General features: G+C 42.5%; 1 protein-coding gene across 1 annotated transcript; it reads left to right on the top strand.

Moving 5' to 3' along the window:
• Positions 1-27,207: 27,207 nt before the first annotated feature.
• On the top strand, positions 27,208-60,646 carry Slamf1 (signaling lymphocytic activation molecule family member 1). Its single transcript, XM_028865640.2, has 7 exons — positions 27,208-27,599; positions 35,753-36,091; positions 37,925-38,215; positions 47,968-48,060; positions 52,001-52,074; positions 58,228-58,323; positions 59,588-60,646. The coding sequence occupies exons 1-7, from the start codon at positions 27,524-27,526 to the stop codon at positions 59,636-59,638; spliced, it is 1,020 nt and encodes a 339-aa protein (XP_028721473.1). The 5' UTR covers positions 27,208-27,523; the 3' UTR covers positions 59,639-60,646.
• The last annotated feature ends 11,443 nt before the right edge of the window (positions 60,647-72,089 follow it).

The raw sequence follows: 72,089 nt of genomic DNA, 5'->3' as shown, positions 1-72,089 counted from the left end.
AGTCCCATCCCCATTAACAACCACTTGAGGACATTCTCCGTGTCCAGATTTTAAAAATCCTACATTCTAGGAATCTCAAAAGAAGCCACATTTATAAGAACAGGGCATGTCCTGACCCCCCCCCACACACACACACACACCCTGTGCAAATCTAGTGTCTCCAGGTTTTACCTTATCCAGTTATAATCCCATCCAAGGCCCATCCAGACCATCCTATAATCTCACTTACTAAAAAGAGAGCGAGCCAGTTATGGTGGTGCATGGCTTTAATCTAGGACTTAGGGGGTGGGGGCAGGAGGATCTCTGTGAGTTCAAGGCCAGCCTGACCTACAAAGTGAGTTCCAGGATGGCTAAGACTACTACACAGAGAAACTCTTTCTCAAAAAAACAATAATAAAAAAAAAGTGAGAGAGAGAATGAGGGAGGAAAAGGTTTCTTAGCAACCTTTAGTGATATAACTTGAGAGCCACCGTGATGATCTATGTGGCCAAGGCTAAGACAATTAACTATGATTGTCACCTTGAGGAGCCCATAACTACATTTAAGAATGTCTTACTTTCAGCAACTCTTCTCTGGGTAGTCCACATCCCTGCCCTCGGGTGTGCTTTTATTCTTTTCATGGTGCTTTTTTATTAAAATATCTTTAAGGAAAACATCCAGTTCTGCTTTATGATGGCTAGTTCTGAAATTCTTTTATGCATTGAAGCCACAAGTCCCAGTTTGGCCTGAATCAAGGTCCCTAAAAGATTAAGGGAACTTCTTGGATGTTGAGGATCTGCTCCTTCACCACAGACACTCTGGATGAGCAAACGGTAAATGTCTACCGTGGGGAACAGCCACAGTGGAACAGCACAGGCAGATAACTAAAAATGGTCTGGTCCTCACCTCCTGCCCTGCATCATGTGAGAAGCTTCAGGAAGATGAGGTAAGGAGAGGGTTTGGGGGAGACCAAATCACACCCTCTTCCCTATTACAGATATTAGGCCATGAGGCAAGCTTCAACAGAAGTGACAGGAAGAGGCATGGGGGAGTTTTACATTGAACTGTTAGATTACTGGAAGTGATAAAAGTGAAACTGAGGGATTTGCCCCAACATCCTTAAGCAATGAACGCAGATGTGACAGGGTCCTCCTGTGCATGGAGAACAAAAAGCTCTCTGATGTTAACTTCCAACCAACCAAATTCACTAATTTAGTTGTTCAAAAACCTGGTTGGATGCAGTTACTGAGCATCTGCTATGAGTCGAACTTCCATCTGCATTTAACACAGAGAGAGTTCTTGTCTTCATGCAGATTTCCCTCTAGCTGGGGAAGATTCCTATGAGGAACATCACTAATTTAATTTCCACTACGAGAAAAGCTGCACGTGTCAACTTTGACAGCTTCTACACAGACAAGCTACTGAGGACTGAGAACAGGGAAACAAGGATTGAATCTGACTTTAACGTCAGAGAGAGCCTTCCTTTGAAACTAGAGACTGAAAACTGAAAGGTGATGGGCAGGTCAGGGGACTGTGAGGAGGAGTCTTCAAGGAAAAGGAAGATGATGCAAGGGGCGCCCTCCCCGCTAGATGCTCTTCCCATTGCTGTGCCAGAATGCCCGACAGAAGCAATTCAACCAAGGAAAGGTGCATTCTGGCTCCGAGTTTCATGGTGATGTAGTGACAGCATCAAGAGCATCCCTCGTTGTTATGATCAGAGTGAGGCAGCTAGTCACATGATGTTCCCTCTCAGGACAGAGAAAGGCTGGGAGTGTAGCTCTGGTGAAAGAGTGCTGTCGTGTGACAAAACTTGCCCTGAAGAGATGCAGTACACATGTCTACTCACCCCAGGGAGGGAGCCCACACCAGACGGAAGTACAGACACCATCAAAGTTCTTATTTAGCTACTTATGGTGCTACTTATGGGAATATGGGGGAGGGGTTCCTTATAGAAGCAGAAATGACTCAAAGACAGCTGCATCACCAAAGTCCACCCCAGCATGTGGGATGGCTCGCCAAAGCTGGGAACCTGGAGCACACTGCACAGTCTACAGGCAGCTCAACAGGTTGGAGCGTGTCCTTTCCAAGTGACTCAGTTGGTCTAAACCTCTTGCAGGCAGCTCATTTAGGTTGTTTCTTCCAGTCAGGTGGTTTGATCTCAAGGGCCTTCTTTGCAGGTTGGCCTGTGAACTGGCTGTTTTTGTGCTCCAGCTTAATATGAGCTGGAGTCATTAGAGAGGAAGGAGCCTCAGCTGAGGAAAGGCCTCAATGAGATCCAGCTCTAAGGTATTTTCTCCATTAGTGATCAATGGGGGAGGGCCAAGCCCACTGTGGGTGGTGCCATCCCTGGACTGGTGGTCCTGGGTTCTATAAGAAAGCTAGCTGAGCAAACCATAGGAAGCAAGCCAATAAGCAACTTCCCTCCATGGCCTCTGCATCAGCTCCTGCCTCTAGGTGTAGCCCTGCTTGAGGAAGTCCTGTTCTGACTTCCTCCAGTGACAGACTATGGCCTGGAAGTGTAAGCTAAATAAACCCTTTCCTCCCCAACTTGCTTTTTGGTCATGGTGTTTTGTCGCAATAGAAACCTTAACCAGGTCAGTTTGTCTGAGTCCTTTTGGTTTTTCCCCCTGCTCAGCTCCATTCCTCCGAGAGAGACTCTTAGCTGTTACTGCTTACTCTAGTAAGCAGGGGCCTAGTGAATCTGGCCAGTTTCAGGGACTTCCTGAAGCTATTCTGAGTTGTTTACCTTCCTGTTTAAGGAGTCTTCCTGTAGAATGGAATGTTTTAATCCCAGAGGAAACTGTCACACAACAAGCACTTGCCCAGCATGCACAAAGCCCGGCATTCAGTCCACAGCACCACCTAAAAACTGGACAGGCATGGTGATGGATGCTGGCATTCCCAGCATTTGCTGCTTGCTGGCTAACTCTGTGGCTCATGCTTAGCTAGCTTTCTTACACAAACCAGAAGTTCTTATCAGCTAATGCAAACAGATGCAGGCCATGTTTTAATTTCTTCTTTCTTTCTTTCTTCCTTCCTTCCTTCCTTCCTTCCTTCCTTCCTTTCTTTCTTTCTTTCCTTCCTTCCTCCCTCCCTCCCTCCCTCCCTCCCTCCCTCCCTCCCTCCCTCCTTTCTTTCTTTCTTTCTTTCTTTCTTTCTTTCTTTCTTTCTTTCTTACAGGGTTTCTCTGTAAAACAGTCCTGGCTGTCCTGGAACTCACTCTGTAGACCAGACTGGCCTCAGACTCAAAGAGATCCACCTGCCTCTACCTCTCCAGTGTTGGGATTAAAGGAATGCACCACCACCACCTGGCTAATTCTTTATTTTATTTTATTTTATTTTATTTTAACTTTATGTGCATTAGTGTTTCACCTGCATGCATGTTTATGTGAGGGTGTCAGATTTTACAGTTACAGACAGTTGTGAGCTGCCTGGGAATTGAACCCAGATCCTTTCAGACCAGGTTTTACATGCAGGACTGACAAAATGATGGGATTCTTTTTTTTTTTTAAAACCTTAATTGTACCAATTACAATGATAGAAATGTGAAGGGAATTTTAAGAATCACTTTATGTATTTAAGGTACAGATGCAATATGCATTGTATAAAAGACAACATTTTGCTTTGCATGCATTAATCCTGTACGCTGCTGTGGGATATTTGTTTATGCTATGTGAAGATGTGTTGCTATGATTGGTTTAATAAAAAGCTGACCAGCCTTAGCTAGGCAGGAGAGGTTAGGCAGGACTTCCAGACAGAGAGAGGAACCAGGGATGAATCTAGGCATGGGAGAGAGATACCAGGGACCAAGCAACAAGTCAGATGTACAGAATGGGAGAGAGGTAAAAGCCACATGGCAGAATGTAGATTAATAAAAAGGCTAATTTAAATTATAAGAGCTTAATTAGGAACAAGCCTAAGCTAAAGGCCAAGCTTTCACAATTAATAATAAGTCTCTGCATCATTATTTGGGGGCTGGTGAGACAAAGAAAATTCAACAAGAAAGACTCATTACAAGACACTTGTAATTCTACAAATTTCTAGATAGCATTTAGACAAAGCTCAGATCCACAGGATATTAAGCCCTCATGTGCGTGCATCTCTAATTGCAGATGTATATGTATATATTATAAAAGGCAAGAACCCCAAATAATAGATATTTATTTAACCAGAATTACTAAGCGATAATGAAGAGAAAATGTTAAAACAGATAAAATATTCTTGTTTTAAAATTGATGCTTGATTCAGGGCTTCCCTATTTATCCCAAGCTGGCTTTGAACTCACTGTGTAGCCACTATGAGCAATATTGAATGGACTCAGCAAGTTGTATTCATATATACATAGTGTTTATACAAATATACATGCTAAACACATATGTGACAACAATGATTAAGGAATAGGTGATGAATTTGAGAGGGGGTGGAGGAGACTAGGGAGGAATTGAGAGGGGTGAAATGAGGTGGAAATGAGGCAAAAGAGTACTTGTGTACAAAATTTTAAAAAAATTTTTAATAAAAAAACTTATCATGTGAACTCCTTTCTCACCCCCAAAGTATTTCCCTTCCTATTTAGACTTCTTCAAAAATTTGTTTTCATCTGTGTAGCTTTTCATTATCTTCCTTCTACTTGGTGGCTCCTTTTTACTTCTTTTCTTTAAATTTATAATATGAAATAACTTATGAAATTCCTGAGTTTAGATAAAATTACCCATATTCTTGATAAGACAAAATAGTTCTTAGCAATCTTATATTTTAATGAAGGCTCAGAAAGCTGCATTTGAAATATAGGAAGTGATAGGCCTTTTATCTTAAATATCTCACAGACATAAATAGAAACACGGGTAAAATATGCTAATAGTCCTGGAGACATTTTTACTTTAGCTCAACAATGTTGACATTCTGGCCTGCCCTTGGGGACCAGCCCTGCATCCTGATGTAAAGCCCACTTTAAGGAAAAACTCCTTTTCCTCCCCCTCTCTTTTTCTCTCTATTCCCACAAATTCTCTCTATCCTACTCTCTCTCTCTCTCTCTCTCTCTCTCTGTCTCTCTCTCTCTCCCCTTCCCTTCATTCCCCCCAAAATAAACCCTCCATGTGGACATGTGTCTATATGGTGTGAGTGACTTTACACCACTCCACGCCCCAGCCTGCCGCTGCATCTGCATGGTGTATCTCTGTCACCCACCATGGCACCTTGGACCAAACCACCAAGGTCTTCTCCTGAGCACCATATCATTACAACCAACAAATTTAATTATTTGTCACAGATTTACCTAAGTCATTTAAACTAAAAAATATTTTGGATGATTTAACAGTTTCAGTTTGCATGAACATTTATCTATAAGCCAACTTGGTAGCATACAAACAATATACACGCATGAACACAGGTACACATAATATACACCATACACAAAGTCAAATCCCGGCCCCCAAATAGACAAAAAAAAAAAAACAAGATTTTATAGTTTTCATTTAGATTCACCATTCACCCAGGTTTTTTAAAGTTAGACTAATGATCTGATTACTTCCTCCATAGTGTTGCTAAACAACCTTTGATCCCAAATCTGCACTTCTGAAGGCATGACACAGAAAATTTACCTCCCAAAGACCTATACATTGAGAATGACTTAAGGAACAGCCCAGTGAAAACAGAAAGGCAAAAGGATGACAGTGGCTCTGCAGACTTAATGCCTTGCCCTATTTTGAGGTAATCAATACAGAGGGAGCTGCCCTTACAAATGAACATTTCTTCTACAACGAGTTTTTAAATGTTGTTAACTGGGGGCCTTGTAAGATAGACCCGAGTGTAAAGATGCTTGACATCAAGTCTAATGACTTGTGTTTGATTCCTGGGACCCACGTGGCAAAAGGCAAGAACTGATTCCCACAAGTTGTTCTCTGACTACCATGTACACCAGGGCTAGTGCACACATGAATAAATAAATTCTTTTTTTTTTAAATTATCAACTGAAATGGCAGAAAGTCAGCTTAGAGCCTTACTTGGGTAAAGTCTTTCTAGCTAACTTTTCTAATCAGAGATATCCCTTTGATGGGAAAACAAAGGTCATTCTCTATGAATAAACCATTTTTGACCTTTCTAAAGCTTTCCTGTTTTAGTCCATAAACTCAGTCTGCCCTGATCCATCAAGGAGGTCCCCAGTGACATGACACACACATTCTTTAGCCTGAGTATCTATTAAGAGCTTCTAAGCTGCAGATACCCACTCTCTGACACTCTTCATCTCCACTTCTTCATCAGAAAGGAATCAAAGTGAAGAGTGTGGAGAACCTTCTGTCAAGAGTACAAAGGAGGAAATGATAAGAGAGTTTTCCTGGGACAAGTGAAAACATAGACATAGACAGGATGTCTTAGATAGGGTTTCTATTGCTGTGAAAGGACACCATGACCATGGCAACTCTTACAAAGGAAAACATTTAATTGAGGCTTACATTTTCAGAGGTTCATTCCATTATCATCATGGTGAAACATGACGACATGTAGGCAGACACGGTGCTGGAGCAGGAGCTGAGAGTTAACACATCTTGATTTGTGGGCAACAGGAAGTGGTCTGTCTCACTGGGAGTAGCTTGAGCATAGGAGACCTCAAATCTCACCCCCAAAGTGACACACTTTTTCTTATGAGGCCACACCTACTCCAACAAAGCCACACCTCCTAGTAGTGCCACTCCCTATGAGCTTACGGGGGCCAGTTATATTCAAACTACCACATAGGACATGCAAATAAACATACTAATGGGACCTATATGCTATCAAGTCCAGACTCTTCTGGTACCAGAAAAATTCCACAAAGGTCCTCACAGGGCCACTGGCTTCCAGGACACTTTTAGGAGCCCCAGGTTTATAGCAGTGATTTCTCTCTATCTTCCAGAAGCCATCAGCTATTGGTTGTGGAAAAGGTCTCTCACAATAGAAGCATCTTTCATTTTCCCAGATGCAAGTTTCCTTTGGGGCCTTCACAGGAAAGTGTCCTTCTTACACACAGTTAATGCCAGAAACCAAAAAGCCACTCTTCTGAACACTCCTAAGTGATGACTGAAACGTTCTTATTTCCAAGAGGTGGTTCTCAAATGATCAAGTCATACCTCACCCTAGGTACCAAACCTGTAATCAGTCTCACCTCAAAACTGCAATCTTTTTCTTTATTAGAATGATGAGGCCAATAACAAGACTGAGCACTAATTGGACAGTGAAAAGGATGAAAGGAAAAGTATCGGCTCAGGACTGCCAAGGTCAAGTTCTCAGCACAAAGGAGATTTATTTGCCCCAGAGGGACAGAGGGCAGGGATAAGGGACAAAGACAGGGGACAGAGGATGAAGGAGAAGGGGATGGGAACAAGGGAGAGGGGGGCAGGGGAATTTGTCCTGGAGGACAGAGGACCATCTCTGGATAGAGGGGAGACAGACATAGCACATAGGAAAATGGCAGTTTATAAAGGAACAATAGGAAACCCCATGCTAGGATGAGGTGTTTAATTTTAATTGGACTTGCTAATTAGGTGAGACAAATGGAGGTTTTGATGGCTGGACTTCAGTACTTTGATAACTATACCTTGGTCGTTGGCCTCAGGAGGAGGAAGTGTCCAAATAAGGGAATAGACCTAATGGTTTTTAGCAAGGCAGAGGGAATGGGAGAGAAGGGCAAGGCCTGCCAGAGCCACATGCTAGTGGGCTAGTGTCCCTTCAGAAGATGTTTATTCCTAGACAAGAACAGATGTCTAAGGCAAACTTATAAGTCAGCTTCTCCATGACTGTCATTCTTCATTGAAATATTATATACTGCAATAGTGACAGAAAACTCCATTTTGTGCTAGGCACCCATTCTAAATTCCTAAAAGACAATCTCCTAGCAGCTCTGACTCCTTGCCCTCCCCCAGGACTGTAAAACCATCATGAAATGATTAGCCAGAAGGACTTACACAAACAAAGCCTTATGACTAGTTTCGGGGGTTGAGAGGACAGTTGGTAAAGAGAAGAGCAACATGGACTAAATGTGTCGGTGACACTGGTTCAGGTGTAGAAGCATCCAGAGTGTCTGAAGGTGACCTGCAGCTTATTACAATACTGAAATGCACACCTTTACCAACTTGACACTGCCTGCTTTTCTTCTTTCAATTTAGAGACTGTCCTAAGTATTCACCCCAAAGTTATGGATAAAGGGCCATGATATACATAAAGTTCAATAGTTTAGGAAAAAATATGCATATGCCTTAGAATGATCAATCTTGATGATCAACTCTGTGGTATTGAGACAAAACCACTGTGTCCATGAGGGATTTACCGGAAAAGCTTAACTGAAGAAGGAACACCTATCCATTTACCGGAAAAGCTTAACTGAAGAAGGAACACCTGTCCTGAAAGTGGGCAGCACCAGTGGGATCCTGGACTAACCCAGAAAGAGACAGCGAGTGCAGCTTCAATATTCATCTCTGTGTTTCCTGACTGTGGATACAATGTAACCAGCTCCTTCATGCTACAGCTTCCCTAGCTGAAGCTCTCCTGCCACCATGCTGCCCAGGATGACGGACTGCACCCTAAACTGGAAGCCCAAGTAAGTCCTTCTTTCAGATTGTTTTGACAAGCATTTTCTCATAGCAAAGGGAAAAGTATATGTATAAACATATACACATCCACATACATGCATATTATAAAACAGAGAGAGAGAGAGAGAGAGAGAGAGAGAGAGAGAGAGAGAGAGAGAGAGAGAATTAAAATGGAGCAAAGCATTGAAGAACAGGTATTCAGTCATAGCCAACTCACAGATTTGTAGATAGGTTATAAAGTGGATTGTTGCTGTTGTTGATTTCTTTTGTTGTTTTTGTTATTATTTAAAATGGGGTATTTAAATAAGGTCTTATGTAGCTCCAGCTATCTTTGAATTTACTTTAGCTGAAGCTGGCCTTGAACTTCTGATCCTCCTGTCTTTACCTCTTAAGTGCTGGGATTACATGTGTGTGCCACCATGTCTTGGTGTAAGGGTGTTCTCTATATAACTTTCTTAATATTCTCAAAGTCTGACATTATTTTTAAGTCAAAAGGTAGAAAGGCGAACTCATGAATGATCTGCCTTGATCATTTCTCACTGATGAGCCTTTGAAATGAGGTTGCATTCCCATGTACCGTGTCCTCCTCTTTACCCATATAGGACTCTCCTTTTATAGACCCTTGGGCTCTCAGGACACATAATCATTTCCAACTGAACACCCACTAAACCATCAACTAGGAGATGACAGGTTAGCTTTCTGTTAATTCAGTCAAGCAAAGTCCGGGCATGGTGGCATGAGTCTGTACCCTCTGCTGTCCAAGAGGTGCAAGCAGAAGAATTACAGGCATGTGCCACCTGGATAACATAGGGAGAGTCTTCCTCTGTGGAGGGAGGAGGTTAGGCTGGAATGAGGAGAGAAAGGGGAAAGGAGGGAAATGGAACAAAGCATCCACCAGTAGGAAGCTAGCAGGGTTGTCTGGAATGTGTGTATGTTATAGAAAGACTTCAAAATAGGGACTGGGATGTTCAACAATGGCTATCTGCATGCTGGAGAGGCTGAGAACCCAGGAGGTGCTCAGCCCGTGAGTCTGGACTCCCCAGCAGTCCCAAACTGTTACTGAAGATTCCTGGATTGTCCTATATTCTGCCTATATTGGAAGGCTGAGGAAGCTGGAGTCAGGTATTAGTTGGAGGGTGGTGGCAGCAACAAGGAGAATAGACACACCACCAAGGAGCAACGCCAGGCAAGCCAGCATGCATCGGGAGGTTTTTGTTGGACTTTTAAATATTCGAACCACTCACTGGAAGGTCCACCCATTCAAGGGAAGAGTCCTTTTTTTTTTTCAGTTATTTCGTTCCTGGAAATGCCTCGGAGATCGGTCCAGAGGGTTGGTTGATTCCAGATCTCAAGCTGACCGTCAAGATTAACCACCAGAAGTAGCAAATAGACAAGGTTCTGCCCCATATCTTTCCCTTCTAAAGAGCAAGAGCTCCTCTCTCAGCCTTGCCATCTCTGGCAGAGAGCAGGAACAGAGCAGAAGGACCTTTTTAAAGCACAGGTTCACTTTACCACACCGTCATGCTTGAAACCTTGAGACATAAGCTCTTTAGAGAGAGCCTAAGCTTCCGACAGCTCCTTGCATGACTAGGCTTCTGTGGGTTTCTCCTTTCTCATTTCTAGCTTAGACCCTCCCTTTCACCAAATGCTGCAACTTTCCTGTGTTCACAATTCCTTAGAACTCACATGTGCCTTTGTTCAAGCTTTTGCACTTCCTGGAATCCCCTCCTCCTCATCACCAATCTGATAAACTCTTACTCATTTGTTAAGACTCAAAGTAATTATTCTCCAAAACCGAGAAACATTTCTTAGGAGAAAGAGACTCACTTTCCCCAATACATCAACTTTTTATACCTATTATATGATAAAGATGACTATTGAAGACAAGACTTGGAAATCAATAGGGAAACCCACAAAATTTACATTTCTCTATATTTCCTTCAATCTTGGAAAACCATGACAGAGAAGTGGCTTGCCCAAGGCCATTAAGCTAGTTACCAGCAGAGCTGAGGATAGAGGTCATGGATAATTCCTCCTTTTACTGACACCCACTGGGCATCCCCTGAATAACAAGAGTACCCTGGATTCTCTTAAATCCTAGAACTTTATGGGGCTTGCTAGGATGACAAGATTGTCAAGTTCATTGACTTCTAGAGAAAGCTCCAGAATAGGCACGTTGGTCTCCAGACTTATACCTAACACTTGGAATGGTACCAGAAACCTATAGGAGGTTGCATAATATAGATAGACTCAATGGCATAGAGGAGTCAGACAATTTGGGCTTTATTCTCCAAAACTGCCGTTTACCAATTGTAAAACTCTAGGGGAAAAAAAACTTTCCTTGTGTGGAAAACATGTGAATGATCTTTTTATGGATCTTAAATGGGAAGACCCCACTAAATCATGCAATGCAAGGACTAGCCTACAGCAAATGCTTAACTAGTATGTTGCCTTCTTCTATCCCAGACAGCTACTGCCTTTCTTCCTGGTTCAGGACTTCAATGTGACTAACTTAAGACGAGCTCCAAGTGAAAAATAAGACAGAATTGTTTGCGTGATTTCTGTACCCCAAATCATTTCTTTCAATATTTTTGCTTTGATCAATCTTCCCAATCATATCAGAGGACTTAGCACAAAGCCCATGGTCGTGATCTGAACAACAGAGACTTTGCTCTTAGAGGAAGTGGAGAGAGGTAAGATGCAAATTTGGTGGCTAAATTGGATTTCCCTGGGTCTGATGACTTCCAAGATGCCTCTAAAATATAATTCCAGTGATGATGTTTATAGAAGGTACCAGTCTTACCCACAAAGAATAGGTATAATTATTGCATCCATTTAACAAACACATTTAACAATATTCTGTGTCAAACATTGTTACACTGGCAAGCATAAAGATAAGTAGAAGAAAGGAGATAAAGAAAAGGGAACTTAACCAGGAGCTGGCTTAAACCCAAGAGATCTGGTTTCTGGTCACGTCTTTGCAAAAAACAGACCTCGTGGTAAGTCCCTTAAAGGTGTTAGCGTCGAAGTCTTAGTTTTTTCAGAGTGAGATGGAAGAACTAAAAAAAAGTGAATTTTATGATTGTTATATATTTGGGGTTTGCTTCTAGATTATTCTTTTCCTCTTAAAGTCAGTCTATATATGCAAATTTTTCTTGGAACCTTCCATCTAGACAAATTGTAAATACTTCCACTAAATATATCTCAAACTAACAACTGACCTTGTAGTCCCTGCTCCCAATTTTGCCCCAAACTTTTCTCTACTTCTACATTTCCTTTCTCAGAGAAGGGCATCATCATTTGTCAGGAGACTAAACCTCACATCTAAAGATCATAGTGTTCAGGTTATCATCCTTCATGTCCAATATCCAAATAGACTTCAAATCCTGCTGCCAGATCCACAGGAATCTCAAATCCCCCAAACTCTAAGAGGCAGTTCAAATGTGCAGAAATGAGCCCAACCTGGATTATAGGAGGATTTCTGGTGGTTAGATGAAAGCAAGCATTCCTCAGGAACTGGTAAAGCTGCTTCCCATCAACCAAAAGGAATCGTTTCCCTTAGCTCTGGCAAAAAGGGGCATATGGCTCTCCAATTAACATATACCTGTAGTATCTATTAGAATATCGAGGTCCATGCTGGCTTCCAGACTCCCCAAGTCCCTACTCATAAGTTCTTGTCATACATTTCTAAGCTCCCACACCAGTCTCCTGGACTTTTGCTCCCTGAAGCTACTCATTCTTCTTATAACCCTGCTATTCTCACTATGGTTTCTCTACGTTCTGCCCCTGCCTCTCTCACTATGCTCTCTATTCTCTGTATCCTACTCATCTTCCCTCTCTCATAGAGAGCCCTGGCCATGCCCAGTCTGCTGGCCATGTTCATTCTATTTCATTCACTCTCTGCTCTGGGCTCTTCTAAATGCCACTGGATATTTTCTCCCTCTTAGACACAATAAAAGCTCTCACCTTAACTGTACCATGGAGTGGTCATGCCTGTAGTTTCCTTTCTGTGCTCCATTGCATACAGCTGCCAGGTCTACATACCAAATAACTCTCTTGTGGACAGCTTCTCCCACCCAATGGCCACTTTTTGAGTTAGGTCAATAATTCTTCCAGTGTAGATAGCATTATTTCTCCCGGACTTTAGTTCTATGTAAGTCTCTATCACTGTGGCCAAAGTAATTTCCCTAAAGCAAAGTCAGATCCAAAGGAAACTCTACTCCCCAAAATTCTGGTTTTTATACAAAAGCCAGCACTGCTCAGGAACTCATGGAGCTCATTCCCCTCTATCAAAGGAGCCAGTTCCCTGATCACTGGCAGAAGGGACAAATGGCTGTCCGTGGTGCCTATTAGCGCATCAATGCTCATGCTGGCCTCTGGTCTCCTGTGGTATCTATCACAAGTACTTAGCTCTTCTCATCTCCTTCCCAGCTGTAAACTTCTCCAGCTCAGGAGCTCCTCTCCCCCACAGCTACTCCTTATAACCCTGCTAACCCTAATAATCTTCTCTCTTTTGCTCCTCTCTCTTTGTCATTTTCTCTCTTTGTCTCCCTCTCTCATTCTCTCCCTCTCTCTTTCCTCTCTTGGCCAGGCACAATCTGCTGGCCATGTACAGTCTACTACCTTCTCTCTCTGCTCTGGACTTTTCCAGATAGCTCTGGCTGTTCTCTCCTTCATATTTACAATAAAAAACAAACAAAAAAAAAGTTCTGCTTAACCATACCTTGGGGCAGTCATATTGTCAGTTTATACATCTGGTTCTGAAACTTTCAGCTAATACAAAAATATGAACAAGTCACTCACCTGCTTAACCTTTTTGGTGGCTCCCACCAAGCAAGGAATGGATTTTTACTAAGAATGTGTTGAACTATTTGTAAACCAAAGAGAGTTTTGATCTGGTGTGAGAAAAAGACACTACTTGCCATGAGAAGGCCTCTATCAAAACAGAAACAAGGAAACTAGCAATAAAATGATGTATTTTATACACTGTTGGTTTAATACTTCTTCCCCCAAACTATGTGAGATATCTTAGGCCAGATTCTCAAACAATAGACTCGGGAATGAAGATTTGTTCATGAATGATACGAGAACACAACTGCTCCAAGGTGTGGTTGAGGAGATTTTTGTTGTAGATAAGAGGGACATCTGGACAGCCAGAGGCATCTGGAAGAGTTCAGAGCAGGGAGAAAAAGTAGTACACTGAACACGGCTTGCAGACTGAACTGGGCCACATGAGGAGAGAGGGCAAGAGAGACGGGGACAGGAGAGATGGGGGCAAGAAAGACGGGAGCAGGAGAGACAGGGCAGGAGAAATGGGGGCAGGAGCAATGGGGGGGGGAAGCAGACCAAGAGAGCAAAGAGAACCAAGAGCCGAGAGAGCTCTTGGCTGAAATAGAAGGGTTGTGTAGGAATGAGAAGCGGACGGAAGGGAAGCGCCTGGGCTGGGGAGGTTTAGGGTCATGGGTGGGTGAGAAAGGCTAAGAGGAGACAGGATGTCAGCAGCTTGAGCTCTGTATCAGGTACTTGCTATGCTGAGAAAGCCTGAGGCCAGTGTGAGTGTTAGTATGTTAGCACCATTTGTCCCAAACGTGACAGTTTGCAGGAAGTTTGTTGAGGGATTGCTGGAAATCCAGCCACTGCCTGTGGTGTAAGAAGGAAGGCCTGAGCAGAAGTGGGATTTTGGATTCAGTTGCAATAAAGGCTTCTGTTCACTCCCACATGTCTGCTTCAAATGGAGAGGACTAGACTTGTTTTATCTGCCAACTGACTAGTTTCTAGATGTGGGTTGGTCTCAGTAAAGAACTGCTTGAAGGCATCCCTGGAGAAGGACTCAGCTGAGAACTGTCAATCACGAGGACTGCAGCATTGGGGAACACTTGCTTTGGTCCTGAGTGGGGTTCTGAGCAGCACATCCACTAGATGAGCTGATGTGTGACACCGTTTCATAGATAAGAAAACAGTCTCACACCAGCACTGTGACTTAACCTAGCTCACACAAGCTCCCTGGGCTCCTAATTTGTAGACATCTGCATGCTTTGGTGGCCACACTTACCTCTAAAATTGAAACTTTAGTAGTGTAAATTTTTTATTACAAGGAGCACAAACTTAGACCTTCGGGTGCTTTGAGTGGCAATGTACGTTTTCACATATGTTGATCACTCGAGGAACAATTAAAGCTCTATCAAAGATCTCAAGTGGGGACTTTGATGTTTTTCTGTTGGCTTAGCACATGAATCTACTGGTATCTTAGTTATCATCTGTGGCCCCACGGTCCCTCAGTCAGTGCCCTGCCAGCCATTCAGGCTGCGGTCTGGCGGGACTCTGGCCATGATATGTAGGTTTAAATTAAGTCTCTATCATTCACTCAGGAGTCAAAGACTGGGATAAAAACCGCTAGCTCAGAGAGGCTGAGTAGCAACTAGCTGACCTTGCTTTGACCAAAGACATCACAAGAGACACATCTCTTCCCTTATCCTAGAACCAAGAGGAAGCCTAAACTCTAGTCTCTGCCCTTTCCTTCCTGTGTATCTTCTCTATCCAAATTGCTGGCTTCTCTTATGGCCAATTCCAGTCAGCTAGTCACTGGCTCTGCCCTCTGATTCAAGGTATAACTAACTTTATTAGGCAGTCTCAGGAGTGTCAGAGTGCAACCAAAATATCCCACAACAGGACTTTGGAAAACAGACAGTGGATGTAGCAGGGTCTGTGGGGCCTTGACTTGTAACCCAGGGCAAAGAGAGCAGGGTTATGTGAATGGCCCAAGATGTCTTTTTAGAAGACTATGAAATAGGCATCAATTTCAGTCTTTGGCCAGTGACAAAACATGGCCTGAGAGGTTTTGCAAAGGACTTGGTGAGGCAAAGAAGGAAGAAGTGAGAGACAGCCTAAAGTCAGTGTTATGTACTTCCTACAAAGACAGGGAAGACTAAAAGAAATTGAGAGTCAAAAGATCCCCAGTGATAAGTAGATTAGGACACAAGGCTCAGAGTCCAGAAAGGGCTGTGCTCGAACAAGAGCATAGTTACAGCTCTTCTCTTACTCAGGGCTCCTAGCTGACCTTCTTGTCCCTAAACATCGAAGACCCTGATACTTCTCCTTGCAGCATGTAGTCCAGGCCAGTTTGATAGGAAGTGGTAGAGTTTGTATCAAATTGCTGATACTGATATTAATTTACTATATGATGTCAGGCAAGTTATTGAACACTGTAAGCCTCAGTTTGCTCGGCTATGAATTGGAGGTAATAAGAGTTAGACCCAGAGCAAGGCTCTGGGAAACATAGACCTAATGATGGCAGAGTTCTCATAGTCTTTTAACTCTAGCACACCCGTGTGAGCAAAGACCCAGGATCTTATAATATTCTTGTATTTTTCAGGACTCCATAAATAATACAGGAACCAATGTGATTGCCTGTCTTTTTTCCAGCCCTGTGTACCAGCATATGGCTTTCCTCGTGTTTGATTCTACCTTCCAGGAGAAGTCAATGGTTTGAGGTGTAGAAGGAATATCAGTGCAGAAGTCTCCACAGGAGGGAAAGCCAAAAGACAGCTGGATCTCTAGGTGCCACCTGAGCACTTGGTATTTAATATCCCAGACCAGGGCCTACGTAAGAGGGCTCAACATTCCAGATGCCTTTATCCACATTCTGTCATCAGACTTCAGGCCAGTGGGACATCCTTCTTAACAACAATAAAACAGAAGAGATTTTGTTTTTCACCTGGAAGGGAGGTCATGATTGAAACAGTTCACACTATGAAGCTCTAACTGTCTGGGTACTTTCTATGTAGACCAGCTTAATCTAGAAATTGAAGTTATTCTCCTACCTCTGCTCTGACCCCCCACCCCAAGTGCTGGGATTATACAGACATGTGTTACAATTCCAGGCTTGAGGCTTCTTAATTGATTCACTCCTAGAAACAGTTTTTGAGATAAGACCTCTCTCTGGTTACTTTGATTTTATTATTTTTCTCAGTAAAACAAGGCTTAGGAAAGTGTTTGAGTGTGATCTTTATTTTTAAAAAAAAAAAACTATAGTGAGTGTCTTCTATCACTTCATATTTACACAATCCCACGATCTTCATTTAATTCTTTTTCCAAAAGGATAATGAACATAGTATGTTTTTCCTTATTGAGGTGGGGTCTCATAAACTCACGACAGCCTTTATTTACACATCCAAGAATGACCTTGCACTTCTGATCCTCCAGCCTCTACCTCCAGCGTGCTGGGTTACAGGTGTGGGTGTGCTCCACCACCTCAAGTTTGTGGGGTGCTGAGGATCAAACCCAGAGCTTTGTGAATGCTAGACAAGCACTTGCCAACTAGCTACACCTCCCATCCTGCACGTAATCCTCTTTGAGATTTTTTTTCATAAAACTAAGTAACGGCATGTAATACATTTTTGTGTGTGTTCTGCTACATAAAATGAACATAAAAGTGTGTGTGCACAAGTTACAAATTGTATAAACTGACAACGTGGCCACTCCATGGTATGTTTGAGAAGGTTTTTATTGTAGATATGAGAGAGAGAGAGAGAGAGAGAGAGAGAGAGAGAGAGAGAGAGAGAGAGAGAGAGAGAGAGCAGCCAGAGGTATCTAGAAGAGTCCAGGAAAGAGAGAGAAAGAAGCAGAGTGGATATGGCCAGGGCTGTCTGTGAGAGAGGGGAGAACAGCAGGACATGGAGAACAGAGAGCAAACATACTAAGAGAAGCAGAGCAGAGAGAGAATGTAGTGAGAATAGCAGGGTTATGAGGAGAGTGAGTAGCGACGAAGAGGGCAGCCTGTGAGCTGGAGGAAGTTTAGGGGAGGGGAGGTTGGACTTCCTTTTGGAGTTTGGGGAATTGGAATTTCCATTGGACCTAACTCAACTCTGTTTCTGGAATGAGTAGTACAGTGAGGTCTCCATACCCTCAAGTGCTCCCCAGCAAGGGGTACTTCTTGCAAAGCCTTTTACCCTAGCACTGGTATCTTGACTATAAATATTATTTAATGATAGAATAACTACCAGACATCTAATTATGATGATACATGTCACATCCAAAAGGTACCCCATCTCCCCTCAAAAAGGGAAGGCCACTGACTCCATCCAAAATTGAGTCTAGGTCCAGCTCACCTTAGACTATAGGAAGATGGCTGGTGGTTAGATAAAAGCCAGCATTCCTCAGGAACTTGTGAAACTGGTTCTCATCTGCCAAAAGGAGTCATCTCACTTACCTCTGGCAGAAAGGACATACGGCTCCATTGACATATACCTGTGGCTACACATCAAAGCCCATGGTGGTCTCTAGGCTCCCTCAATTCCTACCCACAAGTGCTCGTTACATGCTTCAGAGTTCATGCTAGCTTCCTCAGGCTTCCTTCACCCCAGATACCCATCTGTCCCCACCTGTCTGTTCCCATCTATCTGTTCTCTTCATGATGTCAAGGTTTCTTTCCCTCCCACTGCTATTCTCTCTGATATCTCCTCCCCACCTCTCTTGCTATCCCATACTCTCTGGCTAGTCTCCCTTTTCCCGCAGATAGCCCTGGCCATATCCAATCTGCTTTTTATGGAAAATCTTTGCTCTAGATATTTTCTCTTTAGCTACAATAAAAACCTTCCCTTTAGCTGTACTACGGATCAGCCATTTCTGCTTCTTACTCCACCTCTCACATACAATATTCAGAATCCTTTACTGACTTGAAAGTTCACGGTACTGCAAGAGGATAAATCGAAGTGAACAAACCTCTTACAGGTGGTTTACAGTTAACTATCCTTGCAATTTATACCCTTGTGATTTTGGTGTTGACTCCAAATCCCTCCCCATGTGAATTTTGTGAAATTGAGCCGAGTATGACTAAAATTAAGTTCATATTTTTTACTCTACTTTCAGTTTTCAGCTATGATTTATATTTCTTCTGTTCCTGTTCTGTACTGATTTTTTTTAAAGAAATATGATAATCTTTTAGAAAAGTTTGAGTTCTTTATAACTGGAGTTTTAAACACGTAATCCATAAAATCTGTCTCCCTATGTTCCCCATTAAAAGTTCTTGAGCCAGGCAGCACCTTTATTTTTCTTTTCTGTGTCATTAGAATTCAGTGTTAAACTGGGCAGCAGTGGGACACACCTTTAATCCCAGCACTCGGGAGGCAGAGCCAGGCAGATCTCTGTGAGTTTGAGGCCAGCCTGGTCTACAGAGTGAGATCCAGGACAGGCACAAAAACTACATGGAGAAATCCTGTCTTGAAAAACCAAAAAGAAAAAAAAGAAAAGAAAAAAAATTCTTCAGGATCCTTAGTGTACTTTTATTTCAGATTTCTGCTGCAAGTTTGTTGTGCCTTCTTATAGAGAAGCCCAGGAATGACGTTCATATGAAAGATACCTGAAGCATTTTGCCATGTCTCTGAGACTGTCCCCTAGCTTGACCTCAGAGAAGTACTTCCTTTCCATCGCTAATTGCTGCTACTTAGGATTTTCACTTTCTCCCTTGTGTCCTCTTCTCAGAAACAATAGATTTAATGACTGCCAAATGAAAATGATTCCTGCCTGCAAAACACTAGGTCTGACATCTTGCTTGCATGAATGTTCTTGTGTTTTCCTAACAGTTCTGATGTGATTCTGCAGTTTTAACTCTGCTGCTCATGAGGAAAGTGTGGCTGAGAATGACGAAACAGTTTTCTGGAAGGTGGCATGATTTCTAAATGTAAGAGTAGAGATTCCAATCCAAGCCTGTCTGGCTATGGAGCCAGATGCTGGACCAGTAAAGTGGATTTAGAAGATGTTCGAAAACTTGGAAACAAGTCACAACAAAGCTAGGAAATTATGGAGGATGATATTTTCATTTAAAAAAAAAGTTCTTCTAAGCCAAATTGTATGATAGTATCCCTCAGGGCTCTCCAGTGCCAAACAACACTCTATAGAAATATTTACAATAGAAATATACACTGACTTTTGTGGTTTACGAAGCTGAGAACTGCTATGGTCTCGGTCAATAAGGTGGTGACCCAGCAAAGCCATTAGTGTAGTTCAGTTCCAACCTGAACAATCAAAGAATCTGGTGGTAGAAATCCAGTCTGAGAGCTTGCGAGGAGAATGAGTGTCCCAACTCAAGCAGTCAGTCAGGGAGCTACAGGGCTAAATCCTTTAGTCCTCTATAAGCCTTCAAAGGATGATGGCAGTCACTCTGTGGGGTGTCATGCACTTTGCTGACTCCACAGACTCCAATGCTGATCTCATCCAGGGACCCTCAAAACACATTGGAGGGGGGAGGGAAATCCATGCTCCCCATGTCATCAAAATGAGATAAAATGAAACATCCTAGGATGGAATTCTAATCTTTCAAACCCCTAAAATCTCACCCGCTGAAATGGGTCAGCATGTAAGGGTACCCAACATCAAGGCTGACTATCTGAATTCAGTTCCTGGAACTCACATTGTAGATGGAGAGAACCAACTCCAGCAAGTTATCCTTTGACCTCCACATACATGGCATCACACACACACACACACACACACACACACACACACACACACACACACGACACACACACCTAAAACTTCAACTCCTGAATATTTTCTTTTAACTGGAAATGTTCTCTGATAGTCATTCAAGCTGATGATAAATTACTTCAGAGTGCTATTTTTAAAACATTTTATAGATAAAGCATTGTATTTTAAACCAATTTTAAGCTCCCCCTACCCCACAGTTAATGCTGGAGCATGCCAATGGATGGAAGGGAGGAAGGAGGTTATTGGGTTTCCACCATTACGCTTTATCTGTGCTTACTTCCCACAGTTCGTCGTGCTCTGTACAGAGAGACCCCACTTAGAATTCCTCATTGAAACTTTGTAGACTACAGCTAAGCTTGCCAAACTACTGATGTGTACAAATTTTCACTCCTTGCCTGGACTCACTTCAGGTCGGACCACCTTACCAGCATGCAGTAGTCCCTACTTCGGATTATATAAATGACCTACAAGCATCTCAGGGGGGCACTGAATGACCCCACAGAGCACACAACCACCACTTCCCCTGCTGTCCCTCTCAGGAAGTAGCGGGGTGAGTAAAGACCTGAACTTTTCAGAGACAAAGGGATGAGTTCTGCTCCTCACTAGCATTTGCCAGAAGAACACTCAGCGGGGTTGTTCAAGAAAAGGAAACAGAAGTTTGAACTCTGTGTAGAGGGAGGAACAAGACTGGCAGTAGTTATCCAGGTTTCTAGACTACTTTGCAAATATCATCCTGTCCACCAACAGTGTGGGGGATGGTCGTAGGAGGCAGTTTGGGGTGTTCAGAAATGATCTGAGGCTGGTGACTCAGCATCCACTGTCCCTGGTTCCTGAATTCCGTTCTTTCCTAGAAGGTGTAGCATGACATAGGCATTTCCCTTTCTCTAAGGACTGTTGCCAGTAACAAGCAGGCCAGAAAACTATGTGGTAAGGAGCACTAGGAAGCACCGTAACCCTAACAAGAACGATTCCCAAAGTGCCGTGTGGGGAGTCTGCCAGTCAAGTACTCTTGGATGAACAGGGAGAGGTCAGTCAGGCCATTTGCCCCGCAGAGGGGAGGATCTCCACACCACATTGGCTCTGATGGCAGGAGTATCAGTGAAAAAGAAAGATGCTTGGAGAGGAAGTCCACAGTGTCTCTCGATCCCCAAATGTTATTGTTCAGAAGTTCTGATTCTGAAGCTCTGGGGGAGGTACTGGTGTGAAAGACTCTGTGGTGAAGAACTTGGAGTGGGTCACCTCAGCCCCGATGGATGATATAAGGGCTGGATAAAGCCTGGGCCTGGATCTGAGCCACAGCCCCTCTCAGCTCTCTCTTTATCACAACTCCCTGGGCCCCACCAAACACACACACACACACACCAAACACACACACACACACACACACACACACACACACAGGCCAACAAGAAGGCTTTCTGGTTGACTGATGTGCTCAGTCCCTGTGTCAGATACCTGCCCCCTCTACTCCCATCACTTGAGGGCTTCCTCATCTTACCCAGCAGGGCATGCACAGGGGTATTTTTTCCCAGTGTTTTCCCCGGGCCAGTTTTAGACTCTGCAATTACGTCTCCCAGGAGATGCTCAGAATTTGGGGAAATTTTGTACTTTCATTTTGTTTTTGTGGGTTTTTTTCTTATCCAAATAAATGTGCTCATCATGAGCCCCATTTGGCTTGGCGATCTAGCCTGCCCCTCAGTGACTCTCATCTGCCAGGATAGCTTGTGTAATAGAGGACTTTTAGTTAGAGATCATGTGAAGATGGTCATTGACTGGGAAACCAGGATGGTCAGAGGAATCAGCCTCAGATACTGGCAGGCAGGCAACTTTGCCACTGGTAGCCATGAAGTGTCAAGAGAAAGAGAGAGGGGGTAGCAAGTCTTAGAAGACAGTCTATCTTTGCCTTCAAAAGATGGAGATCAGGAAGATGGCTCAGACAACAAGGGGCTTGTCATGCAAGCTTGAGAGCCTGAGTTTGGATCTCTGGCACCCACATTAAAGTGAGGTGCAGTGTGCCAGTAACCCCAGTACAGGGAGCAGGGGAACAGAGACAGGCAGATCCCAGGGCCTTGCCAACCTGCCAGTCTAACTGAAACAATTAGCTCCTGGTCCAGTGAGAGACCCTATCTAAAAATATAAGGTATACAGCTATAGAGGAATATACCTGACACTGATCTCTGGACTCCACTTGTATACACATGTGTGAGTGCACCTTCACACACATGCATGTACATACAACACACACACAACTAATTAAAAATAAATAATTGGAGATGACCTCATTGCAAAGCCCATTTGAAGTGTGGGAAAAGCTGTTTTCTGTACAGTCCTGATTGCTCTCAGGGTGAGGCATTATGTAGCCAAAGGGAAGGAAGTGATGCCTTGCCACAGATGATGGAGGCTAGGAACGGGAAACCATACCTATCCAAGATTCTCCCACTGCTCAACTAGAAGATATATTAGATAATAAGTTATTGACCATCAAAGATTGATGAGCATTCTTGCCTAGCATACTCTACTGGAAATGGTATGGTGAATAGAGAAAGCATAGTTGTAGAGTTAGATGATCCAGGAATTCTCTCTCTCTCTCTCTCTCTCTCTCTCTCTCTCTCTCTCTCTCTCTCTCTCTCTCTCTCTGTGTGTGTGTGTGTGTGTGTGTGTGTGTGTGTGTGTTTGTGTGTGTGTGTGTGTGTAGAAACTCTTATACCTCTATCTATAAAATAGAAAATTCATATATGCTTCTTACTGTTTCAAAGATTTATGGAACAACATATATGGAGACCCTGGACCTGCAGGGACTTCAGTTAATGGCATTCCCTTCCTTTATGCCTTCTGGAGTCTTCAAGGAATATTAAGTATACTCTAGAAAAAGAGAAAACATCCTTTCTTTACTTAGAGTCTGGATACTTGGGTTTGACTTAGATCCAACTTTATACCCCAACTAGCTGTTTGCTCCCAGAACTGCTATGAAGATAAAATACCAGTAAATGTTTTAGCTTCAGAAAAATGACTTTGTGAATACAGGGTGTCCTCAACTGTGTATCTTTCCTCTCCTCGTTGGTCTGATCTGTCAACATGAGCTCTCTACCACTGAAAGGAGCAGCTCTGTGCAGAGCTGCATAAATTCTGAAAACTTTGAATTAGCCATGTTGCCTATCTGAATCAGGATTTCTATTGCTGTGAAGAGACACCATGACCATGGCAACCCTTATAAAGGAAAAACATTTAATTGGGGCTGGTTTATAGGTTAAGAAGTTTAGTCTATTATCATGGAAATAGTCCGTGGCAGAAAGCATGGTGGCATGCAGACAGACATGGTACCGGAGAAGGAGCTGAGAGTTCTTCCAGATTAGCCGGTAGCAGGAAGACAGAGTGAGCCACCGGGCCTTGAGCTTCTAAAACCTCAAAGCCACCCCCAGTGACACACTTCCTCCAACAAGGCCACATGTCCTAATCCCTTCAAATAATGTCACTCCCTATGAGTCTATGGGGGCCATTTCTACTACCACATCATCCAAGGCCTTATTAGCTTCCTGAAGCTGTTGTAAATTATCACAAGATCATAAGTTAAAAACAACAGAAATCCATCCCATCACAGTTATGGAGGACAAAAAAAAGTATGAAAATAAGGCATCAAGAAGAACAGGCTCCCCCCTTAAAAGTTCTCCAAGAGATCCTGCCTCGTCTCTCCCAGCTTCTGGTGTTCTTGTGTGTTCCTTGGGTGTAGTTGCATGAATCCAATATCTGCTATGTCTTGGTCTTGTATTTTTTTCTCTCTTCTGAAGATACTCTCATTAAATTTAGGGACCACTCTAATTGAGTTATTGGGATTTTATATTTACACTGAAAATCCCTATTCCAAGTAAGACCATATTCTTACTGATATTTCAAGGAAACAAGAATTTGACTTGGGACACTATTCATTTCACTTACATCTACACCATCTGTGACTCAGTGTACATTGATGGACTTTAAAGATTGCCCTGAATAATCAACCGCTTTGTACTAAAACCCTGAATTACCTTGATGCCTGTCTGAAGAGAGAATCATGGGGCTATAACAGGACTCCAGACCATAGTAGGCCCCCAGACTCCACGATGGAAGTACCATTCAGGCCATAAAACTCAGCGTGTAGACAGCACCACCTGCCAAAAAACTAAAACAAAAATCCACCACAGTCCTATTCTGGAAAAGTCACTAAATGTACTAACCTTGCTTTTTTTTTTTTTTTTTTGCTTCTGTAGATTCAATTCTGGCTAACTGTTCTAAGTATGTCAACCCAGAACATGGTTTTTGTGCTCAGAAGCTCACCGTGAGAAAGGCTCAGTGTTACCCTGGGATCCTGAACACATAGTATAGTCACCAACTGGCTAATAAAGACTTTCTATTGGCGTAAACCCATGTCTGAGCAGTCTTTTATTTTGGTGAATACCATACAACAGGGCATGAAGTAGAAATGTCTCAAGGTGAGACTATAGGAGGGTTAATTTCTAAAGTTATCATTGTACACATAGATTAATGTGTCTCTCAACCCTTGTCTTAGTCTATGTTCTATTGCTGTGAAAAGACACCATGACCTTGACAGCTCTCATGGGAAAGCATTTAATGGGGACTTGCTTACAGTTTTAGAGGTTTAGTTCATTATCAACATGGCAGGAAGCATGGCAATGTGCTGGCAGACATGATGATGGAGAAGGAGCTGAGAATTCAACATCTGGATTCACAGGCAGAAGGAAGAGAAAGCTACTGGGCCTGGCTTGGGCTTTTGAAACCTTAAAGCTCACCACCAGTGACATGCCTTCTCCAATAAGACCACACCTCCTAATCCCTCTAAAGTAGTGCCACCCCTTGATGACTAAGCATTTAAACTTAACAAGCCTATGGGACCATTCTTATTTAACCTCAACTATTGTCAGAGAAATCTTTATACACAGTGGATGACTAACACAGAGATCCCACAACTGGCCAAGGTCCAGAGGGTAAGAGTTTGTAAAATGCTCATCTGTAGATGGAACATCTATACTGCACTCCCTCTTCCTAAAAGTGGGGGTGGAGAGTGTTGCAGGATATTTGATCTCGCTGTGAACCCCGAGATAGTGTTATTTACTGGAAAAACCTGTTTCTAGTTGTGGTATGGCTCAGCCCCAGCATTCACCTTAATACAAGAGCTTTCTGCTTGAATATTGTAAACAGGATTCAATAAAGTCAAGCATAGGTCAAGAGGCGGGGCAGGCAACCAGCTGACAGGAAGTGAACATAGGATTATTAAGAAAAAAAACATAGAGAGTAAGGGGAGTCAGAAGGATGGAAAGAGAGATGCACAGGAAGTAGAAAGGAGGAACATTCAGTTTGAGGAGTCTGTTTTAAGATGGCAGGTAGAAGGAGGGAGGCTTCTGAGCCATAGGTTAAGGAGGAAGGTCAGCTGGGTACTTTCTCTGTCTTTCTGAGCTCTGACCCTCTCACTAAAAATTGAACAATTGAGATTTTGTTAAAAACAACTGGAAAGAGTGTACGAGCCAGAGGTGGTAGACAGCTGCAAGGAAACTGTCTTCAAGACGCAGCAGAGCAGCTGCACCTATATGAACTCATAGGGATTGTAATGTCATCTATAGAACCTGGACAAGCTCAAGGGAAACCAAATCTCAGCTTGGAGATGAGAGGAGGGGACAAAATCCCACCCCTGGCCATGGAAGTATTCATAGTTGTCAGCTTCTGGCAGAGTGAGGGACCCTTTTCTCTGAGAGTGTAGTCGCTGGTAAGGCAACTGTGCTCCAGGGAAGACCACACATCCAAGGGTATTAGGTCAGCCCAAAATGGTTTTGATGGGTTGAAAAAAAAAAAGGGCACAGAGTTGGGTGAATGTCCTTGGAAGACTTGGGGGACATCAATATGATAAAAAAAATTTAAATTTTTAGTGAGAGGAGGGTTCATTCTGGAAGGATGAAGTAAGCATTTGGAAGAAAGGGTAGGGACGGCAGAAGCACACTGGATGGAGCACACATTCCAGTAGCTTTGTAACTCAAAGATATGCATCATTTTTGAAAACTCCGATTTCATGGCCAGATGTGGTGATGCACACACCTTTAATCTCAGCCCTTGGGAAGCAGAACCAGGTGAGTTTGAGACCAGCCTGGTCTACATAGTAAGTACCAGGTCAGACAGAACTACATAGTGAGAGTCTATCTCAAGAAAAAAAAAATGGCAGGGGGAGAATGAAAGGAAGGAAAGAAGAAACTCTAATTTACATCATTTGCCAATTTCTGTGGTATCGACTCCAGATGTGGCAGATTTCTAGCTCCCACGGTGATGACACCAAGTGTAGAGCTGGGAACATGCCATACCTAAGTCACCTCTATGAAGGTGGATACTGGAGGAAGGAGGAAGGAGGAAGGCAAACAAGAGGACAAAGGACCAGTTTTCCTCCATCATCAGCTCTTTGCACCCTAAGGCCTTTGGGGAGACCAAGAGAAGAGCACCTGTGATTGCAGCAATGGATTCTAAAAGCATTAGCCTGGGGACCGGCAAGATGGCTCAGTGGATAAGGGTACTTGCTATACAGGCCTGGCAAATTCAGTTTAACAACTGGAGCCCGCATAATGGAAGGAGAGAAGTGATTCCAGAGGGTTCTTCTTTGACCTCCACATGCACAACTGTGGCAGACACACACACACACACACACACACACACACACACACACACACACACATCTGGCCTCATCTTTCAAAATCTCCTTGTGAGCCCTGATCATAGATAGCATTTTCTAGTGTTCTGTTCATACAGTAAGGTCTTTCCATAGCGAAAACTTAAACACAAGCCCTAAATTGAAGGCAGCACAGAACTAGTTTGATTCTGCCACACTGTGCCCGTCAGGGAAATGGGCTGTTGGTCAGTGGTCCATTCTTGCTCACCCCATCTGTCTGTGACTGTAGCTCTGGATCTGACTTACAGAGGTGTTCAATGAGATCATGGAACAGGTAAAATGTAGACATCCTATCATCTCCCTGAAGGTTAGTTACAGAACTTGAGCTCTGAATGATCTCGTTTGTAGGTGGTCTGTCCAAGGTCCGTGGTTTCTGAAGACCCAAGAAGAGTTACCAGACAGATCTACTCAGAGAACTTGTGACACCCATTTCCTGGAAACAGCTTAGAAAAAAAAGGGTTGGGGAGGGATCGCATTTCTGCCCCAAACCAGAGTTTAACAGAAGTGACTACACAGATCCTTTCCTGGCTCCCATGGGTCCAAACACCTGACTTAGGCTTCTCAAGAACTACGAAGTGATTAAAGCCTGATCAGATATGAGCAATCCTTGAGACTCAAGCAGAGAAAGAAAAAAAAAAAAACCCTGTTGAGACAGGAAGCTGGTTCAGGAACTCAGTGGTTCCTGGTGTGTAAACTTGACGGCAGAGGCAGCAGTATCTGATCAGAGCCTCTCCGGGGGACAACCGTGAGCGGCTGACCGGCTTCCAGCCAGGCACCGTGTCCCCTTCTCCGCTGGCTAATGGATCCCAACAGGTCCCTTTCCTTGGGCGTGCTTCTGTTTCTTTCTCTGACTTTGGAATTGAGCTACGGAACAGGTGAGTGTCCGTTTGTTTAAGGGTTTGAGTCCAGAGTTCAGAAGTTTGGAATCAGCAGAGCCTCGGAGATAGTGAAGAGATGGGTGGGCTGGGGCTGTGGTTCAGTTACCTCTTCCTTGAGGAGTGCCTCTGGGTTTCTACAGTGTCTTTCAAAGGGGAAGAAACTTATGTATTCCTTGAGGCTCGCGTTCCAGGGATTCGCCCCATCGACACTAGTTTCTAAGGAAACCAGAAGCCAAATCCACCTGCTACATCCACAATCAGCCTCTTGGTGTAAGGGACTCAGGCTGAAGTTCTGAGTGGTTGGTTTGGGGTGGGTACCCTCTGGCAAAAACCCAGGCTATGGAACAGAGCTCTAGGAGACTTGTCCTGCATCCCTGTTATTGAAAGTGACTTTCACACATACACCAGCAGACAAAAAAGAACATGGTCCAGTGTAGAGCAGAGATGGCAGAGGGAAACAGGTAGAAGTGAGAAACCTCAGACCTTTGGCCAACAACAGATGGTGGCTAAAGTGAGGTCACGCTTTCTTATAAGAGATGATTCCAAAGCAGTAAGAAGGGGAGAGGTTGGGAGTTTTGGAACCCAGGGCTGGTTATAGAATGTGGAAAATGCAAATCGAAAAACTTAAGGTCAAAGAAGCGGCTACAGTGGGACCCAACTGTGGCAAAATTAAAGGAGCCCGAATTCTCTCCCATCCCGCTGATTCTTCTTCTTTCCAAAGCAAGCTATTGCTTTCTGCTTAGTGGGTTAGAGGTATAGGGAAAGATATTTGAGAGCAACAGCGCTAAGTGGTGATACGGGGCTGACCATGGAAGTGGAATGGGCAACTCCACCTTAAGATTTGATTCGATTGTGGGAGACAGCCTGGCGTGGAGAAGGCTTAGAAGGGGGATGGGGAAATCCTGAGGGCTAGAGCGTTTTGGTCTTGGAGTTTCCATAACTGCAAATCCATTGTGGACTATTTTAAGAAAAGCCCTGGAGTGTGCCAGGGATGTGGGGATGCTGTAAATGGAATCTCTTGTTCAAGTCTCAGATGAGGAGACCCTTGCTTAGCCCCACTTTGAGAGCTTAGATCACCAAACCAAGCATCTTTGTAGGTAGAGCTTGGCCTTCCTCACTGAATCCTGTCTGACCCCCCACCATTGCTGGGCTCCTTGGTGGCTAAAAACTATGAGATGAATTCCTGTTTTTCTCCCTGGCTAGCCTTGCCTGGGGCAGCTCAGGTGTAGCTAGCAAATGTTCTGCTTAAGGGTGAGAGGTCATTTGTTAGCTAATGACAGCCCAGCCCCAGAACACTTACATGTCACCCCACTTGGCAACTATTCTTTCCTTGCATTCCTTCTTCTAATATTGGCTCAATTTTTGTCAGTGTTCTATTTTTAATTGTGTACTCTTTTGTGAAACCCCAATAAAACCCAAATAGAAGTGCTTTGCAAATGAGACAGATCAGTCGTGTCAGAGCGACTCAACAAAGAAGCTTGATTCTTGTAAAAATCAGCACCTTCCCATTTCAGCTCAATTTTCAGTTCCCAGTCAGAACTGTAAAAAGCAAAAAAAAGTCCACATGTCTTTACCAACTAAAACAAATTCTCCTAAATGACAGTTGATTTATGTATTTACCTTGAACATTACTTGCTTATTTTATACAACTTCTATATAACATCTTGACTTAAACCCAAGAGCCATAGTGAAGAGTTACTATCTTTGGGTAAATAACTGCAAGGTAAATTTTATGCCTTTTTCTTCTCTGTTTTACTGGGAGTCGTCTTTAATCTCTTGCCCTTAAAGAAGGCAGACATATTGTGCTTATGCCACAATGTTAATATTTATTAGACTCTCAGGAAGCTTCATATTCTTTACAATGGATACAACCTAGGCTGCTGTTTCTGCTGTGATTATTGTGTGTATTAATTTGTGCAACAATATCATTTTGTTCGTTTCTGATACTGCTCTCCCCGTCACCATTCCTGCCAGAACATTATGATCCTCATCTGTATAGACCATTAACTCCAGTTCACAAATATTTTCCTAACAAGTGCCTGAGGTTTCCATGAATGCTTGAGTTAGATGTAAAATGCCAAGTTCACGTTCTGAAGAATACACACCGAAGACCAAATATATTATCATATTACATCTAGAAATCAGTTGGTTCAGATCATTCAATGTGTCAATAATCTTTTAAATTAGGCTTTATTTGAAGAACAATTTTAGGGCCACATGTGAGTAGAGATTGCTCACATCCCCTTACCCTATATTTGCATAGCCTCATTATTAATATTGGTGCTACAAGGATATATGTGTTATGATGGATGACTCTCCAAAAATGAGGTGCTTTATTCTTCCATGTAGGTCCTTCCCACCTCCTCCATACATGTTGAGTAAGAGAGAAGAGACAAAGCCTGGGTTCTAGGCTTGAGCCAACCTAATGCAGCTATTGGCCCATTCTATGCCAATATATTGATCCAGATACTTCTTCAAAAAAAATTAACCTCATGATCTAAAGCCTCACCTTTCTTTATCTGCAGCATTGGAATAGAGTTCAAAGCATCAGGGATTTGATTATTTATACACTGCCTTTCAAAGATTCCATTCAGTACTCATCTACTGAGTGTATCTGACATGGCCAGGCAAGGTGTATGGGTAGGGAGCAAAATGAGAAATCATAGCCTCTGAAAAGCACCTGATATACTGTCTGGTGGGTGAAAGCCATTTAAAAATTGTTGTTGAATAAATAATAGTAGAAAATAATATATATTTGCTTTATACAAGACATTATGCTAAGTGTTTTATCATTTAATTATCACACCAACCCTATGACATTATTGTCACCATCATTAGTACTATTACAACTTTGTAAATGAGGAAAGATAAGTAGAGTAGATTAACAGTCTCTGTACACTCTAGACATGTCAGTGAATGAAACTGGATAAGCTTCTGTTTGAGAAATGGGAAGAATGAATCAGTGTATCTAGGTCCTATGAGGAAAACTATAGACTACAATATCTGTAATCAAAATATATATGTTGAGTTGAATTGGAACTAATTGAAGTATAGACTATTTCAAAAGGTGAGAAGAATTGATAAATTATAGGAGAATGTAGAAAGTACATACGGAGTGAAATTTAGAAAGTAGATAGAAACTTTATTTAGCATACAGGTTTTGTTTTAATCTTTTTGTTTAGTAGAGGAGAGGTGCAGTTGCATGTGTGCCTCTAAAACTTCAACAGAACAAAGGACATTAGAATGAAGATAGCTTCTTTCTATAACCCTTGCTGTAGACAACATTGCTAACTGTTGTTGTGTGTCTTTCAAATACATAGGTTGGATTCTGCTAGGGTTGGGAAAGAATATTTTAGATGGAGATACAAATACAGACCTAAAGTGATGTAAGTGGAATGGCAAAGGGTCTGTTGTAGCCAAAAACCAAGGGTTTGTGACTGAAGAACTTCTAAATACTCACCTGGAAAATGGGGACAAATACTGTCTCTCATCCCACGTAGGAATGCTACAGACATAAAATGGAATTCATTTTGATTGTGGAAAGAGAAGAACTTAGACTTATCTCATCATTCATTCATTCATTCTTTCATTCACTCAGCCCATTTCATTTCATTCATTTGCTTTGACAACAAGGATTTCCTGGGCTCCCATTGTGTCCCAGGTACCTGTTAGAATAACACAATGAGTAAAAGATACAATCCCTCTTCTTGAAAGCTTATAACTGTATGAGAATGACAAGTACTAAATGAGTTGAAACTGTGATGAGTGGTGTAATGGAGTGATGCAAAGTAAGATGGAAGCATGCAGCCGGAAAGCTAACTGGAGCCCTGAGGCCAGGAAGTCTTCCCTCATAAGAACAAGTCAAGGTGAAGACCTGAAGAGCAGAAGGAATTGGCCAAACAAAGGGTGGTCCAAGCTTTTAGGCTGAGAAATTCTGGGTGCAAACAGACTGAGCAACAAAGACCCAGCACTCTGAGCTCTGTGGAATAGGGATTTAACTGATATTTAGGTTAAAAATAAACCTTAGACAAGCTATTTTTCCTTCCTGAGTCTGCATTTACAACTAGAACTTTGAAGCCTGTGAAACCTGTCTCTTTTCTACAAAAAAAGAAAAGAAAGAAGGAAGGAAGGAAGGAAGGAAGGAAGGAAGGAAGAAAGAAAGAAAGAAAGAAAGAAAGAAAGAAAGAAAGAAAGAAGAGATTAACAAGATGCTAAAAGCATCTATAAAATATCAGAATAAAGCCAAAAATAAAGTTCTGACATAGAATCCCACCTTGTGAAAGGGTTAACTAAATCCTGCAAATTTGTTCACTTGCCTATATGAATCACTCCACCTTCAAAGTAGAGTTACCCGTGAAGGAAAGTGAGTCGGTGTGAAGAGCATAAATGTTTCCTCCCAGCCTCTTCTAGTAAACAGGGCTGGCTGAATCACAGGCTCGCTGGAAAACCCTCATCAGGCGGCAGGATGTTTCAGGAACAGAGAGTCTGCTTGAAGGGCTTTACAGCCCCACTTGTGTTTCCATCTGTGCTTGAGGTGGAGATGACTTCAAGCACCCCTCCAGACTCAGCGGTCATGGGAGCAATTACATCATCGTCCTCTGTGTGCTTGGGTGTTAGGGTCTCTCCTCCTGGTCAAGTTCTGGTTCCATTCCTTGTGCTTGGAAGCTGTGAAGTCTGTCTCCATCTGCCCCATTTCTATCCGTTCACCCTTTCTCCTCTTACCCACTATCATTGATTGATTTGTTTATTTGGCTGCTTCCTACTACGGCCTTACCCTACTCTGCTCTTCCTTCTACCAATTCTGTACTCTGAAAGTACAAAACAGCCTACCGGGTCATGTGGTAGGAAAGGTTGTATGGTAGGCATTTGGAGAGTGAGGTGTTAGCAGTCTTGGAGTGGGTAAATTTCCCCATTTCCCCCTTCTTCTCCATATCAAAATTAGTTTAAAATGTCAACAGTAGCAATTCGGTTTCGAAAATCTCATATCTCTTTCAGAAATGGCATTTAGAGAGGTGTTCCCCAAAATGTACATACATTCAAAGGTCCATGTACGGCTCTCAGTCTTCCTTCCTTCATTTACGTATATTTAGAACTCAAGAGGTCACTATCTTGGGTACATTTTTACAATTCAGGTGTGAAGCCATCAGAGGAACTGTGTTATCTGGAATTGTCAGGCATTCGTGAATGTGACTGGAAGAAAGTCCAATGTGCTTCCCAATGTACCCATGTAAAAATAGTACTAAACAACCACAGTAAAAATAAGAGTCTTCTTCCAACTGAGCAACAGGGTGAACAATCTGTCTTAAGAGGAAATATTAGCATTGCCCAAAAGACCAACTTCCTTGTCACCTACCCCACTTTCCTGTAACAACCATGCCTCAAACACACTCATCCTGACTTTAGCCCATGGAGACTGCATCTTCTTTCCCCGCCCCCCCCCCGACATTATTAGTATTTAATTAATTTGGACTGGGTCATTTAGTAGATAGTGTAGGAATTTGGGGGCACATTAATGTCAAGAATATTTTGGGCAGTTTACCTGATTTTCCAGTAGCTCAGCTTTACCACAATGGAGAAGGGGGTCTCTTCTAGACAGGCCCATCACAGAAGCAGGTGTTTTCATTTTACCCTTTTGAATCTCTTATCAGCTAGAACAATCTATGCTCATCGAGTCATGTGCTCCTACCATGAACATTAACTTAGGGTTAAATTCAGTTATAGACATGCTAGGCTAAGCTAAATAAAAGGTTTGCCAAGGTCTAATGGCTTTCAGCACTTGTCAACTGAACAGGTATTTATTTCAGAGTCTCTCTGTGCCAAACACTGTTGCAGGCTGTCAGACATAAGCAGTGGTGTAAGGTTCTCTCTCTGGAAAAGTCTGTCTTCAAGTGGGGCAGACAGCAATAGAATGAATAAATGTGCACTGCGCCACCTGCCAGCCACAGCAAGAGCAATGGGCAGAGGGACTGTCCTAGATACTCTGTCAGAGGAGGGAGTTCTCTGAGCAGGTGCCTAAAATAAAGTGAGGAACTGGGCAGTTAAGGATATAAGGGAAGAGATTCCCAGAGAGGAACAGCACATGCAAAGGCCCAGAGGCAGGAGAGTTCTTGATGAGGCTAAGGAACAGGAAGCCACCTGACCGTAGTTCTGTGATAGTCCAAGAGTGGGCGGGGAGTGGATTCGGAGCAAAGCCAGGTTTTCAGGGAGCAGAGTCAGGGACTGTGAACGTTGTGAGTGCTTGAAAGCTCTGGAAGACTAAAAGTGATAGGAGAAGAAAAAACAATGAATTAGACATGGTTTTAAAGGATCTCTCTGTCCATGGTACAAATGCCGGGAGATTAGTTGGAGACGGTGGTAGCAGGGGTGTGGGTGGTAGGAAGGAATGGCATAGAAAGTGCTTCTACGTCAGACCCTCATGGAAATTAGAGCCAGCAGGATTTCCTGTCAACCAAATGTGGAGTGTGAGAAAGGACAGACTCAAGGATGCTCCCATGTTGTGGCCTGAGGAACTGGACAAGTGGTCATGTTGGAACAGAAAGTTCTTTGTTAAAGTCAGAAGCCATGTAAACCTCCAAGTGCTCCTCTACGGAGACAGTAGAGGATTAGGCAGTGAAAGGATTAGCTGTAATACATAACCGTAAATACTGCAGAGATGTGTCAAACTGTTCAGCTAAATGAGAAATTGAATAGGTGTAAATAAGGAAGAGAAGGAAGTCTGAGCCTAGGCATAATCTGATATTTAGATATCTGAAAAAAAAAAACAGAAGTTTCCCCCAAGGAAACTAAGAACGATAAAAAGAAAAAAAATAGCAAGTCATGGAAGTGTAGTATCTTAGGGACCAAATGCAGACAGTGTTTGAAGGAGAGATGATGAACTATGTCAAGTGTGTCTGAGAAACATTCAAGGCAATAATGGAGAATTGATTGACTTGGCTCTGTATAACAGACTGATCTTAGCAAGTGTGATCCAATGAGAATTTGGGAAGAATACTTGGATGGGCACAGGGGAATTGTGTCAAGAAGTAAAAGCAGAAAACATAAACAGACATGCAAGAAGCTTCCGAAAAGAAAATGAAAATGGCCAAGTGGCAGAGGATTGACCTGAGATCAGAGGAGAGGGTTTTTGTTTTTTGTTTTTGTTTTTGTTGTTGTTGTTTGTTTGTTTGTTTTTTAGATGAGGACAATTAAGTGCTTGTATGTATATGTTAGTGAAAGAAATCCAGAAGGCAGCTGATAATGCAGGGGGTTGGATTACAGAGGCAAAACCTGAAAGCATGTGATTGTTTCTTGAGGGGAAAGGCTAGCCTTGGATAAGAAACATGGGTCATTCCTCCAGGTAGATAGATCCATTGGGATTTCCATAGATTGAAATTTGCTTTTTATTTCTTCTATGGTTTTTTCAGTGAAACAAAAAGGGCGGCCACCCCTGAGAGAGGAGGCAGAAAGGCAGGCTGTGGGTTTGAGCAAAGCAGAGGTATTAAATAGTCAGCACTAGAATCCCTCATAGTGGTTTGAAAGGCTTTTGGGTTTTCGTGGTTTTTTTTTAACCCTCTCCCCACACTCCTCCTTTGTTCTTGTTGGTTCAGCTTTTTTTTTAAAGAGAAATAAAATAATCTCTTGCCCTCACCGTTATTAATTATTTCATATTTTTGGAGAACTAAGATTCCAGTTTAGATACGAAGCACACCACCTCCCTAATTTTCACAGTCCTCAGACCCGTCTCTGTTTCTTATCACCTGGCTTGGTGCTTCTGGAACCATGGTCCCCTGGGCTCCTTTTCACTGTTATCCACTCTTCACCGTGCATACTGAGTGCTGGCAAGAACCTTGGTAGAAAAATTATAGACTGAGGTTCTAGTTCGGGCTCTGCCACTTACTAATGTGACTTTAAGGAAGTCATTTACCTTACTTCTGCCTTGTGCGCCTTCACCGTTAAGTCTGAGTTGACAGGACCCTGGTGTAAGTAATTCTAGGATTTCCACTGGATGCTTTGAAATACTGAAGTTATGGTTAGGGTCCTGGTGGTAGTCCTTGTAAACCAACGCCTGGTAATTTGAGATAGTTCAACTGGAGAGGCTAGCCTCTGTCCTCTACACAATGTATTCTCCAGGTCTTTCATCATAATGAATTATCATCCCTTCCTTCCCACAGGTGGAGACGTGATGAACTGCCAGGTGATTAACAGGCAGCTAGGAAGTGACACTTGGATGCCCTTGACAAATGAACAGATCAATAAAAGCGTTAACAAAAGCATCCGCATCCTTGTCACGAAGGGAACGTCTTTAGGAAGCAAAACCAACAAGAAAATAGTGTCTTTTCATCTGGCTAAAGGAGGCTATCCAGATCACCTGGAGGATGGTTACCAGTTTCAACCAGAAAACCTGAGCCTGAGGATCCTGGGAAACAGGATGGAGAGTGAAGGATGGTACTTTGTGAATTTGGAGGAGAATGTGGCAGTTCAGCAATTCTGCATGCAGCTGAAGCTTTATGGTAAAAATGGCAGTTTTCACACTTCACAGAGGGGGCCTCGAAGACTTAGGCCTTTCTCAGAAGTAGGGTGTCTGGAATTGAAAGCAACTTGAAAGATCTGGTCCAACGAGTATTTAAGCATTTTGACACGCTGATACTATTTATTTGTTTGTTTGTTTGTTTGTTTATATTTATCTTCCAAACTGCACATTGGTGGAGGCTGATTTGATTCCTGTTTTGAAAGGAAGAGAGCCCACTATGTGGGGGCTGAAGAGCTGGCTTTCACCTCTAACAGGCTTAGTTTGCATATCAATTTTTAAAAGAGCGGGGTTTTTTTGTTGTTGTTGTTTTGTTTTTTCCTATCAAGCCCTAAAGTACAAAATTTGAGTACAACTGAACAAACCTAACTTCTCTTTCGTCACCAGGGACCCCGACTCCAGGGGCGAGCGGTTTTGCACGTGCCTACCCGTATTTGTGTAGGCTGTTTGCTGAAGCAGGGGTTCTGAGTGAAAGAGCTGACATTCCACCCACAGCCACTCACTCACCAAGCCCAGAGCCCTGGGGGAGGCTTCCACCTACGTGCTGAAAGAAACACCTCCTTTTCTTCTCATTTGAACCAGGATCTGGTGATGTAGCTGTTTAGTGGTGGGACTGTAGAAGCTGCATCGACCTGAGCCCAGCGCTTTCCTGGGCCCCTTTAACCTCGGCTTCTGTCCTTGAGACACCTGGGGTTCCTGTCCCTTAGGCCCAGAGGCTCATCTGCTTTCCAAGACTCCCTGGCCGCGGTGCTGGCTTCACAGTCAGCATTTCATTGAAACCTTCAGTTCCCTAGGAGAGAAACAGAAACGTCTCGACTCTCTGCTGCCCCAGAGATTCCCTTCTGCAAACAGAGAATGCAGAATTCCCATAGTCCTCTGCTGAGTGTGCATGGAGGCTGTACATCGTGTGTGTGTGTGTGTGTGTGTGTGTGTGTGTGTGTGTGTGTGTGTGTTTAATAACATACGTATGTCATCTAATTGTCCCTTGGTTCTTACAAGTTTATTGACTTTGCCACACCTTATATACTCAGTTGGGTACTTTGGGAAGTGTGGTCTCTGTAACCATGACTTCCTTTGCTGAGAGAAAGGGGCAGGTTGATTTCAGCATCTGACTAAGGTACTTAACTCAGCTTGGCCACTTAGAAGTCTTCTCATCCACAAAATGGGAATGAGTATTTTTTTAGTCATAATTATTGACAGAATTAAAGGAGATGGATATGAAATGCCATCAATGTGCTGGTCCTATAGTAGCTGTAATAAGCATGATCTCCTTTTTATACCTTGCCTATCTCACGACTTTAGAATTGTATGGATCGATAGGGCCTGTGGCTATGATTGAAAACCTACCACTGCCTTAGACCCACAAAGCCCTTGCTACACACACACACACACACACACACACACACACACACTCACACAGAAAGAAGCACGATGAAATCCTACCACTGAAAACTCATGTTTCTAGCTCTAGGAGATTGTACTTTAAACCAATCAAAACCTATCTTATTCCTGATAGAATACAGCAGAACAGTCTATATGGTAAACATCAGGAGAGACTCATCGGACCCTAATGGTATTAGCAGAAAGGAACTAAAAACCAAACGCCTCTCTGTTCTATCTCAAGAGGGTCCTGGAAAGAGCAGAGAGGGGTGAGGGATGATGTGAACAACAGTTTTCCACAAGAGACAACTCATACTTAAGACTTCTCAGTGAGGGGAAAAGGCCATTTGTCCAGACTTTGTTTTGATGAGTAAACCAGTCAATAGTTCCGGGAGTTTTGTTTCAGTGATGGCTCCCTTGCTCCTCCTCCTGACAGAGCAGGTCTCCACCCCAGAAATTAAAGTGCTAAACAAAACCCAGGAGAATGAGAATGGGACCTGCAGCTTGATATTAGCCTGCACAGTGAACAAAGGGGACCATGTGGCCTACAGCTGGAGCGATGAGGCAGGCACCCATCTGCTGAGCCGAGCCAACCATTCCCACCTCCTGTACATCACTCTCAGCAACCAGCATCACGACAGCATCTACAACTGCACCGCCAGCAACCCTGTCAGCAGTCGCTCTCGAACCTTCAACGTCCAGCAGGAGTGCAGGCTAGAGTCCTCAGGTGAGTACTCATGGCAGCTAGGGCACCTCATCAATGGCAAATCCAATACTCACGGCTTCCATAGCCAGCCCTTGTCAATGGTACCTGTTTTCTTTATATTGTCGAAGCCTCCAGGTGCATTCAACAAAGGTGCTTTCAGGTTGGCCCCAGTGGCGTTATACTACATTTGGTTTGCAGTTGAAGAATGGGAAAGGGAAAAAACAAACAAATAAACAAACAAAGCAGAATCAGAACTCAGGCCTTCAAGGGAAAACCCTTCTCCATGCTGTCTGCCCTAGATCCATCCTACAATGATGTCTGGGAAAGGAAATGCAGGGTGCAGGTCCTAAGTTCCAAATCCATGCTCTATTATGGTGAGACAGTTCTATGCGATCAGTAAGTACTTATGCTGCCAGAGAAGGGAGAAGATATGATGTGTGATCTCTGCACCTAGGCAATGCATTGTAAATATAAGACATGAGACTTAGTTACACAGGCTGTAAGGGAAGGGCTTATGTTGTGAATGGATTGTGAGTCTTCTAGCCAGTTAGAGGACCGGAGGAATCAGAGTGAGAGGTAAGCTAAGCCCTGGAGTGTGAAGCCGGGGAATGGTAATGAAGTGGTAGCACTCTTTATCAGCAAGGCACTTTTAACTGTATCATCTCTTTGGTTCACCATAAATTTTCCAGATGGGTGCTATTACCAGCTTCATTGTACATATGAGGAACTTGATGTTCACAGAATTTAAGTATCTTCCTCAAGTTTCTTCAATTTTAAATAGTGAAGTTAATGCCTAAACCTAAATATTTTGAGTAGGTCTTCTCTTTTCCTAGGTAGAAGGCATGCTTGTTCTGTTGGAAGAGAGTGCTGATTAAGTAAGTCCATCTAGTCAAGAAACAGAATAGATCACTGCCCTCTTGTGCCAGACTGTGTCTCTGTCACAGGAAGGTTTAGGGAGAGCCCTGAAAGGCATTACTTACTCCCTGACATTCTCTTAGCTGGGGAAGGGAGCAAGAGTCATTCCAAGGAGACTCCCACTCACACAGACTTGGTGTCTGTTGACACACCGGATGGGCAGGGACAAAGGAAAGGGGACTGTATATACGTTATACCTTCAGCATAGCACTTCCTGTAGCAGAGACTCCCCACCCCCAGAGGATTCTCAGATAGGAAATACCTCTGCTGTACCCCAGCATATTCCTTTGAGTTCTTTTTTATGAACCAAATGCAGTCATGTCATAGAAAGAGTCAACCGTCTCTACTTTCTAAATGTGGCCCACAAACCATGTGTAGGCTGTTCTCTATGTCTCTCCCTGCCCGCCGTCATTCAGGGCATCCTGGAAAAAAACAAGAAAACAGTGCTGTATAGTAGGAAGCTTCCAGAAGGGGGTCTCAGGGAGCTCTTTCTAATTAGTGGAGTAAAAAGCCCAGCTTTCTCTGAGACTTTGTTCTTCATCTATAACGGACAGCTTTGATTGTTCACTATGTACCGGCTACATGGCACATCATTGCCCTCACAGCAATCAAATGATGAAGGCAGTGTTAACATCTTCACACTATGGATGAAGTGAGGAAAAAAACCCTATGAAATGTTTAAGATCAAACACAGAGCCAGTGAGAGAACTGAGCTGTCTGGCGCTGAAATCTTCATAGGTATTAATGGAAGAGTGAATCCACTTAAAATGCCTTAAAAATCACAATGAAAAACTGGCTGTTTTTCCTTGGAGATGGGGGAGAAATACTCATTGTGCCAGCCCAGCTCTCTTTGCTTGTAAAAACCTGTTTAGGGACAGGGCAGCCAATTTTTACCTTGACCTATCTCAAAAATAGGATGTGGGGATGGGAACTCCTTTCATGCTTCAAGATAGCTTGGCAAGCATCTAACTACTGCATAATAAAATCTTGGTTAGCCATAAAGCTTACACCTACGAGCATTTGGCTCAGGACATTCTAAGTGAACACTGAAGATGATTTTACCTATTTAAGCCATCCTGAGGATGAAGTATGACTAGTGTGACTAAGTATGAAGCAGGCTTCTGTGAGATATGGAGGGACATGAAGTGGCAAAACATGGTTCCCTGAGTAGACCGCCAATTACTACTACCAAGACCTTGTTCAATTAGTAAAGCTATTAGACATGAGGTAGTCACTCTCTTCCCTTGGGCCTCTGTTTGACCATCTTCAAAACAAAGGGTAATTACTGCTGCTTCTTCCAGAGGTGACATTTATGATTCAGTTCATGAGTGTGTCAACAAGAACTGTTAATAAGAGCTGCTAGGGAATCTTAGTTTGCTGGAGGTATTGATGGCATTAACTGGATGCTTTAAGCTATTGGAAATTATTGTCTCAATATTCTGAAGTCTAGAAGTTTAAGATCAAGGTGTTGTCAGCTGTGATTTCTCCCAGACCTCTCTTTGACTTGCAGATGGCCTTTCTCCTCTGTCTGTGCATGCCAGGTGCCTCTCTCCCTTCCCTCTTTTGATACGGACACCACTCAAGTTAGATGAGGGCCATACTTGTGACCTCGTTTGAACTTAATTACCTTCATAACAACTTGTTCCCACATATCATCGGGTGAGGCTTAGAGCTTCAATGTATGAGTTGGTGGGTGTAGTAATTAAACCATAGCACCCTACTTTTAACTTGATTCTCTTTGTTAAGCTCCCATATCCAATGGAAGTTACATCCTAAGGACTTCCAAATATAGATTTTAAGAGAACACAGTTTTACTCACAGTTCAAATAAAAGTTCCTCCACCTCCAAAGATGGAGGAGGTTATCGCCAAATCCAAGCCAGACACAGGCATTTTGCAACATGACCTTTCTTCTACACAGGGCTGTAGAGGAAATTACCTAAATTACTGAAAACCCACTTTCATTGGTCTATCACAGTGGTTCTCAACTTTCCTAATGTTGTGACCCTTTAATACAGTTCCTCATGTTGTGGTGCCCTCGACCATAAAATTGTTTTTGTTGCTACTTCATAACTGTAGTTTTGCTACTGTTATAAATTGTACTGTAAATATCTGTGTTTTCCAATGGTCTTAGGTGACCCCTGTGAATGGGGTCACAGGTTGAGAACCTGTGGTCTATCACTTTGTGTTTGCAAATGGAAGTTTCTAATTTTTAAAGTGCTGTGTTTGCTTTGACAAAACATCTATTGAGGTTTTACCATGTTCCAGCATCACGCAAGGTACTGAGCATACAAAGATGGAAAGAGAGAGATGCAATCTTTATCCTTAAGAAGATAACTCTGTAAATAGACAATTATCCTCAATCACATGGTATGTGTGAGAGGTTATTAAACCAAAATATGTGCAAAGTAGTAAAGAGAGGGAATAAAGAGCATTGGCTCGTCAAACATGCAGATTTGAGGAAAGAGCAGAAGTTACTCAAACTCACTTACAACAGACATCCTAAGCAGAGGGAAAAGCAAGAATGTGCCGCATTCTACACCATCTTGCAGGTAATAGGATGATAGGAACTGACAGTTTTAGATGGGAAAGGGCTCCTCCATTGTCTTTGCATTTCAAAGGGCAAGTGCAGTGGTGTAGAGAATAGACTAGGGTCAGCAGGAGGCAGAAGGGAAAGACACTAGGTATAGGAGGACATTATGACAGTAATCCGTCCAATGTGCTGAGCCTAGGTCAAAGCAGCACTGTTAGTGCAAAGGCTTCTCACACAGTGTGCACCGAGGGAAACCTCAGCTCTGGAATGAAACTCTGTGGTAGGCTGAGGGTTCATCAGATGTTGCCATCAGTAAGTCGGAAGAGTTACTTTGAAGACATTTTTCCACTTTGATTAATGAAAATACGTGCATGGACACATTTGTTCCTTGAAAAGAAGTTTCAGTGACATTTGTCTAGGCTCTCAGTCATATAATCATCCATGTTCCAATTGCCATTTAAGAATTTCATACACCTTCAATGTCCATCATAATGAAGTCTCTTATGGCAAGGCCTAAATTCTTGGGCCGTATAACATCCTTTATCTAGGTCATGTGAAGCACATTAATGTGGTTTGACAGTAGATCCTGTGTGGGACTTGCTGCTGTCCTTAATCACTGTGTTTCGAAAGTATTATGTCTGTGCGAGGATGATTGATTCAAAATCTTAAAAATTCAGCAAAAGGGAATGCCCCCTGGAAGCCCACACTGAAAGGAAAAACTTTCTCAAGAAATTAGTAAAGTGCTGGCTCAGTGGAACAAAGGGCTGACACTTGAGATCCAGAGTGTCTCCCCCCCTGGTCTAGCAAAGCCTCATGTTCATAGTCACCTAGATGTTCCATGTCCATGGTCCTCTCCATTGTCATCCTCATCTCGAAAACCTGACAGCCAGAGTGAAAGAACAGAGCTTAGACACTTCTCATTGGCCAAACATGTTACAAAGAGAGCTACCAGTTATCAGCAGCTGGGGAGCTGTGTCCAGAGCCAGCTTGTAGTGCCAAGAAAGAACGGGAGGATAGATTACTAGTTCCCTCTGCAACACTATCTGGGTGGAACAGGCTGGTGTGAGGGGTGTTCCAGAAGGTGTGGGTTCCATAAAAACTTTTTCTTGGAGGCTCCCAGATGTTAAGTTAGTATCCTCTCCCCAGCCCCAGTTCTCACTGGAAACTACCACTCAAAAGGCATCTCTTGAAGATTGCCGACTTCTTCAAGGAGCCCTGCTCCATGCCAGTAACCTTGCTGACAAAACCACATGAAAGGCAGGAAAGAGATCCGGTACCCTCAGACCGTTATGTGAGCATCTCAGAGGCTCCTGGAGGAACTGCAGTTATTTCTTGGGTTCTGTTTTGTTTTCTTTTTAATCTTCTTTAAATAACACGGTTTGAGGACGTGGAGGGAGAGAAGCTTTTGTGTCGCTGTGACGACAGATTTTTCAGAGGCAAAAAGGCAAAGAAGATGGCCAGCGTTTTCCTTGGAGGTGTGGCTCTGTGCAGGGTTTCTTACCGCTAATAGTTTTCGTACAGTTAACTCACAGCTAATAGTGGAGGGCTTTGGGGTGGAGACTCATGCCAAGCACTGGCTCCTCTAAATGGTACAGGTGTTTTCAGTCCATCCACTTAGCTGCCTCTAAGGGGTTTCTGCAGGGGGAAACACATCATAACTCTGGTTCAAAGAAAGAGAGAGAGACAGAGACAGAGAGAAAGAAAGAAAGAGAGAAAGAAAGAAAGAAAGAAAGAAGGAAGGAAGGAAGGAAGGAAGGAAGGAAGGAAAGAAAGAAAGGGAAAGGAAAAAGAAAGAGGAAAAAAGTTGAGGTAATGTTGCTTTGTGAAAGAAGGGCTTGTGTAGCCAAGAACAAGTTTTATCTGGTTTCTGAGAACCACCATCCTGAGAGGCCTCACTACACGAATGAGCAAAAGGAGAGAGAGTGGGATCTTCCGGTTTGGAAATAGGAGCCCAAGTGGTATGTTTCAGGCAAACACTCTTTCCAGCTTCATGTTATCACAAAGCTATATCAAGTAGGTCATTGGTACTTCTTTTGACTCCTGTCTCAGGGAGTTCAGAAAGTGACCCAGCATGCTTTCTGAGACCTTCATATATTTAGCACTCTGATAATTTTCAACAAAAGTATACATGCCAGCTCTCTAAGATCCATTCATATTCAATAATTTAAACTCCTCAAATGTATATGGAGTGACTTCATGCCCTAGATCTGATGGGATGGGGGGGGGTGCTTAGAAAAAGAATAGGCAAAGAGGACTACCTTTAGAGATTGTCAGCCTAAGCAGGACTTCTGTAATTTACTAGATGAAAAACAAAACATCATTTTAAAGAGACTACTACTAAAATTTCTCTTTGGGGGATATTAAGTACTTAAAACATGCTTTAATAGCAATGCTAGAAGACAGACAATGAGTCCCCTCCCCAAGGAACATTGATGTAGCTGGGATGCTCTGAGGAAGGGGAAGATACTGTTCATGCAGAAACAGAGCAGCTGAGGGAACCGGCACAGGCCTCTAATCCTAGCACTGGGGAAGCTGAGACAGGAGGACCACAAGGCTACACAGCACGTTCTAGGCCAGCCTAGCCTCTCAACAAAACAAAACAAGCAAACCAAATAAAAAAGAGGAAAAGAGAAAGGCCTGAGCTTATCAGGTGATGGGTGGAAGCTCTCCATTTCACAGGACAGTCTGCTCCTTGAGTCCCTTCAGATCCTCCACAGAAGACTGGAACACATAGATTCTTGGTGTAGAGTTCTTCCATCTTGCCTTTGCTTGATGTAGAAACTGAGGGAGGGATCAGTCCTCCCATGAGAACAGCACAGAGAAGGACCAGTAGAGCAATAGGAACAAGGCTTTGGAGGACCACCAGGAAAACATTTCCAGAAACTGGAAACTGTGCACAACCTGATCCCCACAAGCTAGATAAGCAGCATTGTGTCCATATTTGTCTGAACTCCTCAGGGCTTCAAGTCCTTGATAGTTTCTATATAAATATCATGATTAGCAAAGAGCACCAAGCGGGTGAGCATTAAGTAGAGGCACCTTGGGGCCTGCTACTCAGGTGGGAAAACCAAGCCATAACCAAATGATAGGATGGGGCTCAGTACCTCTGGGCTTCAATGAGGAGAACACTTTTGGACTTGAGAGCAGATTCATTTCCTTTAAGAACTTACTAAAGATGTGTGTGCCAACTACATTCATTGATCATGTGATGGATTCTAGGCATCGCTCTGAACACTTTATTTACATTATTGGGCTGGTTCTTCGGAACAACCCTGTGAACTAAATACTTCCATGCTCCTGTTATTGATGATGAAACAGGCCCTTGGAGGGGATGAAGGACTCCCTGAGACACACAGTTATTAATTAGCACACATGGAGTTGAATCATCTGTCTGGTTTCTGATACCATCAGTTAAAGTGGTTTTGCACCACAGAGGCAGTGGTGGGGAAACACAGGTCCTACCCTATGTCACGTAGACGACACGTGACGCTTGAGGAGAGGACAGAGTGGGGCTGAAATGCTCAGGAAAGGTGACACTGAGGAAGGAAGAGCGGTCTGAGCATAGGGCCTGGGCAGGTGTGGTGGACCGCTGAAGCCTCGTCAGGAAGGGCGGTGTATGTGGAAGGAAGATGGCACAGAGACAGGCTGGCCTTAGCTCTCCCAGGCACCAGCATCTGTAGCCACTTTCCTCGTGGGACTCCCATCTCCAGGGGCTGTCACAAGCCTCAAAACCTACAGTTCTCACCTTCCCAGCTGTGCCACTGACATCTTCTGGAGCGCTTTACATACTTGTTTCCCCAGTGTGAAATGAGTGGGTTGGGCAAACGAAGCATTCTGTACAGTTTCTTTAAGTTTTTTTTAAGCCAATAGTTTTATTTTTTTTAAATTCACCGATATACATATTTTAAAAGGCAAAGAGAAAAATTAGAATTGATAAAAATATCTTTCAGGATGATGGCCAGATTCCCTCTCCTAGCTGGCAGAAGCTGGTCATTTATGTCACGAGATACAGGCAGCAGGCTGATTTCACCCTGCTGAGATCCTGGGAAGACACAGGCCTGGTGTTACCACACTGGGGGCCTCAGTCATGTGCCTGTAGTTGTTGACTTGCGTGAGTCGGTGGGCAGCAAGGCTGCCGGCAGAAGGCCCGGGGAGGTGAGAAAGGTGAATTTGGCTGGCAAGTCCCCAGGAAAGTCTGCCATCCATTATTCTCCAGTCTCAAGGCATCACCTTGGTTTTTGGTCTCTTTGTAAATCTCGTATGACATTTAGAAGAAACATTATCTTTGGAAATGATATAAATGGTTGAGGTGTTTGGTCTTAAGTCAGCTTTTGTTATAGACTTCCTCAAGATACATATGCTAGAAGAAGAAAGAGGAACTCTCTCAAAATAGGAAGTGCTACTATCACGATTTGCTGGACCAGTACCATGGTTCGTGAAAGAAGCTTGGACTGCTGCCCCTGCTTTTCTCCTTGGACTGGGGAGTTTTCTCTGTGTGTCCCTAGTACTGACAGCAAAACATCTGAGCCAATTAGACTTCCGGTCAGACATACATGCACACATACATACATACATACATACATACATACATACATACATACACATACATACACAGAGGGTTCTCAGCCATCATGTACCATTCAGGGTGTCATGCAGAGTGAGCAGCTCATAGCTGCCTTCACACTCTATGTGTTATACAAAGCCAACTCTCTGCTTGCCCATGTTTCTTCATTCACTCATTTATTCATTTTTAAGGCAGGATCTCACTCCGCAGCCTGGGCTGCCCTTGAACTTCCAGCCCTTCTATTTCAGCCTTCTGAGTGGTGGGACGAGAGGCCTGAACCACCACACCTAGGTCCTCTCCTTTTTGGCTCAAGGCTGTTGAAGTTGGTATTTGGCAGAGTTAAAAGAGAGTTTACTTGAGGAAGAGAGTCTGTCATTGCTATGAGATTCCTTGTGATTAGCTGTATGGAGAATCTAGGAAGAAAAGAATTCTTTCAAGACCAGAAAGAAACTACTGAGTAGCTGAGGGGCTGGAGACTTTTATCAGTTCCGTGGGATATCTGTCTATATTCTCGTGAGTTCTATAAACATTGTGTCTGCAATCACTCTGTTCCTTCCTAACCCACTTAGTTCTTCCTTTGAACTTCTGATGTATCCCTCAAAGGTTCAACAACCAGGACGTTTGTTTATTTGTATGTATTTATACTTCTGGGTAGGATGTTTTTAAACCCGCTTTTCTTTCACAGTCACTTTTATAAAGTGTCCCTACGCGTTTGTGTTAATACCTGTTACTGCATTTGTTTCTTTGGTAACACTAGAACTTGGTGTCACTACTTAGAAACCTGGTGCATCAAATGGGACCTCACTGCTCACTCCAAGTCCAGGAGTCTCTCTGACTCCAAGGCAGCTTATCTTTAGTGGTCAGCCATGCTTCCTCTCCTATTCCTGGCTCTAGTTCCTCATATTCTTCATGCCGTTTCCTTGCTTATAAAATGGAAATAATAAAAGTACCCACGCCTTAGCATTGTTCTGATTAAATACATTACTGTATAGGATTCACTATTTAAAGTGTCTGACTGTGAGGACTTAGCAACTGACCCCTACTATGTTAGTGAGCCATATATCTTGGTGATTGAGACAAAGGCCTTATTCACTCTTTTCCAAAGTGGTGTTCTTGATTTAAAAGAATTCAGCATAGTGGCTAGAGGAGAGAAAGCTACAGAATTTGGCTCTATGATTGCAAGCCTCAGTTAGCTTTGCCAATTTAAAATATGACAACTGACGGGAAAAGCTATATGCTTTTCTTTTAGTTGGAGTCTGGTGGGTTCAACACAGTCATTTGCATTTAAAGGCAATAATAGCGCTATTGTATTTATTTTTTTTAAGAAGAAAAGCAGATTTCTTCCTCCCAGTTGTCTCATGGGAGTAGTTTGGGGGCATGGGGACAAGCACACGGGACCGTCACATCCCTTTTACCAAAAATGGATGCATAATGCTTCAGAAGTTTAAAAATGGAGAAGCAGAGCAAGAGGTTGATTTAGGAGAGAGACGACAAGTTAATTTTAGACAAGTGGTTGTTAAAAAGAAAATGAAGCATTTTATTTAGAAACATCTTTATGAAATTAGAAATGTGAAAGTCAGGTATAGTAAGTGAGGTGAGGGCAATCTCAATGGTCTAAAGCTGGTCTCTAAAGCCATGTAAACAAATGTCTCCCTGGGGAGGCAGATACGGAAACAGAGCACAAGGCGCAGTCTTCTCACTTCTGGGTGGGGTATTTTTAAACCCACAGTGCATCTGAGATTGTCCTTTGACTTTTCTTTCAGAATCAAGCTCATGGATGCCATACACTGCTGTACCATTAGTGGTCATGATCACCATCCTGATTTCCACGGCAGTAATAATGTTGAAAAAACAAGGTAGGTCTGGCAGGAAAGGGATTCTTACTGGGCCTCCAGTGGTAAGCAGAATAGATCTTACACAAGCGCAGGTCACTCTCACTATAAGCACAGACTCAACATCACTATCGCTTTCTGCCTGGGACCCCCTGTAAAAAATACTGACTCAATAATACATCCTCACTCAATTCTACCCAATTTTAGTCTGTTGAGTCCCTGTACCAGGTTAAGGGAATCAGTAGAAGAAAGAGCCACAAGTGTCTAATGTGGAAGACATTATGCAGATAATTTAAATTCAGCACTGAGGTTTGACTTATACGGAAGTCTAATGGAATCGAAACAGGAGGCACACTCTACTAATACTTACTAGAGAAGAGAATTCAGAGAACTCTTGGATCCATGAAACATGTCCCCGGGTGGACCAAAAGCAGTAAGGCTGTGGTTCCAAGTTTAAAAGCTTGATCTTTTCTTCCAAATTGTCCTGTGATTCACTATTTCAGGGCCATGTGCACCCTCAGCCATACTGACTCCCACTCACCCATCTGGATCAGAGCATCCTGACTCAAACACCCTGGTTGGCCTTCCCTTGGGGAGCACAGAACACTACGCTTGTCTCATCACCGAGCTGACACCGAGCTCATGCCATTCTCAAGCAGATCAGTGTGATCCACACACAGTCTTCTTAGAAAAGCCCTTACCTCAGCACATTGAGGTTGGTTTTGCTTATATAAGATGTGGAGCACAGCACAGAAGCCTGCCTCTATCTCATTTCCTCCATCGAAGAGTTCACCGAGACAGTGAGGGGAGGGGGAAGTTATTCAGATAAAACTTCTGTTGAGAGCTTAGGGTCTGGGAGTGGATCCACTTAGTGTTCTTTATAAGAAAAGAGTGAGAAACGAGGCTGAGAAAACAGATGAAGTTTCCCACATTAGCCTAGCTAGCGAAGGTATGCTCTCCTTCCACACACATTCCTCACTGCATTCTGCTCAGCACATGGCTGAGCTCTGAGGGAGCAGTACTTCCCTTCCCACCAAAGCCCACTTCCCCCACCCTCAAAACACATCCCAGCTTTTCCAGGCACCATTTACACCTTGTAACCCAGTACCATACAAACCTACGCCAAAAATCTACATTCAGTTGCTGCGCACGCCACAAAACATTGCTCAAGAGATTCTGTTGGCAACGTGTAGTGGTATCTTCTCCAGAATCCTGCCTCACTCTGAAGAGTTTTAAGGTGGTTCTGGCAAGTTCATCTCCAGGAGAACACACTAGTCACAAGTGTGGACATTGGGTAGTGTACAATGAGACAAGTCTAGACTAACAGCTGTTTCCAAGTCTGAGGCAGGACGATCACTCCAGCCTGTGGATTCTGCATCAGCCCTGAGCAATATAGTAAGACCCCATCCCCAGATACACAAATGAACTCATGGGACTTAGACAACCTCCAAGTGCAGATTTTGCCACCAGTGATTTGTGTAACCAAACAAACTTTCCACCAACTGCAAAGTGAGGATAGTATGCCTTTTGTGGTATTGCAGAAAACACACAGTGGTTTTCCTGGATGATACATATGTATACACATACGTCTTTAGATAAATAAATCTCTTGATGTTAGTGGATCAATGTTTAAGTCTTAAGCCCCACAGGGAACTATCCCAGGAGATTCTAGAAACAGTACTTACAGCAGGCTTAAAGTTCTTGAAGTTATGGTCACATTAGACAATTTGTTGCTTCATGTGAGAGCTAAAAAAACAAAAATGGTTTATGCTCTGGTTTTACAACTACAGTATGTAAAGAACCCCATTGAGATGATTTAACCTGTTCAATGCAGCACAGTACATGCCAATGCTAGTTCTAAGGCTAAGATCTAGGGCTCAGATCTTTTTCATTATATCCAAAGACTTGGCTGACTTCAAGTCAAGTTGAGCTGGCTCCTCAAAATCTGTTTCTGTACTGAAAAAGAGGAGAAAGAGAGGGAGGAAGGGAGGGAGGGAGGGAGGGAGGCAGGGGGAGAGAGAGAGAGAGAGAGAGAGAGAGAGAGAGAGAGAGAGAGAGAGAGAGAGAATTTAAATTATCTTGATTCAGTGGTCTTTTTGATTATAGGGACAGTCCTACCCATTCTAAACTTCATCCTGATCTGGCCTGCAAAGTTGAAAGTTCTTGGAGTCTAGTCTCAATTTGTATCCCAGGCTGCACCTAGGAGGGGGCTGGGCAAGCAGGTCTCACTTTGAACACTAGTGGATCTGAAATCAAAGAATAGTATCTCATAGAAATACTTCATACCCTTCTACTACCCCAGCTGTTTCTGAGAACCTGAGAGCCCTACCCTCCGATTTTTCTTTTTCTCTCTCTGTCTCTGCCTGCCTCTCTCTCTCTCTCCTCTCTCTCTCTCTCTCTCTCTCTCTCTCTCTCTCTCTCTCTCTCTCTCTCACACACACACACACACACACACACACACAAGATTAGAACCATCAGGCATGCCATACCCACCAAGGAAAATCACACTGATTTCATTGTAATTCCTTGAACTTCCCCAGGAACTGCCTACCATTTCCTCACCGAGAACCACACCCTCAGTTGACACCTCCACCACACTCAGATTACAGGACTAGGTATTTCTCCTCCAAACCAAAGTGAATTGTTAGAGCTATTCTCTCAGTGGTGTGCTTCCCGGCTTTTGAAGAGGAGAAATGAATTAAAGTTAAGCAAGTTTGTCCTAAAGTCTATGGTTTCTTCTGGGCTGAGCTTCCATGGTCTGCGCCTAGATCTTGCCACAGTCCCTTGAAAGTCCTGTGCGGGTCAGTCCCTTCTTTTCCCCATCCTCACCTGTGCGTGATGCATCCAAGGGAAGTGGTTCGGTGTTAGAAAAGGTGAAGAGGGCCACTGTGGCATCACGAAGAGCCTTCTGTACACATTTGAAGTGACAAGGTCAAGTTACAGCGACACATGTGTAGAATGGCACCTTTTGTGTGAAAAAGAGGAAAACCTATAACTTAAATCCCATATCTAAAACTGTGCCATCCAATATTTAATTGTACTACTATTAAGTAGCCATTTCTCGATTTCACTTGTCACACAGTTCAAGAGCTCACCACTTGTGGCTATTAGTCTATGCAGAGGGAACATTTATGTCTTCACAGAAAGTACTCTATTGCCCAGAGATGGACATATGGAAAACTTTTTTAATTGGTTACTTCTGGGAATGAAATGAAGTTGGTTAATGAAGGAGAAGAAGTTATATGTTATAACCTAATGTATTTCTATCTAATTTGAATTTTTATGATGAGGAGTTTCTTTATCATTTAAAAAGGAAAACTGAAATGTCAGCTAAAAACTAAACTGTTTCACATCTCATCAATTTACAGAGGGCCCAGGCTCTGGGCTGGTTTTCTAGACTGTGAACAGAAGAATGACACCACTGAACTGTTTTCCAGACACTTTCAAGTGGATCATCCCACCTACTGCACCATCCCACACACACTAGCAAGCCCTCCAGAAATAGGGAGATGAGAGAGCTGTGAGTGAAGCAACATGTTACCAGATGGAGAATAAGAGAAGCGCTATAAATAGCCAGCAGTGGCCTCAGAAAACCTAGAACCCTGTTAGGGGAGCAGAAACACACAAAAAAATAGAGATTAAAGTAACTGGATTGTACAGTGATTAAATAGCACCCAAAGCCGGGAGTCGCAGTACATCCTGGACATTTGCTATCTGCTAGTGTAACTGGTGTAAATGCTTTACAAGTATTATCTCATTTGTTTCTACAATAGTCTCATGAGAAAGGCATTTCGAATTCCGTTTGATGGTAGGGACACAGTGCATGGAGGCTGGGAACTAGCGCATCCTTCTTGTGGCAGTGCTGGGGGAAATAAGTAGAAAGGGGTGAGTAAAGGCCAGACAGGACTGAGCTGGGGGCTCACGCTGAGGACTAGAGGAGGGTAACCACTATGCTTCTTCACAGGTAAAAAAAACCACTGCCAGCCACCAGTGGAAGAAAAGAGCCTAACTATTTATGCCCAAGTACAGAAATCAGTGGTAAGTTCTATGCTCTTCTTGGGGCTTTCTACCATAGTTCCTACAGGATTCCTGTCTGGGCCACCTTGAACACATCCATGGTTCTGCAGGGGTTCTAGAGTAGATGGAATTAGGGAAGCAGAAGTCAAGAATAAGAGCTCCCCTAAAAGTTATTGAACCTGTATCACTAGAACTCTATATTGTTTGAAATAATGGAAAACACTGAGCAATCTGGGTCATGTGCTTCTTCATAATAATGAGATGAAGTTTGTAAACACATGACCGTGGACTCTTTGAAGCTCTGGCATTCTAGGAGTCTATACTACATGTCCTCAGACTCCCTTCCTGAAGGGTGCAGGCTTGGGGAAAGAAGGGGAGGTGTGAAAAGGCTATTGTGTGGCATGCTGGCCTGATCCAAATGAAGGTATCTGCATAGTACGATTAGGAGAAATGGAGGCTCTTGAGGATTCCAGTCAGTGCAGGGTTCAAACAAAAGGTGACATGTTGAATGGAGTGGAGAGAGAAACAAAACTGAGGTAGCATGACCACTGAACTAAGAAGGGGGTGATGGGAAAACATGAGACATGATGGAGTCAGGGAACAGACATGTTAGCAGTTCGAGATAGGGAGCCTACAGGATCCTCATTAAATACTGCTATCTTCCAGACATAGTTGGTTTTAGGGGATTTTTAAGCTCATAATTGGGCCATTTGAGATGGTGGAGGAAACATATCCTTGAGTAAAGATTATGAGGGTAAAGGTAATTGCATAATAATACATTCATAAATTCATTTCTGAGGACCAGAAGGCAGTCCTGGGCTGATCTCTTTTTGCTGACCATGATGGTCTGATGGGTTTATTACGTCATTGTCTTAGAGTTTTCTTGCTGTGAAGAGACACCATGACCACAGCAACTCTTAAAGGAAAACATAAAGGAAAACATTTCATTGAGGCTAGCTTATAGTTCAGAGGTTTAGTCCATTATTATCATAGTGGGACATGGCGGCATGCAGGTAGACATGAAGCAGGAAAAGATCTACATCTTGATCTGCAGGCAACAGGAGTTGTCTGTCTCACTGGGCATGGCTTGAGTATATATAAGACTTCAAAGCCTGCCTCTACAATGACACACTTTCTCCAGCAAGGCCACACCTCCGAATAATGCCGCTCCATATGGGGGCTATTTTCTTTCAAATCACCACAATCATCATAGACTCCTATTAAGAACATACCTCCATTTAAAGACATGAGAACCCCCAATGGCACCCTCTCACCTAAATGTTTGCTTAGCTGAGGCAGAGTGTGTCTTTTAGAATTTGCTTCTCAAGAATTACAAAATGAAAAAAGTTAGGATTGCATCAAACCTATTGACCTACTTGAGAAGGAATTGCGTCTTTCAATTTGAATCTTCCACCGTAAAACGCCAACCACATGAAGCAACAGAATATGGCCAGTTCCTCCAGAAAACCTCTGTACTGCAACTCCCCGTCTCCTCCCCAGAGATGACCACTATCCTGGCTTCTAGAAATACGAATGATATATTTCTTTTCTTGAGCCTCATAAAAATAGAGTCTGTCAGTATTTTTTCTGGCGTCTGGTCATAAATTCATGCACGTCTTTGAACTCAGGATGCATACATTCTCATTGGTTTATCAATGTGTAAATATGCTGTTTTGCAATATATTTAATCCAGTTGATTATTAATGAGCATCTGGCTATTTCCAGTTTAAGGTCATTATGAAAATTACAGTACTGAAATTCATATGAATGTCTTCTGGTGAATATATCTACATGTTTTTATTGGCCACATACCGAGAAGTAGATTTGCTGAATGATAGAGTATATGGATTCTCCAATTGACTGTTTAAGGCCAAATTGTTCTTCAAAGTGCGTGTCAATTTACTTTTCTAGTAAATGAGTTTTAATAGTTGTATATGCTAGCCAAATTTTTTTTGCTATCAGCCCTTTTATTTTATCCATACTAATGGAGGGTCTTATTATGGCTTTGTTTTTCTGGTAACAACTTTTCATATGTTTATTGCCATATAAAAATCACCCAACTTAAATCTCATATTCATTTATCTTTGAGTTTTAGGCCTTTTTAACAAATGAGTATAAACAAAAAAGCCATTTTAGAGTTAAGCCCTTTAGAGGTTAGATCCATATCGTGTGTGGATTTCCTTTGTAATTTCTCAGCAAAACCTACTGATAAAGAACATTTCTTAATGTCATGCTAGAGCAATTTGGTAACCTCTTCCTTTACAGTTATTACTTCTTATAACATTTTTGAGAAATTTTTCTCAGTGCTAGGTAATAAAAATATTCTTCTGGCATCCTCTTTCACATTTATTTATTATATACTTGGGAAATATTTCTGAGTTTGGTGTAAGAGGAGCCAAGTTTCATTTTTTCCCACATGGATATATTCTACTGGTCATTTGTTGCACAGAATATTCCCTGACTGCATGTCCTATTCATTTTAATTTGAGGGTACGTGTATGCAGAGCTCTATTTGATGTTCTGTGTTCTGCTCCATTGCCCACTGGGCCAACTGTCTTGATTAGAGATATAAATTGTGATAACTGATAAAAATGAGTCTTCCCATTTGTTCTTTTTCTTCCAGAGTTCTTGACCAATCCTAGTGCTTTGATATATAGTTCAAAGTCAGTTTGTTAAACCCCTCTCACCAAATCTTGCTATAATGGAAATTAGCACCAAATAGACCATTGAGGAGAGGAAATAGCTTTATAATTTTGAATCTTTCTCTATCCTCTCTGTACATCTTGATTGGAGTTTTATACCTTGGTATATTGTCAACATTGCCTTTTTCAAAAATTTTAGTTTCTAGCTATTTACTATTGACATACCTTTTTTAAAAATATTGACTTTGTATTTGCAACACTGCTGAATTGATTTATAAGTTCTTGCATTTGTTTGCAGATGACTGTTTTTTTCCTACACCACTGTATCATCTCTAAAGTGTTGGCTTTTCTTTTTTTGTTTATAAACCACATAGCCCTACCTGATTTCCTTTGGCCTACTTCACTGGCTGGGCTTTCACACGTGGTGGTGAACAGAAGTAATGACACAAACATTCCTGTAAAACTCCAGATTTGAAAGGAAAGACTTTACTACGCCAGCATTAAGCATACAGTTTGCTAAAGTTTTCCTAGTGAGCTTTTTTACCGCTTTAGACATATTGTCAGGGCCTAGAGATTACTCAAGGGTTAGGAGTGTATACTGTTTTTGCAGAGCACTTGGGTGCAGGTCCCAGTCTGGTAGCTTGCATCCACCTGCCACACCAGCTCCAGGGGATGTGACGCCCTCTGCAGGCACTTGCTCTCATGTACATGAACCTCCACACAGACAGCATTCCCCCCAACACACATATAATTAAAAATAAAATAAATCGAAAATAATATTATCAGGCTAGGCACGGAAGTCTATGCCTGTAATCTTAGCAGCTAGGAGGCAGTGGCAAGAGGATGGCAAATTCAAGGCTAGCCTGGTCGACGTAAAAAGTTTCAAATCAACATGGGCTACCTACCTGCCTCAAAAATTAAATGAAGAGAGAGAGAGAGAGAGAGAGAGAGAGAGAGAGAGAGAGAGAGAGAATACTGGAATATTGTATTGTCTGGGGCTAGTGCTTGCTGGCAGTTCCAGTGCTGGAAGAGACGGGTGGGGCGCAATTGTCTTCTATTCTGGGTCTGCTGGACAGTTTATCACAAGCTGATGTCCTGTGTTATCAACACTCTTCTTGCACCTGTTGAGATGTTGAGAGAACCTTCTGATTGCCTTTCCCTCATTTATCTGCCCCTGTAGGAGTCAAACCTATTTTGCACGCCTGGAGTAGAACAAATTTAGTTGGTCCTTTAAAACATTGCTGGATTTTGTCTCCCTAACATTTTGTTCAAAGTGTGCCTTCCGTACACACACACACACACACACACACACACACACACACACACACACACTTAGTTTCTGGGTGAAACTGGCCTGTCGTTCTTCTTCCTCATAACGACTCCGTGAGGTTTTGATATCGTGATTATGCTAACCTTACCAACGGATGAGGCTGTGTTCTTTAGGTTAGACTGCCATAGCAAATCATTACCAACTAAATAGTTTAAAAAACAAGAATTTCATTTACTTCAGTTCTGGAGATCACAAATCCAAAATGAAAGTGGCATACTGGCAGGCCCCCAAGCCCTCTGAGATCTCTTGGGATCAGCCCTTACCTCCATGTGATCTGATGGCTCCCAACTTGAGCAGCTGTTGGTTTGTGGTTGTACCCCCATCTCTGCCTCCATCTTCAGGCTTTTCTGTCTGGGCCTCTGCCTCCTCCTTTCCATCTCCTAGGACATCCTTCCTCATCTGAATGTGGGCCCACTCTGACTCAGTCACCTCACCTTCACATAAACCTATGTTATGTTATGGTGAGTTATCTTAAGATACACAAGATACCTTATGTATCTTATCTACACCTCGGCCTCGGCCTTAAGGCCACACAGTGACACACCCTGACTCTGGTGGCATGTATCTTTTGGTGGCTGCAGTTCAGCTCACCAACAGATGTGTTTTCTCTCTGTGACTCTCTGGAAATGTTTGGGTGGGATTGATCATATTTCTCCCCTTCTGTTTTTGGCAGAACTTATTGGTGAAAGTCTCTGAGATTGGAGTTTCTTTGATGGAGGATTTGTTAATTATATTTTTATCATTCAACTTTATTCTGTATTGCACTAGTATTTAAATAACTATTTTCTCTATTTTTAGTGGCTATCCTAGAAATTATAAAATACATACCTGACTTCTTTGTTTCTAGTTTTTGTTTGTTTGTTTGTTTTTGGTTTTGTGGGTTTTTTATTGATGTTGTTTTGTTTTTTGAGACATGGTTTCTAGCCTTGTCTGTCCTAGAACTAGCTGTGTAGATTAGGCTGTCCTCAAACTTACAGGAATTCACCTGCCTCTGTCTCCCAAATGCTGGGATTAAAGGCATATGCCACCACTGTCGAGCACATCCCTGACTTACTAACATACATTTGCTGCTTTTATTTTTCAGACTCCAGTACAAGACTTTAACTACACTATACTTTTTCATCTTGATTTATGTTATATTTTTATTGTTTTTTAATTTATATGTATTTTAAATATATAAGATATTATTGCTTTACATATCAATATGTGCAGACTTACCCACATCCTTACAATTTCCTTCATTTTTAATTCCAGCACTCAAAGGCAGAGGCAGGTGGATCTCTATGAGTTTGAGGCCAACTTTATCTACATTGGGAGTTCCAGTCCAGTCAAGGATACACAGACCATGTCTCAAAAAACAAAAACAGAACATAATAACATAGAAAATTAAACAACTGTTGGTTATCTAGCAGGAACCACTCCAGGACTTATCATGGCTCCTCCCTTACACTGTTATTTCAATGGTTTCCATTCACAAAGAGTAGCAAAAATAAGTTATATACCTAATGTAGCTCCAATGTGGTATCCCTGGAAATGTGAAAATCAGTTCCTCTAACTGAAGACATGAGAAACAAAAATGTGCTACGATGTTAAAATTTTGTTTAAAGTGATTCCTTATACCTAGATAAAAATCTTAAAGGGAAATTCAACAGCATTTTTTTTTAGTGATGTTTTAGTACAGGTGATTTTTAGTACAATCTTCTTTGTAAAATTTCCCAATTGAATTAGAACATATAAGTTATTTACCCCACCTTTCATCCCTACATTTACATCTGGTCACCCTAAAATTCTCCTAACCAAGAGGAGAAGCAAAGGGTGCATCTGTGAATAAAAGTTGATTAATAAACTGTTTCCATCTGCTCTTCACCTGTCTCGTCCCCAATCAAAAATTTTTCATTAAATTACATTTTTCTACAAACTGTGGTATCTAAAAAATGTACAACGAGTGAGATGAACATCTCTTTTCTGAAACGCTAACAAGGGATGAAGTTGCCTTGGAAGGTTGTAAGCCCCAAGATGTCATTCTGGGAGTGGCTATCGAAGTGAACTCTGGGGAAGTTTGGGAGAATTCTCACCAGGAGGAAGTCACAGCAGGCAACCAAGGAGCTTTTGAACTTGAACTGCTTTTCCAGCTGCATGGGGAAAGTTGGATGGGACCCAGCTTTTTGCTCAACTAATTTGTTTCCTTTGCTTCTCTTGTAGCCTCCAGAGAAGAAACTTGATGATGCCCTGACAGATCAGGACCCCTGCACAACCATTTATGTGGCTGCCACAGAGCCTGCCCCAGAGTCTGACCAGGTGAGCATCTCTGCCCCTCTTCACTGGATGTATGGTGAGAGGCAGAGAAGAAGGGGATGAGGGTTTTTGTTGTTTATTTATTTTAGGGTAGAGATGAAGTGAATCATATTGGTGAGCTGTGGACTAGGAGCATAGTCTAGACCACACAAGCAGCAAGGAATACTTTGGAGCCGTGGTTAGTTAGGACTTGTACAAAAATCCTTCATTCGAGCTCACAGGCTGTGAGCCACTATCCACTGACTAGTGTTTCTCTGAGAGTCATCAAAGGACTATATCTAAAATACCTGGCATTCTTGTTAAAAAACAATGAACAGATACCACTTCTCTCATCCACATTTGGATCTCACTAACCCCTATAAGAACTCAATAATTTAGACCTCTTTTGACTTCCCCAAACTGTACCCCAGGACTGACAGTAAGTAGGAAAAGAGGAAGATGGAGAGGGAGAAAATAATTGCTGAAGAATATTCAATGATGGGTATTTTGATTGTCAGCTTGATTGGATTAAGAGGTACCTAAGAATTGGTAAAGCACACCTTTGGGTGTGTCTGTGAGGACATTTCCAAGGGCAATAGATGGTGAAGGTTCTTACCTGATTAACAGGTTCCTGATCCATGATGTACTACTCATAATACAATCATACTGTTAGGAAGCGGTGAGTCCTAGCTGGAGGGAGGAGCCTACCCATTATGTCCCTAAAAGAAGATATATGTTGCTCTGGTCTCTTTTGGTATCCCTCTTTACTGTTTCCTATCTGCCATGATGTGAGCTCTCGTATTTTTTTTCCCTCTGACTCTCCTTGCCCTATGGGAGGAGATCTATTATATTTCTGTGACCAAAATACCTGAGTGAATAACTTGAAGGGAGATTATTTTCGGCTTCCAGTTTCAGAAGATTTGGTCTATCCTGTGGGGAAAATGTAGCAGAGCATGGCATGGCAGATGTCCTGATTTAAAGGAGTTTCTTCCAAAGGAGAAAAGGGAAGAGAAGGGAGGGCAGGTCAAGGCCAGTCTTCAGGTAACTGGGGAAAATCTCTCATTTCCCTGATGGCACACTTATGCTTGGAAGAGAGATATAGCCCCATTTGCAGGTAGACATTTGGAGACCTGAGTGCTGCCTTTAGCAATGCCCAGACTGTGATAGACTCTCAGCATAAAGCTATGAACTCTCAGCCTTTCCTTTTCTCGGGGAATGCTGCTTCGTTCATTGCCTGTGAACCTCTCCTCTCCATGCCTTCACTCATAAGCTGCTTCTTTGCCCACAGGAACCAAACCCCACCACAGTTTATGCCAGTGTGACTCTACCAGAGAGCTGACCCACAGAGACCCAGTGAAAGGACTTTTTGGAGGGAGAAGAAAGGATCGAAGGACACACTGAACTTGGCCCTCGGTTCCAAGTTCTCCGTGACAGACACCGCACATCTGTACCCTTCTCCGAACAATTCCCCGGTGATAGATCTGCACAGGCGCACCTGTGAAGTAGACAAGGAAGTGAGGCTTCCCAAGTAGTCAGCCTGCTCTGCAGCTGACGCAGACATGGAACAGAGAGCCCTTGATGCAGCGTTCCATCTTTGCTGTAGCAGATAAAATAGATGATGGGAGTTCAGAGATCTCACTCTATGCTGGGTTGGATAACAAAACCCAAAGACAAAAAGCCAGGACATGAAACATCTGTCTCAGATGGCTGAGCACAAGGCACAAAGTCTGGAGATGTTTCCATGTTTGGCTCTCTGTACTTTACTCTAGAAGCTGATCTTGATCACCTTAAGACCTGAGCAAGCCTCTGTGCCTCAGTTTCTCTCTCACTCTCTGGATGAAGAGGGAGTGAAACCAAGTGGGAAGAAGAATGAATTCTTTGTTGCCTGAGGTCATTTTATAAAATAGCCAGTATTTTATTTGCAAAACTCAAGTTAGTAAGTCAATAGACTGAAGATGGCTTTGGAGTCGAAAGCTTTGAACAATAGGACGGAAACCATCCAAGATTCTTTAGAGTGAAGTTCTCAGCAAACAGCCTTTTGTTTGCCTCAAAGTAGCAAATGTTTGGTAATGCTGTGATAAAGTAACCTGGGATACTCAGAGGAACTTGTCCCACAGAGTTTTTCACTTCTTCAAAGGACTTTTGAACCTAAGTTCTCTGTTTACTCCCTTGAGAAAAAAAAAAAACCTGGATCCTCAAGGTTCTCCCTCCATTTGTTCTAAGCCCATTTTACAACCCAGACCTCTTGTGGAACTGTAGGTCTACCAGGCACTTCCTATTCACTGTATACCTCTTCATACTAAATTTATCTTCAAATAGAAAATTAAATTATTTTGATTGAACAGTTTCAAACGATCGGATGTACAATCACTTAGATGATAAGTTGTAGGCAGAAAAAGTCTTTCTATGTAAAGTCCTATTTTCTTCATGTTGTCTGCCCTCAGAGAGGCCATCTTTCAACTTATTGTCCTTCTTGCACAACTTTGGCAAATGCTTTAAGAAATAACTATTGTGGAGCTGGGGAGGGGTCTCAGTGGATAGCAGTATTTGCTTTGCAAACAGCAGGATCTAGGTTCAAACTCCTAGCATCCATGTAAAAAGATGGGCATGACTGAATGTACCTGTAACACCTCGACAGACAGGCCCTAAGACCTCGCTGGTTAAAGGGCCCAACCTGTCATAAATGTCAAGTCCCCTGAGAGTGACAGAGGAAGACACTAACATCCTCCTGTGATGTTTTCAAGCACACCCACCTACACACTCACATGCATGCACTACACACACACACACACACACACACACACACACACACACACACAACATACACCTACACATGCATTTTTTAAAAACCTATTATATTATTGCATAACAAAGAACACCAACTGCCCAGCTCAAAACTCTGATGTCCCATTGCCCTGTGCCTTTCTGTATTTAGACAATTTACAGTGTAAGTCCTGTTGCTCCATGTATCCTATTTTGTGGTACTAACTTCTATAAAAGGGTCTCTAATTATAATCAACAAAAGCTAACTTAGGATTTTTTATGTAAAAAAACTATTAAGAATATGTCAGTTTGGTTTAAATAACTACTAGGATATTCTGAAAAACCTTCTTTATTAGTTAGGGTTCTCTAGGGTAACAGAACTTGTAGAATGAATATATATATATATATATATATATATATATATATATATATGGTTTATTAGAATGACTTACAGATTGCTGTCCAGCTAATCCAACAATGGTTGGCTGTGAACATAAAGTCCAAGAATCCAGTAGTTGCTCAGTCCACAAGGTTAGATGTCTCAGCTGGTCCTCAGTAGATGTTGAAATCCTGAAGAAGTAGGCTCTAATGCCAGTGAAGGAATGGATGTGTTAGCAAGGAGAGGGTAAGCAGGCAAAGAGCACAATTTCCTTCTGCCATATCCTTATACAGGCTGACAGCAACAGGTGTGGTCCAGATTAAAGTTGTGTCTTCCCACCTCAAGATCTGGATCAAAGGCATGTGTCTTCCCACTTCAGATCTGCATCAGAGGTGTCTGTCTTCTTACCTTAAAGGTCCAGACCAGAAGTGGATTCACCCAAGCAAAAATCATCTCTGTTAGGTGTACCCTCCATTTCTGGATTGTAGTTCAATCCAAATATAGTCAAGTTAACAACCAGAATAGCCATCACACTCCTTTGAAAGTAAAGAGGATAGAGGAAGAATAGGCTGGGGTTAGGGCCATAGGTAAAATTGCAAAGCTACTCTACTAGAGATTGCAAAGCTACACTGGGTGCCGCTATCTTATGACCACTGTCTACAACACTGGGCATAGGCCACTGCCTTCTGCTTCTGCCGCACTAGTGACATGATAATAGTAGTTGTTCTTGCTTCATTGTCCACCACCAAAATGACTGCTCCCTCCTTCATCTTTTCATCTCTAGCTTCTAATTCAAAGTTTGACACCAGAGTGGCCAACCCTAGCTCACACGTCCTTATCTTACACCTCCGAAGGAGGTTACAAATTTGCTATCTGGAAGCTTCTACTTGTATAGTGGCTGGTAAACTGTACCTTTTATGAATTAGAAAGTTCCCCAAACAGAAGGGAGGCTTAGATGCCAGAGAGACCAAAAAATATTCACTATATGCCCTTGCATAATCTTAGACCAAAGAATTTCATTAATTGGTTGAAAATGTCCTATTTGTACAACATATTTTGATTGTATTCATCTCAACTGCCTTTCTACAATTCTCCTAGGAACTCACCAACCCATTTTCCTTCTGACTCAATGCCCTCTTTTTTATTACTGAGTTCAGTTAGTGTTTACCATGTGAGAATGGGTGTGGAGTCATCCACTGAGGCCTTGGGCAACCTATCAGCAGCCACATGAGCTAAGGAAAAGTAACTGCTCCTTTAGTAGCCATCAACTGTCAATAACTCATCAGCTAAGGATGGAGCTTTGGGAGCTCCCTCTCTCCATGGTAGAATTTTGACAGGTTTGATCTTGTGCAGGTCTTATGCAGACAACCACAACTGCTTGTGAGTCGATGTGTGCATCAACCATATCATGTCTGGAAGACTAGCTGTCTATTCTGAAAACCATGGAGCTACTCAGAATGGGGGTGTATAAAGACTAGAGTTATGAGATCTCATTCATTTACTGAAATTCAGATGACTCTAGAAGATCAGCTCCTAACACTTGGGTTTTTCCTATGGCTGAATTTTACCTGACGGAGAGGCAGACACCAAGAAGGAGATTCCATTGCTAAACTTTCCTGAATCCCTAGACTCCAGACCTCGCTGAGGATGGTGGCTATGTCTTAGAGGCATTCTTTTTAGCCACCCATCCAACAGTGCTTGGCCTTCCCCCCCCCCCCCCCCGAAATCCCACACATGGCTTGCAGGGGGAAAGGAAGAGAACCCTTTCCAGTACTACACTTGTGTGCTTCAGTCTTCCCAGAATGGGCCTGAGTGAGTCAAACTCACCTTTCCCTCAGGATGACTGCATTAAAGCAAAGGCTACAGTGACAGAATTCCCCACGTTGCTCTTCCAAGGTTGTTTCCTTTTGACCAAGCACATCTGAATTCTGCAGAAGTCAGAAGGAACAGACCCATTCTCGGTTTTAAAAGGCTGATGCTCTGATGCCTGGGTGGAGTCCTCAGCTTCTTCTGGAGTAGCACAGCCTGTGTGTGATGGTTACAGGGTGCACATGTTGGCTGGGAAGACACTGGTGCTCATCTCTCCCCCCCACAAAATTTATGGTTCTCCTACTTTAAAAAAAAAATTCTTTCTATGCATCCCATGTCAACTTTGAACTCTCAGTCCCCTGATTCCACCTTCCAATTGCTGGGATTACAAGTGTGTGTTTATAGTTCTACTTTTGGGAGATTAATAAAATATAGTTAATCCACCAAGAGAGGCTCACTTCAGTCTTCCCTGTCGTAGCATGGCAGTGTGTGTGGACATGTTTCCCAGCCCATGTCTCTGTAGCTTTTGTCTGTGAACACCCAAGGTAGCTGGCTGCTTTGGTAAGATGAGTTGTGAGGCTTTTGCTCCCCCAAGAGAGTGGACAAGAGTGAGCCCAGGGCCTCTCCCTCTGCTAAAACCCAGGATCCACCCTCCTTAGAGAGATAGAACTCTGTCTAAGGAGTACTTGGTTTTTGTCACTGGCACAGTAATCCCCTTCTCTGAATTCCCCCGTCCCATGCTAAATTCCCCTTGTAGAGAAATCTGGAGCCAGATTTCTTGACTGACATTTGGGGCTGGGCAAATTCTTGTCACTATGGATCGTTCTGCTTAGTTAACAGCATTCTTGTGCTCTACCCACTAACTGCCACTAGCTCGTCCTCTATTCCCCCTTCTCTACGAGTGAAGGTACTATTCAAAGCTAGGGCACTGCCTATGGCCTGAGGCCCTGAATTTGAACCCCAGCAATGAAAAAAATCAGTGACCCCATATATTACTAGATTTTGCCAAGTGGGCAAAATATCCAGTTGAGAACCACTGACCCCTGGACCTCTACTTAGCTTCTAATAAACTAAACACACTGTATTGGTCAGGGTTCTTTAGAGCAACAGAATTTATAGACTGAATCTCTCTATACATATAGAAGGGTGGTTTATTAAAATGACTTACAGGCTGTGGTCCAGCTAATCTGACAATGGCTGGTGTGAATAGAAAGGTCTAAGAATATTCTTGCCAACCAAGAACAGACATCACAAGTCCACCCTTTGTCAACTTGATACACAATTATATCTACTTTTTCTGATTAATTTTCAAATTAAAACAATAACCAGGTCATTAGAGTGCCTAAACACAATATAACAAGTACAATCCCAAAAACACTGTATATTTAACCAGGTCATAATTATGACTAACATGATATAATTATTCTTCATACAACTACAGATACATTATAAATCTAGAACAGGTGGCAATGTCCCTTGAGGGACATTCTTTTAGTATCTCAAACTTAAATATGATAACTATTGATGTTCTCTTAAATGACGTTACATCGCGTGATAAAGAAATTGAGGAAAGAAAACACAAATATCCGTACAAATGCATTCTTAACAAAATACAACAGAAACACTCATGTCAACTTCAAACAGCATCCCTATCTGGCACTGACACCTCAAGTGTCATAGAGTCTGCTGGATCATATGGTCCAAATGATGGAGCAGCCTGCACAGCAGCCTGGACCTGTTGAAAAGCCTCCTCCTATTCCAGGCCCACACAAAGCTAGCAGCTTACTGAGTCATTTGGTATATGGGCCAGAGAAACACACCCTAGTGAGGAATGTGCTTTCTCCAGAATCCAAATAGGCCACTAAACATTGTGCTTCTTTCTTGGTAGTGGATGGGTCCAGGTGCAATAACTTATCCTTGACCTCAAAAGGAATATTCTTGCATACCCCACACCACTGGACTTCAAATAATTTCACTGAGGTAGAAAGCCCTTGAATTTGGGTTGGATTTGTTTCCCATCCTCTGATTCACATGTTGGTTACCAATGAGGTCAAAGTGGTAGCTAACTCCTGCTCACTTGGTCCAACCTGCATATTGTTATCAGTATAGTGCACCAATGTGATATTTTATAGAAAAGACAGATGATTGAGAACCCTAAGTTATGACACAAGGCTGGAGAGTTAATATACCTCTGAGACAAAACAGAAAAGGTGTACTGCTGCCCTTGCCAACTGTAAGCAAATTGCTTCGGTGGTCATTACAGACAGGTACTAAGAAAAAGGCATTTGCCAGATCAATAGCAGCATACCATGTTCCAGGAGATGTATTAATTTCCTCAAGTAAGGACACCACATCTGGTACAGCAGCTGCTCAGAGTCACTACCTGATTGAGTTTTCGACAGTCTTCTGCACTGGCCAGCTAGGAGAGTTAAAGGGAGATGTGGCGAGAGCCGCCACCCGCTTTCATCTTTCAAGTCCTTGATGGTGGCACTCATTTCTGCATTTCCTCCAGGGATGCCATACTGGTTTTGGTTCACTATTTTTCTTGGTAGAAGCAACTCTAAAGGCTTCCATTTAGCCTTTTCCAACCATAATAGCCCTCACTCCACAGGTCAGGGAAGAGACTAGGGAATTCTGCCAACTTCTAAGTATATCTATCCAAGTTATACATTCCGATACTGGGGAAATAACCACAGGATGAGTCTGGGACATACTGGACCTACCATAAATCAGACTTCAGCCAAAACTCCATTAACCACCTGACCTTGATAATCCCCTACTTTAACTGGAAGGCCACAATGTTTCTTGGGATCTTCTGGAATCAGCATCAATTTAGAACCAGTATCCAATAGACCTCATAAAGTCTGATTGTTTCCTTTCCCCCAGTGTACAGTTACCCTTGTAAAAGGCTATTGGTCCCTCTGGGGAAGGACTGGAGAAAGAGTAACTGCAAAACTTTTAGGTGTTTACCAAGGTCCTTCCTCAGGAGAACCTATCTGTCCCTCATTCAAAAGGTTCTGAATCTGCAAACTGGCTAAAGTCTGGAAACTGATTCATGGGGCAAGGTTCTCTTTTGCCATGATCCGATGTAGCCTTTCTTTCATTTGTTTGAGAATTTTTCCACTTATGCGGATTAAGCAAAAAATCAGCAGGCTTCTTATCTATTTCATGCTTGGGAGCACCATGATTGATTAGCGGGTACCAAATGTCCAGGTGAGTCACGCCACCATAAAACTCACTTTGCCTGTGCTGACCAATACTGGTTAGGCCATTATGAACATGGCTTTGTGTATGCTACCCATGGCGATGACTACAATCACCCTGTCCTTGTCAATTCAGTGCTGCCACCTGGCCCCTGCTACCTCAGGGCCCAGTGAACCCCATTGCATTTAAGTCATCCATCTGAGCAACAGCACCTCCAACCTTAAGGGCTGGCACAAGAGAAAGAGCCACAGCAAAACTCTTCATCTGTGCTGGTGCCCCTGTCACCATTTTGTATCTTATAGGATTAGTGAAGGCCATGTCTTCTGGACCTTCCCATTGTGGAGGATTAGGTTTTACACAACATATCCACTCTAGCATTGCAATTTTCCAGAGCCATAAAATCTCTTCATCAATACTAAGCCAAGGGAAGCAGGCATCTCCAGCTCCTTTAAAGCAGGCCATCTTTTGACAAATACTTCAGTCAACCATTCAAACACATTGTTTGGCATCTTTTTTTTTTTAACTGTGGGAGCTTCCATATTAAACTTAGAACCTCTACTCAGAGGTCCCGTATCAATAAACTCAGCCTGATCTAGTTTTATGTTCCTTCTGCAATTACCCTACACCCTTAAAATCCATTCCCACTCATTTCTCCAGACTTCTGCTTGAATTAGTAAACTTATTAAGCTCTTCAGTAGCACACTGCACCTCCTCATGAGTCTACTTTCTACCTTTCTTCTAGGAGCCTGCTGTGTCTTAAGTCTGGCTGGAGGTCCAAAGGCAACTATTGGTAGGCCTTGAAGGACATCAATATTGTCTTCCTGGAATTTCCTGCAGAGAAAGTCACCACTGGCTTAGTAGATAATGAAGGGTTCATTTCCTCAGTCAGAGGTGAGAAGGGCAGTATTTCAAGGGGTGGGAGTGATGGTACTACTTAGGTGAGATAAACCCTTGAGAATCTGGAGGTGCGAAGTTCTCGGCTTCATGAGGACTCTCCCACACATCCCCATCCTGTGTGACAGGATCTCATTCTGTACCAATTAGGGTCCTTGCTTTAGCTGCCGATACACTCCCAGGAGGGGACTTGAATTTTTCCCAGTGAGGGCTATGGCTTGATTTTCTGCAACTTGAGCTCTGTGGCTGCTGGAGAGAATATTCTTTTCCAGGACACACTTCGAAAGGTTCCCAACCTGTGGGCCAAGACCCCCAAAGACCATTGAAAAACACAGATATTTACATTACAATTCATAACAATAGCAAAATTGCAATTAGGAAGTAACAATGAAAATAATTTTATGGTTAGAGGGTCACAACAGTATAAGGAACTGTATTAAAGGGTCTCGTCATTAGGAACGTTAAGAAACACTGCTCTAGATTGTTTATATGCATCTGGAGCTGGTCACTTTTTATCATTAAGTTCATTACCGTCTTTCACCATATTCTTAGATGCTAGAAGCTGATTAATTTTATCACAGAGCTCATCCCTATCTTTTGTCACTTTATCCAGAGATGCTAAGAGCAACCAACCAGAGTCATCACTTTCCTTATTTTCCCACAAACTGTCAAAAGCTTCGTATACAGTGTCACCAAATTCATTGCCACTCACAATTGGTGAAACCAGGATATCAAGTGCATTTATGTCCTTAAGTTTGTAATATACTTCACATCATGGGTTTTCAGTACTAAGAGGTTTTGGTAGCTGTAGGTGTTGGTGAATTGAAAATCCTATTCCAGATACCTAAAAGATTGTTTATTATACTTCTATTGTTCTAGAACCACTTCTGCATTAGTGGTGAAAAAATTTCACCAAATTTTTGTATTAGTCAAAATTTGTATTAGAGTTCTCTAGAGTAAAAGATTTTGTATTAGAATGAATATATATGATATAAATATTATACATATATTTATATAATATAAATATCATACATATATTTATATAATATAGATATTATATGTATAACATAAACACTATATTATGTATTACATATATATACCTATTACACACTATAATAATTATTATATTTTATATTAGAATACATAATATACTGCATATATTATGTATTACAATATTATTATATTATATACAATATTATATAATATGTTTGTATTATAAATATTTATGTTATATAAATATAAGTTACTTATATTTATATCTTATTTACTTCTAACATTTATGAATTTTAGTTAAATTATGTGAATATATATAATCCCATATATATACATAAATGTATGTATATATATATATATATATGATTTATTAGAATGACTTACAGGCTGTGGTCCAGCTAACCCAGCAATGGATGGCTGTGAACAGAAAATCTAAGAATCCAGTAGTTGCTCAATCCACAAGGTTGGATGTCTCAGCTGGTCTTCAGTAGGTGCTGGAATCCCGAAGAAGTAGGGTCTAATTCCCCATGAAGGATTGAACTTGCCAGCAAGATGAGCACAAGCAGACAAAGAGCAAAAGCTCCCGTGTCCTTTATGGTTTCTAGCAGAAGGTATGGCCCAGATTAAAGGTGTGTCTTCTTTCCTCAAGATATGGATTAAAGGCATGTCTTTTCCCAGATTGAAAGATATGAATTAAAGGTGTGTGTGTGTTTTGTGTGTGTGTGTGTGTGTGTGTGTGTGTGTTCCTAACTCAAAAATCCATATTAGAAGTAGATTTTCCTACTTAAATTAAGCAAAAATGTCCTCACAAGTGTGCCCTCCATCTGGAGGCTTTAGTTCCAGATGTAGTCAAGTTGACACCAAGAATAGCTATCACACACACTTTCACTATTACCAGGGTTCTCAAAGTACTAAAAGTATCCAGATACCTTAAAAAAAGAAAGAAAAAAAAAAAGAAAAAAAAGGGGGAAAAAAGAAAAATCAATGCTCAAAACAAGTTCTACACATTGTCCACCAGAGGGCAGTGTGACAAAACCATCTAACCCACCTCAGTGGCTCCAACAGTGTTTCTCCTCTGCGTCTGAAGGATGTGGACTCATTCATGTACTTGCCAACAGTGTAACTAGGTTCACCTTAGCTCAAAACACTTACAAGCTCGAAGGAGCTGTCCCCTCCATAGCAGATGAGAAGGCCTAATATGGGTTAGTGATAGGTCTAAACATGGTTAGCTGCAGTAAGTTATTCACTGAAGAATCCTAGTTGTACTCAATCATTCACTCACTAACATAGAGTTTCTGAGTTCCGCATTAGAGCTTGTCACAATGGAGTGTTCTGCTCGGTTAACAGCATCCTTGTGCTCTGTCCACTAGGTGTCAGTAGCTCTATGAGTCAAGATACTGTTCAAAGGTAGAGCCGCGTCTATGGTGTAAGGCTCTGAATTTGAACCCCAGAAAGTAAAACAGTCACATGGCCCTTAACAATGAGGATAATTTCTTAGAAATGCATAATTAGTTAATTTCACTATTGTTCAACCATCTTAAAATACGCTTTCACAAGCCTAAATGGTATAGTTGGCTACATGTCTATGGTATGTGTATGTATAATATATATGTATTAGCTTATTGTTCCTCAGTCCATGCTTAACAAAATTATAGATTAGATCACACACAAGAGAAAAACAATGCATTCTAAACACAGGATAGATGAGTGTATGTTGCTGTGCTCTACATGCTCCTGGACTATTGATAGCAAAACTGCTTAACAAGTGTAAGACAAAAATATTAGAACAATGAACAAAAATTATAGCATATAAATACATTAGTTAGCATCAAACTTATCAACTATTGCGTGCTACATGTGTATATGTTCTATAGGATTGACAATGTGGTGAGTTTGATTGCACCAAGATCACTGCAAATGTGTAAGGAATGCACTGTGCTACTATTTATAGGAATGATAGGAATTTTTCAGCCTTCTTGTAATCTTATGGGGCCACTGTTGTATATGCAGTTACTTGATCAAAACCTAGTTCTGAAATATGTTAAGTGGGTCATTGCAAGGAGTTCAACATGTTGTCTACTGGGACCCATTGGAAAATAAAAGTGGATATTGATAATGTTCACACAAAGACCATAGCTACAATGTGTGGTCACGTTAATGCTAGAGGAAGTATGGGATCCTAGCTAAGCAGATGGGAGGTATGCCCAACTGAGACTTCAAAAGTCAAGAAGGTAAGATTATTTCACGTGAGAAGTTTGGTCTGACTGCAGAAATGCAGAGAAAATAATGAAATACCAAAGATGAGGTCCTGTGACCTAGAATAAGAAATAGAACCACTATGTTACATTCCCTTCATTATGAAATCACTTGGAATCACAGGAAATAAGGAAAATTCTAAAGAAGATAAAATAATCACCTGTAATGGAAACTGCTGAAGGACACTGATGTGGTCACAGATCATAAAGAGACTGGGATTGCGTGACATAATTTGGAAGAGGAGGAAATGAAACAGGAGACTTAAAAATCAGTAGAGATTGTTGGGTCAAATGAATAGCAGCACATTTTCAAATTTCTTACCTTTATTTACTTATTTCTTCTTCAAAGATCTTCGAGGCTCATAAATCAAACATTTTGCTTTATACAAGTGTAGATAGTCAGGGTTGGAAGTGATCATAGGGGCAGTCAGTGTCAGTCTATGGCCAGACCAAATTCCTTAGTCTTCTCCACAACATCTCCGACATCATTGCTTCTGGTGGAGAGGAGACAGACATTCACACTCCAGTAGCCCTGAGTCAATCACTGATGTGTACCAAATTCGATGGGCTCAGCTAACGGTGAAGGCAAAGCCAATGAGCACAAGTAGAAGATTTAAAAATAAAGATAGAGCTGGAGAGATGGCTCAGTGGTTAAGAGCACTGACTGTGGCCGGGCGTTGGTGGCGCACGCCTTTAATCCCAGCACTCGGGAGGCAGAGCCAGGCGGATCTCTGTGAGTTCGAGGCCAGCCTGGGCTACCAAGTGAGCTCCAGGAAAGGCACAAAAAAAAAAAAAAAAAAGAGCACTGACTGCTCATCCAGAGGACCCAGGTTCAATTCCCAACACCCACATGGCAGTTCACAACTGTCTTTAACTCCAGTCCCAGGGAGTTGGATACCGTCACACAGACATATATGTAGGCAAAACACCAATGTTCACAAAATAAATAGATCATTTTTAAAAAGAATGGAGACAGGTTTAACAAATAAGGAGAACAATAGAGATGTTCCCAAATCAGTGGTCTTTGGAACAAAGAAAGTGGAGGAACTTACATGTGTTCATATAGGAAAGACTCGTTGACACATGTAGAGGTGGGTGTACTTCTGAGCATACTCAGTGTGTGGTCAGAAATCAAAATATTTTTAATGGTAAATATAAATGTCTCTGGGCAGAGAATTCAGTATTATAACATGTGAAGTTTATGGGAGTGTTTGGTTGTGTTTGTTGTTGTTGTTACTAGAATGGATAAGTTGTTTATTAGTCCCTGAAGGTGGTAGTTGTTCTTTGTGGTCAGCTCTGTATCTCGGGACAGTGGTCAGCTGCTCCCTAGTCATTCTGCCTTAGCCCAGGGAAAACTGCTGTCAGGGCAGAGCATGCAGACTGCTCTCCACAGAGAGAGAGGAACTGATGAGTATAAGGCAGAAGGTCATAGAACTAGGCCTGCTTCTGGGGCTGCAGGACCCCGACAGTATCCTAGTCACTTTGGAAACACT

Source organism: Peromyscus leucopus, chromosome 15 (genome assembly GCF_004664715.2).
Source record: "Peromyscus leucopus breed LL Stock chromosome 15, UCI_PerLeu_2.1, whole genome shotgun sequence".
NCBI classification, from domain to species: Eukaryota; Metazoa; Chordata; class Mammalia; order Rodentia; family Cricetidae; genus Peromyscus; species Peromyscus leucopus.
The sequence above is the reverse complement of the archived record's forward strand: the minus strand, read 5'-3'. Positions and strand labels throughout refer to the sequence as shown.

Coding starts and splice junctions, on each gene's coding strand:
- Slamf1 (XM_028865640.2), top strand. CDS start 27,524: ATGGATCCCAACAGGTCCCTTTCCTTGGGCGTGCTTCTGTTTCTTTCT. Junction 27,600..35,752: donor GGAATTGAGCTACGGAACAG/GTGAGTGTCCGT, acceptor TCCTTCCCACAG/GTGGAGACGTGATGAACTGC. Junction 58,324..59,587: donor CTGCCCCAGAGTCTGACCAG/GTGAGCATCTCT, acceptor CTTTGCCCACAG/GAACCAAACCCCACCACAGT.